Source organism: Camelus bactrianus, chromosome 21 (assembly GCF_048773025.1).
Source record: "Camelus bactrianus isolate YW-2024 breed Bactrian camel chromosome 21, ASM4877302v1, whole genome shotgun sequence".
Lineage (NCBI taxonomy): Eukaryota > Metazoa > Chordata > Mammalia > Artiodactyla > Camelidae > Camelus > Camelus bactrianus.
The window spans coordinates 6,535,164-6,596,111 of NC_133559.1; the positions used below are offsets into that span (position 1 = coordinate 6,535,164).

General features: G+C 49.5%; 3 protein-coding genes across 3 annotated transcripts; 2 read left to right on the plus strand and 1 right to left on the minus strand.

Moving 5' to 3' along the window:
* Positions 1-11,724: 11,724 nt before the first annotated feature.
* On the plus strand, positions 11,725-14,503 carry LORICRIN (loricrin cornified envelope precursor protein). The gene is made up of 2 exons (XM_074349449.1): positions 11,725-11,870; positions 13,088-14,503. Exons 1-2 carry the CDS (start codon positions 11,776-11,778, stop codon positions 14,262-14,264), a joined length of 1,272 nt encoding a protein of 423 aa, XP_074205550.1. The 5' UTR covers positions 11,725-11,775; the 3' UTR covers positions 14,265-14,503.
* Positions 14,504-33,849: 19,346 nt separating this feature from the next.
* On the minus strand, positions 33,850-46,832 carry LOC105068224 (peptidoglycan recognition protein 3). The gene is given in 9 exon segments (XM_074349450.1): positions 33,850-34,577; positions 35,182-35,300; positions 37,827-38,025; positions 39,300-39,452; positions 40,392-40,510; positions 42,509-42,710; positions 43,585-43,692; positions 44,858-44,950; positions 45,640-46,832. Coding segments are annotated over 8 exon segments (1,128 nt in total). The 5' UTR covers positions 44,907-44,950; positions 45,640-46,832; the 3' UTR covers positions 33,850-34,398.
* A 7,689-nt stretch (positions 46,833-54,521) lies between these two features.
* On the plus strand, positions 54,522-57,374 carry S100A9 (S100 calcium binding protein A9). The gene is made up of 3 exons (XM_010954057.3): positions 54,522-54,678; positions 55,056-55,220; positions 56,983-57,374. The coding sequence occupies exons 2-3, from the start codon at positions 55,071-55,073 to the stop codon at positions 57,271-57,273; spliced, it is 441 nt and encodes a 146-aa protein (XP_010952359.2). The 5' UTR covers positions 54,522-54,678; positions 55,056-55,070; the 3' UTR covers positions 57,274-57,374.
* Positions 57,375-60,948: the final 3,574 nt, after the last annotated feature.

Here is a 60,948-nt window from a genome sequence, read left to right on the forward strand (position 1 = left end):
GAACTCAGTGGCATTTCTGAGACTCATCCCAGCAAAGACAACAATTAAGCTGGACTTGAACCAGGTCAGTTCTATCTGAAGCATCTCTATTGTCTCACGTGTGACTCATTGGGGGTTTAGGCACAATGAACAGCAATTCATGTCACCCTGCTCTTGCCTCTTTTTGGTGCCTTCCTCTGGATTTTATTGGGTTTCCAAGATCTGACACTATGCTGAGCAAGGCTGGGGATTAACTGTGGCATCCGTATGTCCTGTCTGCAGCCAAATCTTAGGTGGTGATGATAATGATGCTGATGGTGGTGGTTCTATTGTATTATTGCATTCCTTGTAAATCAACTATACTTTGATGTTTTTAACGTAGACAAAAAAAAAAAAAAAAAAAGAATACTGGTTTAGGACCAGAATCTCAGGTTCCAATCCAGGGAATGTTTTTTACTGAAGTATAGTCAGTTTACAATGTTGTGTCAATCTCTGGTGCACAGCCTCATGTTTCAATCATACATATAAATACATATATTTCTTTTCATATTCTTTTTCATTATAGGTTACTACAAGATATTGAATACAGTGCTATGTAGTAGAAATTTGCTGTTCACATATTTTATATATAGTAGCTAGTATCTGCAAATCTCAAACTCCCAATTTATCCCTTCCCACCCTCTTTCCCGTCTCTGGTAACCATAGGTTTGTTTTCTATGTCTGTGAGTCTGTTTCTGTTTTGTAAATAAGTTCATTTGTGTCTTTTTGTTTTTTTAGATTCCACATATAAGTGTTATCATACGGTATTTTTCTCTCTCTTCTTGGCTTACTTCACTCAGAATGATGATCTCCAGGTCCATTTATGTTGCTGCAAATGGCATTATTTTATTCCCTTTATGGCTGAGTAGTATTTCACTGTATAAATATACCACAACTTCTTTATCCAGTCATCTGACGATGGACATTTAGGTTGTTTCCATGTCTTGGCTATTGTATATAGTGCTGCTATGAACACTGGGGTGCATGTATCTTTTCAAAATTAAAGTTCCCTATGGATATACGCCCAGGAGTGGGATTGCTGGATCATATGGTAAGTCTATTTTTAGTCTTTTGAGGAATCCCCATACTGTTTTTCTAAACGACTGCACCAAACTGCATTCCCACCAACAGTGCAGGAGGCTCCCTTTTCTCCACACCCAGATCTTATTTAATCCTTAGGACATTCTCAAAACATAAGCAAATCAAACCCATTTCACGCACAAAGACATAGGTTCAGAAAGATTCAGTAACGTTCGTTATGTGTGGTCCCACCACTAGTGAGTGATAAAACCGTGATTCTGCCTCACATCTCCTGACACTGATTCAGTCCCCAAAGCCTCACTACAACCCAGGGAACATTTTCAAGAATGACTTGGAGGCAGAACGGAAGAGGCTGGGGCACCAACGATAGGACTAGGGGCTCGGAGGACACACAGCCTACTTCTCAGTGCGCTTCTCACCTGCCTCCAAGGACAGCGGCAGCTCCTGGGTCTTCATCCCCCTCAGGCCTGGGATCTGCATCCGCAGGGAGAGACGTGGACCTGCCCTCCCACTTCTGACCCGTCCCCCTGCCCTTCGCTGAACCTGGGGGTGGGACTCCTGCAGTCTGCGTAGCCCAGGAGGACACTTGGGACCCTCCCAGTGGAAACAGCAGGTCCCATGTTGTGATCTAGGGTTTCTGAGGCCCCAGTAATTCACAGACCTCCTCCACAGATTTGCCCATAGCCACCAGTATTGTCAATACTACTCTCTTGGTCAAAGGCATGGGACCGCATAGTAATTTCTTCTTCCTCATCCTAAACGCTCCTATCCACAGAAGTCCTAAACCGAAAGTGCTCCTTCGAATACACATTAAAAGTAGCGCATAGCTGTAAAAATTTCTGGAAAGCGTATCAAATGTTTTGAAAACATCACCTTTGAATTCTATTCATGGCACGAAACAAGGATTAAATTAAAAGTTCACTTTAATAGTCTAAGTTAGCAAGTGTGTGAGAATATTAAGCCCATTAAGATCTTCTGAAGGTCAAAAGTAACATTTTAATAACATCTTTATTCATTCCCTTTGCAAAGTATCGCTCAGTTATGTATTTACACCTGTGTGATAAATGTTTACCTCCACCCACAGTCTTCAAACACAAATAGGTCATCTCTTTTTTAAAAGGAGGGGGGCGAGTACCTCTTCTCCTTTGCTGTTCATTTTCAAACACTCACGTGAGTAGATTTATTCCCAGATTACATTTCTTAGTCTTTTCTCCCGATTGAAAATGTTCATTCCACCGTCCAGGGTTGAAATTTGGTCTTCTCAGATGCTAACCCAGTGATTGTGAGGTTGGTACTACTTTACCCCTGTTCTGAGGTAAGGTCAAGTGACTTGCCCCACATTCCAAGACTAGAAAGAAAAGAACTCAGGATCCAAACACACAGTCTAGCACAAACTTCAGTACTTTTCTCAGGGGAAAAAAGTAGTGCATAGCTATTAAAACAAGGAGGGTCTGGGGTGAACCAGTGGCAAGCACATCTCCGTGTCTGCAACTCTTCTGTAATCTATGTAAGATCCAGTGGGGATTATGAGGAATAATACGGCCCAGTGAATCACAGTGAGCAATTAAATTCCATGAATAATTTAATCAGATATTATCACGATCATATTGATAATGCAATCACATCAATAATTCAGAAACCTGTTCTGACATCCACTTAAAAACTTCTAAAACTATATCATCTCAATTATTTCCCCCTTTGGGGGCCAAACAGGCCTTAAAATTTCTTGGAGTTGCCGGAATTAGATCAGAGAACCCAAACTTGGGTAGGGAGAGAAAGGCAATCAGACCAGCCTCAAACCAGCATGGTTACGAATCCTGAAACAATTCTTCTATTCCTCTCCCTCTCCTTCCCTTCATTCTATACTTCATTCTTTTTCTTCTTCTTCTCTTTTACTAAACACTGACTCAGGGCCTGGTGTGTCCCCAGGCTCCAGGTCTACTAAAAATTGCTGCCATCCCTGCCCAGCAAGCAATCTGGTTGAGGTGGTAAAGACAGGACAAAGACTTAATCTCCTCCCCGCCTAGGCTAAAGCACCTGCTATCCAGGCCGCTGACATTCCCAGGAGTGGGCAGATGGGCGGTGGCTCATTCGTGCCTTGTCCGTTCTATACGCATTCACCGTGGGCTGTGCCAGGGATTACACTTGAGGTGCAGGACGATGAGCAAGACCTGGCAGCCCCTTCAAGGAGACCTCAGCCCAGTGGGAGACAGGACCACTGTCCTGACAGGCGACGTGCTCTCTCCATCAGACTGGGGTGTTGGGGAAGTTTTCCTGGAGGGGTGATGTCTGATGGAGTATGGAAGGGGAAATAGCAGCTAGACAAACAGAGGAAGGGGGGCATTCAACAGATGTGGGGGAAAGCACTGGGATGAATATGAAGGCATTGGAGGGAGGATGTAGCTCAGTGGTAGAGTGTGTGCTTAGCATGCACGAGGTCCTTCGTTCAATCCCCAGTACCTCCATTAAAATAAATAAATAAAACTAATTACTTCCCCTGCACCGCCAAAAAAAAAAAGAATATGAAAGCATTCAACGCAGCCTGGCTCAGTCGGGGAGGGGGTCACTGAGTTTGTCTGGAGCGAAATGCCTCTCTCTAGGAATAGTCAGAAGTGGGCAGGAACTGAACCACAAAAAGCCCTCTGAACTAAGAAATCTGGGCTTCATCCTGTTGTAGGGACACTGAAGATTTTTAGCAGAAAAAGGATGTAGTAGGACAAATCTACTGCCACGGCTAGACACGCAGGTCATGATGAATGATGTGGGTCAGTTCCACACACAGTAAAGCTGCTGTGGACACGGAGGGCTGACTGACAGGTGAGGGTCAGAGAGCCATCCCCGGGCCAGAGAGGAGTGCCCACAAATCCTGTCCGCCTTCCCGGGAGGGTCGGAACAGGTTCTGCAAGAAAGAGCCAGGCGTGAGGAGAGGAGGCAGAACACATACATACGCAGGGACTTAACGTGCACACATCCCACTACACACATCCATGCACCCATGAAGGCAATACGAGAGCCAAAGCCCAAATCTGGAGAAACCTACCCACCGTTTTCACTGTTGTCCGATCCTAACTGAAAACTGACCTCTTCCAAGAAGGGTCTTCCAGTTGCTTCCCTTCTCAGCAGCCCCTTGCCCCTTGGGCGCTCGGTTACCACTGCACTCAAGAATCCCAAGTGACTTCTTTTCCAAACACCCACGAAACTGCAGACTCCTCTGCCCTTGCCGCTTACCCTCTCACACATGCACTTAAAGTGTTGCTTCAGGCCACACATTCCCAAGGGATTCATGGCCCGGAATCCTGTAAAGACAAAATGGCATTTAGGGGGACAAGATGAAAACACTGGGGGGAAATATTGATTCTGTGGAGTTAGACAGAGTCTCGGGGAACTGAGGCACTAGGTCCTGCACAAGGAGCATCAGGGGAGACGAGAGGTGGAGGGGTGGGTGGGAGCATCCTCACATAACACACCTTTCTCCTTAGCTACTATGTAGGGACACTGTGCCTATAAAGGAAGGTAAAGACCCTGCAGTCATCCATCACAGAGACAATCAAGACCCAACAAAATTCAGTCATGAGTTCTTGAGCGTACAGGGGTGTGAAGACAGCTGGAAGGTGTAAGTGGTGAGACTCAGAGTGGGCAGTGGAGCACAGCCACTAAAACCAATTGGTTAAGAGACCGTAGGGACATGGGGGTATGTGCATGACATCAATATCACATGGGAAATCAGCACCCAAAACTGGGAGTTATGTAAAAGGGAAGGATACGTGAAAAGAAAAAAAGGGCAGGATGAAAATCCTCACCAACACCTTAACATCAGTTGTATCTGAAAACCAGAGTTAGAGGTGACTTTTCCTTTGCTTTGCTTTTCAAATTATTTGTAGTGATGCTAATTTTTTTTCCTTTGCATTTTACAGCAGGATGACTTCCTAGAGGGTAAGAAGGTCAGATCCACCACCAGGGGCTTCACTGCCAAGGAGCACACGGGAGCCAAATTAATCCTTCCTCCGAGCCTGAACTGCTAGATGCTAATTGCAGGAGGATCTAAGCAACGCAGCCTGTCCACATGCCTGTTTTAATCCCGTGCAATTAAACCCACCCTGGGTGGTTACCCTGCAAAGGTTACTCATAACACAGGCCCACTTTCCTCACCCGGCCCTCCTGCTCTACCCCTCCCTCCTCCTCCACAGGCAGCTCAGGTGAGGAAACGCTCTGGGGGGCAGAAAAGTTCCCAGAGTGCCTCTGATTTGAGCCCGAGGCTGGCATCCAGGGAGGTATGAGAGTTCCCTCCATGCCCAGGACTCTTGTCATTCCATCTGGTTTTTTTCCCTCTATTGCCTCTGACCCTCCCCATCTCTCCCTTCTCTCTGTCCAGAGAGGGGCCCCGGGAAGGAGGAAGGAGATTGACTTTATGGGTGAAGAAACTGAGGTCTGAGAGGACAGTGCCTTGCCAAACTCACAGGTCATTGGTGATTGAGCCCAGTTTAGAGCACAGGTCCCCACGGTCCCAAGACCTCAGAGAAGATCCTGATCCCTACCGTTCAGAACAGACTAGAGACCGGCAAACCTCGTAGCTCCCCTCGTGCTGATTCAGGCCCAGCCAAAAAGCTGACCACTGCTCCCGTGGATGGTCAGGGTCTCTGGAAGTCATGATCCAAGGGATATTCTGAAAACTAAGAAGCAGGAGACAACAGGGGCATCAGGTACTTGGATGAAAGCTGGGGGACGGTCGGGGAGAGGAGCTTGCCACGGCCAGTCTATGTGAGCTACTTTCCTGGGATTATCTGCTTGGCTGAGCAACAGATATTTGTCAAATATTCACCCTGAGGCCCAGCCCTGAGTTAGATGGGGATACGGAGGTTTAGGAGGATGCAGTCATGCCTGGGTGGTGCTCCTGGCCCAGAAGGAAAGGCCCTGGGAACCTACACCAGATGTGAACAAGGGCCCCATCGTCCCTCACCTGGGGATTCTCTGAGCACATGCAGGGAACCAAACGAGGAAGTCCCTAGAGACCCATCAACCAAATCATGATCACTTCGGCTTTTTCATTGGTGGGAAGGTTTACCCCCAAGTCACAGATCTAATTTCAACAGGTTCAACTACTGAAATAAAGAGTATAGTTTGAAGAATGAACAAAAATTAAGAATAACCAGGTTTGCTGGCCAAGACAGAGACTGGGTCCAGCTTCTGATCTTCAGCAGTGAATCCTATTAACAGTCTGTGGGTAAGAGAGGAGTCACACCCAAGGCCCACCGCACCCCAGGGGCCCCTGCCTAGCGCGCAGGCACCAAAATGGGATTCAAAACCCACATGGAAAGCGCACTTACCTCGCCCAGCTTTTCAGTGGCGTGCAGAAAAGGAGAAGCGTCGTGGTGCGGTCACCGAAAGCAACACACACCTGAGGACTGAGGTTAAAGCTTTAGGCCAAACAGCCTCAAAGTCCATGGCTTTGAAATGCTTTTGCTTCTTCCTTCATGTCATATTGATTTCCAGATTCCATCTGACTTGGGGTTCAGTTAAAACAACATGGATTATCCACCCGCAAATACCAATGGACGGGCCGGTCAAGGAGCCAACGTTCTTGGACCTCCAGCTACCACCACGCATGGGAGTCCTGGGAGGGCTCGTGCCACACTGCCTACCTCAGAGCAGGACTGGAGCCCACAAGTGCTGCTCACTTCCCCTCCCTGCTTGTAAAGCTCCTCTGTCAGCTCAGGAGGTAGGCCCTGAGCCCTCGGGCTACGGAGCAGCTGCCCGTCTATGAAAGGGCCTCGTGACATTAGCAGTTTACTTCCAGGCCCAGAGGCTAGAGCACCCAGGCCCAGCAGCTTCCTTGAGCCTGTCTGCTCAGCTCTGAAATACTTTTACTATCATTTTGACTCCCTAGTCTCACTGCCAACACCTGGAGGTACTCTTCTCAGGAGAAGCAGAAAGCCACAACCTGAATCTGCAGTAGGAATACTGAGCTGGGAGACCGAGACCTGGGTTCTAGACCTGGCCCTGCCGTGTGGCCTTGGGAAGTGGGTTAGCCTCTCTGGGCTTTGGGTTCTTCATCTACCTCTACAAATGATAGAAGCTGATTGGATGATCTCTACAGTCCTTCCAGCTCCTGCCGCCCACCAACACATAGCATGGTCCCTGAGGAGCTGGGAGCACCCATGAGAGCATCCTCTGTCCCTCACCTCCCACAGGGCATGACCCTGAGCCTGATTGAGGCGGGGGGAGATCGTCCCTTCATTCTGTCCATATTGATCCAAAAAGAAGAGGTATGTAGTGATTGGAAAGAACACCAGATTTAGAATCAAAGGAACTGAGTCTGAATCCTGCCCATGGGAATTTGGGCAATTGCGTTAGCCTCTGTGAACCACGTCTTCCTCTGGGGAATGGGGATAGCACCTCCCTGAGCACAAAGGACTGTTGTGAGGGATGAACAAGACACATATGAGACAGCGATCGGTAAACCCAAGAGTCTGTCCACACAGGAAGTGTGCGAGCAGGCCAGCGCAGTCCCTGGGTGCACTGCTCGCCCCGCACGCAGCTACGGCCTCTTCAGGAACGCGGAACAACTCAGCTGTGGTCCTCCCACTGCAAGGATGGGCTCCAGGAACACCCAAAAGAAGCTCTTCTCAAGAGTCAACACGTCCTGATAAGGCCCCAGTGGGTTATAGACTCTCTTTAAATCTTAGGATGCAGAATAAAGAAGCCCTGGGGACCCTGGTCTCAAGGACAGTTATAACTCGACAAAAAGGACAAGGCTACTGGATGTGTCATTAGCACGCTGGAACAGTACAGTCGTTCCTTAAGGTCCTGAAAAGGAAAAGCAGTAAGGGAGATGGAACCAGCCGGTGAGATAACCCAGGGAAGCTTCCTGGTGAAGGAATTCCAGCAGCTGGGAGCCACCATAGAGCTGTCCTCCTCCCAGACCTCTAAGTGACAGCCAGGGACTGCTGACCTAGGAGGGCTGAAGGCACATGGCAGCCCAGGAGGTGCCCGGGGCTCTGCGACCCTCCTGGGCTGGGACTCTAAGAGAGAACTTTTCCCATTGAATGGAAACAACACTAAGGGCTTCCAAGTTCTATGCCTGCCTTGCCAGTGCTCCCAAACCCCTTCCTGTGTCCATCTTACTCTTTACAAACCATCCGGTGCTGTTTTCCCCTCAGTTAGGCAGGCCGTCAGCACTCAGTCATGAGAACACACGTGGGAAGCTTTAGATATGTAAGGACTGTGATGAGCAGGCTGCTATCAGACTGGGGGCTCCCCAAGCTCAAGTGCCATAATCTCCCCTCACACCGAGGACCTGGGGACACGGACCATGTGCCGCCTCTGACAGAGCTGTTAGTTAATGGGTCTCAAGAATTCCCTTGGGAGGGTGGGTGGCTATAGCTCAGTGGTAGAGCACACGCTTAGCATACCCAAGGTCCTGGGTTCAATCCCCAGTACTGCCATTGAAAAATAATAATAAAAATTAAAATTTTTAATTTTTAAAAAATTTTTGGAAAAATATCTGTTCAGTTCTTCTGCCAATACTTTAAACGGGTTGATTAGTTGTTTGCTTTTTAATTGAAGTACAGTCTATTTAAAATGTTGTATTAGTTTCTGGGGCACAGCGTGGATGGACTTGGAGGGCATTATGCTAAGTGAAATGTCAGACAAAGAAAGACAAATACTGTAAGATACCACTTACACGTGGAATCTAAACATATACAACAAACTAGTGAATATAACAGAAAAGAAACAGACTCACAGATGTAGAGAAGGAACTAGTGGTAACCAGTGAGGACAGGGAAGAGGGAGGGGCAAGATGGAGGTGGAAGATTAAGAGGTACAAAATATCAGGTATAAAATAAGCTACAAGGATGTACTGTACACCATGGGGAATACAGCCAATATTTTATAATAACTATAAATGGAATATAACCTTTAAAAAATTTGTGACTCACTACTCTGTATACCTGTAACATATAACATTGTACATCAACTATACTTCGATTTTAAAAATATGACATTGTAAAATAAATACATAAATATATTAAAATTGTTTAAATTTTTTTTTGATTTAAAAAAAAAAAATTCCCTTCAATTCCATTGAGATTTACTGAGCACCTACCAATCTGTGAGGCTGCAGAACTCAGACAGGCCAGCAAGCACACATGCAGGGTTAAGTGTCTCAAGGCTGCAAATCTTAGAAACCTGACATGCCAAGTCTTACAAAACCCCAAATGCCTAAGTGTCATAATTCTACAAACTTTCCTCATTTCCTCATTGATAAGATAATATGTGATTTCAACTGCCGTCCACACAGATAACCCACCACTTCTGGTCTAGAGAGAGAAAATGGTTCCCATAGTCACACCTCAGGCAAGGTTAACTCACAGCCACAGGATCTAGCACTGCTGTCAGGACCATGCTGCATCAGCCTCTCCTACATGTTAACAAAGTAGATGCACCAGTTCAAAGATTTCCCTTATTAAATCCCACATAGTGTGGCAGAGGCAAATAGGAAGTACCCCTCTCCCAAATCTACCAGGGAGATCCATGCAAAGGTCTGATACAGCTCCTCTCTAATGCTTAGCATTGTGCCCAGTACACTAGTGTTGGCTGGATTAACAAATAAAGCATCGGGACATTAAATCTGATAGAAAGAAAGAAAAGATCATACCTTTCTTATAAGAACAGGAACCTTCTGCACCGACACAGGCCATTTCAAGATTATTAGCTCTTGGAGTCACCTGCACTTGAGGTTCCCAAACTTTGGGACCTCATAAAGAAGTCATATCACCCTCCAAAAAAAAAGTGATAACTATTATATGATAGCCAAATTTTCATTTTGACAACTAAGGACATGAAAGGACCAACTACACCCTCTTGTCATCATCATTTTTAAAAGAAATGATTTTTTTAACTGAAGTACAGTCACTTACAATGTGTCAATTCTGGTGTACAGCACAATGTCCCAGTCATGCATATACACACATATATTGGTTTTCATATTCTTCTTCATTAAATTTTATTACAAGATATTGAATATAGTTCCCTGTGCTATACAGAAAAGAAATGATATTTTAACACACACACATAAACAAACAAACAAAAAAAGGTAGGAGAGCCGTGATTTCAGAATTAAAGACCTTGCTTCTCCTGAATGCACTGCTGACATCCTTTGACTTATATTTTCCTAACGACTAAGGAACACAAAGTAGTGGGTCAACATGGGCCCACAGATCAGGGCAGGAACCATAGACCACATCTTCTCTTCTCCAGTGAACCGACTATATAAACTGTTCTTTGTTATACCCAAGGCCACCATCTAGTTGGAGCCTGGTTCCCTTTAAAATCTACATGGGGGCTCAGTTTCAAGTTGAAATGTGCCTTCTCCCACAGATCCTGGCTTCTCCCTTGACTCTTCTCTCAGGAGGGGAGCACCCGGGCTCCTCCCGAGTTCACCAGGGTTCATGTTGTTCAAGCTAAAACCAGTGCCACAGCTTCCAAAGGTCACAGTCTAATCAGGATCATTTGGATCATTACAACTTCACCATAATTAACCATCCACTTACTATTGGTGCTGTCATTTCAACACAGAGTTGGGTGGAATAAAGTTCAATGTGCTATCTGAACAACAGCAACTGAGTTCCAGTGATGAAAGAAGAGGGCAAAATGCCAATCTTCATACACAGAGTTGATGCGACTGGCCCAACATCAACCGGAAATTTTTGAGTTATTTTCCTAGATAAGAGCTTGCCCCAAGCCATCTGGGGACGCCCTCCTGGCATTGCTGAGACAGGTATTACCATTCATATTTGATAGACGGGGTAACTGAGCATCAGAAGGTTTCTTCATTCAACAGCCAACAAATCCTTACTAAGTGCTTCCTATGTGCTGGCACCGGGTAAGCTGCTGTGACTCTGACCAAGGTGACACAGCTGGCAAGTAGCATAGAGAGCACCCAAACCCAGTCACCTAATCTCAAGTCCATTCCATTCCAGGGCTGCCTCTTAGGCTGAGGTCAGTTTTACTGCACAAGACAGCGGGATCCCAGAACCAAAGGGCCATGCTAGGAAGGACCACATGGTCCCTCTCTTTAGCTTGCTCCTCTGCAAAGAAAGTCAGTAGTGATGATCAAGATTTTCAGACATACACTGTCTCCAGGAATCAATCAAAGTAGTCACAATCATTAGTTGTAGCACTGTCTCTGGTATGCAGCCCAGAACCGGCTTCTACAGGGTCACTCTCTAAGCCGGGAAGGAAGAGAGAAGCAGCCTGGTGAAGGCCACATGAAACCCTGGGGGAGAAACTTTTGGCAAAGGAAGCTCTCTAAAGTTCAGAGAATTTCCAAGCAATAGGATCAGAAGCCAAACAGCGGGATTTTAAAAGTCCTACTCCTTGCACCAAGGACTGAGATAACCAGTGTGACTCTCTTAGGGTTGCCTAAAGAGTCTGAGACCTATTCCTCAAGCACAGCCTTCTGACTACAGCATGTGCTCTGCACCAGAGGTTTTGGAAACGATGTCTGTAATCCACTCTGACTGGCCATCCCCGCTGGCCAGCCTGCCACACAGTTGCATCAGACAAGGGGCCGGTCACATATGAGGCTGCCCATCTCAAGAATGCCAAAATCTTCATGAATGGGCTATCCTGTGGCTTTAATCACAGGGAGGTGGGGTGACAGCCATAGGTCATGCAACTGAGGTCAAACTTGGGAGGCTGGGCCGGGATCAATAGATGAGTCAGCAATTAAGGTATAAAACCTCAGGAGCTCCAGTGCTCCTCACACAGCCAGCATCTCCTCTCCTCATTCAGCCTTCCCAGTGCTTTGGGTAAGTGTGGGTTCTACCAGCTCTCATCTTCCCCACTGGCCTTGCCCAGGCCTGCATGGGCTATGTGGACCAGGGGACAAACAGGCAAGGCTTTGCTCCCCTTTGGGACCTACAGGACCTCTGCCTTTCCAATTGCATTCATGTTTAGAGGGGCTTCAGGCAGGAAAGAGAGCCAAGCTGCTGCTGTGCAGGTGATGTTTCTGATCTTCTGGCCAGAATGTAAACTGCACAAAGACAAGACCATTTCCTGTCTCTCTGGCACATCTGTAGGAGCCTGCCTGGTGCTAGGCACAGACGGGCATTCTGCAGAGACTGTCCCAGGCAGCCTGTGCATGGGCTGGATGGATCCCGCGGACCTGTCAGGAGGAGAAGCTGAGTGTACTCTCAGAAAACAGGATGAATGATTCAGAGACGCAAATGGGAGAGATTTTAGGAGTCACAGGAACCCAATGCCTGTTTTACACAGATGTTCTAAGAGGGAAATGGCTTGTGAGATGCCCAGATGCAATTTCCTGCTAATTATGGTCCCCTCAACCAAGCTTGGACATAAGCAAAGCTGATATCTTCTGGTCAGAGATGCTGGTCTGAAGGCCCACTGGGGTCCTCTCCCGTTTCCAGACAGGACCATGGGGGAGCTGCCTTTTCTGATAATTGGCCCCAAATCATGGCTAAGCTCAGTGGAACAGACCAAGAGTTTGAATTAATTCTATTTTGCAAAGAATGGGGTGCAACAGCCCTGTGACATTCAGACAAACCTCCCTCCGTTGTGCCAGGGATGGGTAAAATCCTCCACCCGAGGTGGAGGCTGTGGTAATTTTCTATTTGCACTCAGAGAATCAGTATCAGGATCAGAGGAGAACTAAGCGGTGAAATGCTTGAACCATCTCATTTCACAGGAAGTGAGGAAACAGGCAAAGTGTGGGTCACTTGGCCCCAGGATCACACAACGGAGGCCAGAGGGAGAGAAAGAGAAATGGGCACTGCTAAGTGGGCTATTTGAAGCTTGGTAAAGAATTTCGGAGGAGGAAAACAACTTTTCCCTAAAACCTCTAACCCTGGGATTCCTGGCTGAGAGCTTCCCCAGATCCGATCAGAGAGAGCATCAAGCCTGGCCCAGGCAGCGCTGCTCAGAGGATGATGGGCGTTGCCATGGATGCAGCTGCCTCTGCCACCGCATCTTGCAGCTGGTCCAGTGATGCTCTCTGTTCTCCTTCCAGGGCTCCCTTCTTCCTTAGACAGATGTCTCACCAGAAAAAGCAGCCCACCCCCATACCCCCAGTGATCTGCGGGAAGACCTCCGGCGGCGGCGGCGGCGGCGGCGGCGGAGGCTCTGGCGGCGGCGGAGGAGGCTACAGTTCCGTCTGCGGCGGCTACTCTGGCGGTGGCGGCTTCGGTAGCTGCGGCGGCGGCTCGGGCGGAGGCGGCTCGGGCGGAGGCGTCAAGTATTCGGGGGGCGGCGGCGGCGGCGGCTCCCACTGCGGAGGCTACTCCGGCGGCGGAGGCGGCAGTTCCGGCTGCGGAGGCTACTCTGGCGGCGGCGGCGGCTCCAGCTGCGGCGGGTCTTCCTCTGGGGGCGGCGGCTCTGGAGGCTGCGGAGGAGGTTCTGGTGGGAAGTACTCCGGCGGGGGCGGCGGCTCCGGGGGCGGCTGCTACTCCAGCGGCGGCGGCGGCGGCTCCTCCGGAGGCGGCTGCTACTCCAGCGGCGGCGGCGGCGGCTCCTCTGGGCAGCAGGTCCAGTGCCAGAGCTATGGAGGCATATCTAGCGGCGGCTCCTCCGGGGGCGGCTCCGGCTGCGGCGGGGGCTACTCCGGGGGCGGCTCCGGCTGCGGCGGCGGCTCCTCTGGGGGCGGCTCCTCCGGGCAGCAGGTCCAGTGCCAGAGCTATGGAGGCATATCTAGCGGCGGCTCCTCCGGGGGCGGCTCCGGCTGCGGCGGGGGCTACTCCGGGGGCGGCTCCTCCGGGCAGCAGGTCCAGTGCCAGAGCTATGGAGGCATATCTAGCGGCGGCTCCTCCGGGGGCGGCTCCGGCTGCGGCGGGGGCTACTCCGGGGGCGGCTCCGGCTGCGGCGGCGGCTCCTCCGGGGGCGGCTCCTCCGGGGGCGGCTCCGGCTACTTCTCCTCCTCGCAGCAGTCCCAGTCCTCGTGCTTGCCCCAGCAGAGCTACGGAGAGGGGTCGTCTGGCGGCGGCTGCGGCGGCGGCTCCTCCGGGGGCGGCGGCGGCTGCTTCTCCAGCGGTGGGGGCGGCGGCTGCGGCGGTGGCTCCTCCGGGGGCGGGGGCGGCGGCGGCTCCAGCTGCGGAGGGGGCTCCTCCGGGGGTGGCTCTGGGAGCGGCAAGGGCGTCCCGATCTGCCACCAGACCCAGCAGAAGCAAGCGCCTACCTGGCCATGCAAATAAGGCCTCCTGGACGCCACGGAGGGGAAGGAGCTGGAGGTGTAATGCTCCGTGGGCGCCGATGGGCTTAGCGCTCTCATGATATTGCCCTGAGGTTTCTCAGTCCTTCACGTCTTAATCCGCCCAGAAGCCACTGACTTCCCAAACTGCTTGTTGTTCTGCAGTTTTCCCTCCTTGGTTTCCGTACAACTACCTCCCAATCCCAGTACCTCCTCAGCCAATAAATTTGCAATTCATGAGAATTTCTGGGTTTCCATGCATCTTTGTAGCTTCCATTCCATTCCTCTTCCGTCCATTCATTCATCCACTGAAACAGTCATTCAACAATTGTGTTTATTCTGTCGGGGGAAAGTGAGTGGATAGCTGGGAACCAGCGAGGCGGGGAATGGCTAGCAACCAAGGACCAAACATGTGAATTCTCTGATTTATGGCTAAAAGTCATGAGGCGATTCCAAAACACAAAGATCCTGGGGAAAGACTTCAACAAACAACCCCTGCTCGGTTGGGGTAGCCACCATGGGTTTCCTCCTTGAGCTCAGTACCTTTTTAAGACAAGGCTACCCTGGGAAGATGCTTTCTCATAGTCCAGAGCCTTGTCTGCAAGGTCTAAAAGCAGGTGACTGCACATAAGAAGCAGCTCATGCTACCCAGACTCACAGGAAAAGGAATGATCATATCAGATGTTTATGAGCCTCTACAGTGTGTAAGACCTCTTACTAGGCGCCTGCAGGGACAGGAGGAAGAAGAGGAGCTGTTTCCCGGTCTCTTGAAGGAGCTTCACCCCATTTAAGGAATACAGCATAACTGTGTGAGATGTTAAACTCCAGCACCAGAGAGATCATGGAGAAACACAGGAAACATTCCAATTAAGGAAGACGTTACAGCTGCTCTGTTAATTGCTTAGCCCTCAAAAGACATGTAAACCATCAGCCTGGTCAGGCACTCTGCCAGCTCTAGGTAAATGCTAACTTATTGATTTACCCAAAACAACAACACACCTGCAACCTCAAAAAGTTAAGATATTCACTCTACCCAGTCACTGCTGGAGACAGAAAGACAGATGATCCCTCCCCACCTTTTCCATTTACAGAGTCACCACCACCCTCATCATTTTATAACAGTAACTTACGGAAATCAAAACAGGTACCAGCCTTAAAGATCATAGAGTCCACCCACTGTATTATTTTTATCTTTTTTAATGAAAGTAGGACTTTTAGTTCTGTACCAGATAGAGTAGATGCATTTCACCATACTGCCCCTGCTTAGTGTAGCTAAAATATCCAGTCATAATGTATAACACAGACACAAGCAGAGTCTGAAAGGTGGGGAGAAGAAGGCAGAGTAGCTAGAGTCCTCAGGACTTGAGGAGTGACACCATGGTAAGTTTCCTGGGTTTTCTTTTTGCCTTCTGTATATCCCAGATTGGGCTCTAGATAGTCTGCAACCAAGAAATGCCAGCAAATGTGGACAGAAAGCAGCCCCAAGAAAATCTTTCTCCATTCATAGAACCAAAAAAGAGGTAACCTAGCAAGGCAGAAATTTTTTTTTTTTGACAATATCCACCCTACTTTAGCCAACCATCTCAGAAAAAAAGATTGGGGATATTGGACTCCCGCCTGTACCCAGTAGTAAGGAAATAATACCCCCCCATACCTCACTGGTACAGTATTAGCAGAGAGAGGCTTGCTGCAATAGGAGATCCAGAGTCTCATAACACAATGCCAACAATGTCTAGCACACAATCAAGAATTACTCATCATTCCAAGAACTTGAATGAGAAAAGATGTTATCGATACTAACACTGAAATGATACCAACTTGGGGGATTATCTGACAGGGGTTTTATCCAACATAGTAAAAATATTTCAGCAAGAAATTACAAATACATTTGAAATAAATGAAAAAACAAAGTCTTGCCAAAGAAACAGAATATGTTTTTTAAAAATCAAGGAAAAAATTTTAGAACTAAAACATATAATAACCAATTATAGAATTTAATTTTAGAGCTGAAAAGTATAAAACTCACTGGGCAGGCTCAACAGCAGAATGGAAATGACAGAGTAAAGAATCATGATTGTTCCCCTGAGTGTAATGTTTTCCTTTTCTTTGACTGCTTTTTACATGTGTTCTCTCCATGTTTGTTTTTCCGTAGTTCTTGACTAAAGTAGGCTGAGTGTAGTCTCCTTTGTATTTGTCCTGACTGGTATTCTCTGAGTTTCTTTGATCTATGGTTTGATGTGTTTCATTAATTTTTTAATATTTCTAACATTATGTCCTGAAAGATTTATTCTTCCCTTTCTCTCTTGACTCTTTTCTTTCCTTTCTGGGTCTCAACACCTTTGTTAGTTAATTTGATATTATCTCACAAGTCTTAAACACTCTGTTCTGTTTTGTTCATTCTATCTTCCTCTTCTATTTCAGTGTGAGTAATTTCTACTTACCTTTTTTTAGGTTCTCTGATTCTTCTGCTAAATTCAATCTTCTGGGTAGCTGATCCACTGAATTTTTCATTTCAAATATTGGACTCTTTATTTTAGAATGTCCATTTGTTTCTTTTGTAAAGAGGATGTTTTACTAGTGAGATTTCACATCTGATTACCTATTTGGACCACTTTTCCTATCAATTCTTTATCATATTACCTGCTGTAAAGTCTGCTAACTGCACCACCTGGTCATCTCTTGATCTGCTTTTTTTGAGTGGCAGGGGGGAGTACATATAAGAATATTGAGACTTTGGGTTCTACTTTCTTTCTCTAGAAGACTGTCATTGTTTTTGTTTTTGTTTTTTTGTTTGTTTCTTTCTGGCAGGCAGTTACATTACTACCTTAATTTTGTGGAACTCTTTTCCCTGCATTATAGTTCTTTTTATGGGGAAAATATACCCTTTCTCTGTCTTCCTTTAAAAATTGTTAACTATCTCATATATGTTCAAAGGGTATACATTGTATAGTTAGTCTAAAAATAATAATAAAATGAATACCTCAACAATTAATATATACCAAACACACATCTTAAGAAATAGAGAATTCCCAGTACTTTAGAAGCCTGTTGGATTCCTCATCTCAATCACAACTTCCCAGTCCCACCTCATCCTGAATTTGTGAAGATCATTTCCTTAAATGTTTACAATATGTGTAATATATACCCAAATCACATGTTTCATTTTGACCACACTGTAATGTTTATGTAAGTGGATTCATACTTTATGCTGTCTTCTATGATATGCTTATTTCACTCAACATCATTAAGTTTTTGCGATTCATCAATTATGAAGCATTAAATTAATTTTCATCGATGTTCACTGCTGTATGGTGTTCTACATGTGACTATAGCACAGTATATTTATTCATCATATTGTTGAGGATATTGAATTGTTTTCAAGCTTTACAATGCTACTATGAGCATTTTAACACATATTTCTTTGTGTACATGTGTAAGAGTTTCTGTGGAATTAGCAAAATTGCCAGGTTTTAGACTACACACATCTTCAGCTTTAGTCTTACCAATTCCATTTGTCTTCAAAGTGGTTGTTACAATTTCTATCTCCACCAGCATTGTATTAGAGTTCCTGTCCCTCCACATCCTAACCAGTACATAATATTTTCAGACATTTTAATTTTTACTAATTTGTGGAGTATCTTACAGTTTTGACGTGAACTTTGAGTTTATTCCACTGCTCTTTTTCAGACTTCTCAAATTATATAGTCAGCTCAGTTATCAGCACGATCACTAATAAAACTAAGCTTTTTCATATATTTATTGGGCAGTCACTTTCTCTATTACAAAATGTTTGTTCATATATTTTGCCCATTTTTCTATTAGGTTGACTGTCTTTTTCTAGTTGAATCATAAGGGTTCTAGAGATTAAGGGACAGGGATTTGCATTCCTGGAGTGAAAGTCAAGTTACTGCATATTGTTTCTATGAATTTCTGGGTTTAGGTTACTAATAATTTTGTTTAGGACTTTGCATCTGTGTACATAGGAGAGATTGGTTTGCAATGTTTCGGTGTTACTGCCCATCTGTGGTTTTGGTGTCAAGAATAACCTAGCTTTACAAAAAGCATTGGCATGTGAGCGCTTCTTTTAGTGCTCTATCTATAAAACTCTATTTCTGGAACCCTAGTAGAACCTGCTAACTCTACCCCCACACACCTCTTTTGAAGTAATGACGTCCGACTCCATCTGCTTTGCCCCCACTCCCTGCTGAAAGGAGAATCTAACTTAATTGTCTATGGTTAAAAGAGGCTCACATACACACACACACACACACACAGAGCTAAAGGTTAGCCTTTCCAGGCATTTTCTCTTCTGGGTCTACCTATTATGAATGCTTTTACCTTTCTTGCCACTCTTCCTTGGTTTCTTGACCTGTATCCAGAACTCTGATTTCAGACACACAGCAATGTAATAACAATGACAAATGAGCACTTTCACAGCAGCATCCTATTTGACTCTTCACTCCTGTGACGTAGGTAGAGTGGAAATTATTGCCATTTTATGAATGAAGAACTGAGGTTCAGAGTGGTTAAACTCACTTACCTAAGGTCACACCTCAGGGCTGAAGTCAGACCTAGAGCACTGGGTGAGGTGATTTGAGAGATCCAAATCCCAATGAAAATTCAAGCGAAAGCTGCGTGTCTTCATGCAAGTTGCTCAGTGTCATCTCTGAACCTAAATTTCTTAATTGCACCTCCAAATCTTTGTGTGCACATGAAACTTACCTGAGATGATAATGTTAATTGTGGATTTTCAAGCTTCACCTCTCAGAGAGTCTGAGATAATAGGTCTGAAGTGGAACCTAGGAATCTGCATTTTAATGATTACCCAAGGCATTTCTGATGCATATTGACCTAAAACTAATAAGACAGCCAGTTACCTCTCCAGCAAAAGTGGATTTATTCAGGATCAGCAAAGAATTGCAATTTGGGGTCTGCAGTCACAGTGAGCCACATGCGCATCCCCACACAAGAAGAAGAGAACACTTTTATAGAGGGGAAAAGGAAGTCGGGAGGGATATAGTTAAAAAGGGTCCATTGAAGGAATTCAGAGTTCAAAGTGTAGAGTCTTTTCATTGGCTGAGTTGTGACAGTCTCTCATTGGCTGAGCTCTTGCCAAGCTAGAGGAAGTCTTTCTTTCCGCACCCCCACCCCCACCCCTGTTAGGCTCAGCTGCTGTTGTAGGACATGAGAGCTCCCATTCTGGTCTCATGACTCTATTTTAATTGAGGTTTCTGTTCATTAATTCTCACTGGCAGAAGAGCTGAGGTGCATTCTATGAAAAACACAGAGTTAGATTTTATCTAAGTATCTCCAGCTCTGACAATTCTAAGATTTGACCATCACAGGGCAGGGATGTTGTCTGCTTTAGCGTTTTTGCATCTTGGTGTTAAGGTGGTGAGACACAGCAAAAAGCATTCTGAATGTGGTGTGAGAGAATTGACATGGCACCTAATTCCCCTTAATTTTGTGATTTCAATCACAAAATGCATATGATCACTCTTAGGTAGAGGAAAATGTGAAACTGAAATGAGATAATGTAGCTACAAGTACCCAGCCCACTGTGGATGCTCAAAAAAATTGTAGTTTATCAAAAGAGTTTGAAAGAATGTTTTGACTTTCATTGTGAACTATCCCTTCCTTTAATCCCAACTCTTCAGCTTCTCATGGAAAGCCATCCAGTCTGCCACCTGCTTGCCCCATCTCCCATTATTCCCACTCACATTCTTCGTGCCAATCATGTCCAGTGCTGCCCATCCCATGAAACTTGATGTTTTCTTTGATGGCTTCATATGAGCCCTTCTCATCCTGCACCTAGTTACTTCCTGTTCCTTATAGGATGCCGTTCCCGATCCCCCGCCCCTCACCGCTGTTACCTTAGGACCCCACAGACCTCTGCGGTAGCACTGACCAAGCTGCATTGTTTGCCCACTGGGATGTTTGTTTTATTCACCAGCTACATTTTAAAATTGTCGTGTCATTTAGAATAAGGGGGCCTAGATCCCTGACTGACAGGACAGAGTCCACACTGACCCATATCGGACTTGCTATGAGTGAGAAGTCAATGTTTGCTGTTTTAAGCCACTGCACCTTGGAGGACCGTGACAGCTAGCAAAGCCTACCTTGACTAATTAATTCAAGAGCATAGAGGAAAATGTCCAAACACAGATGGGGGAACGGTTAAAATTTGTACGAAGAACAAGGGGAATTAACGTCTAACACAAATTCTAAGGGGTGAGTTTTCCAACACCACCAAGCAATTCTCTGACACCAGCTGGGTGCTTTGACAATTCAACTCAATTCTGACACTATCTATCTGGAAGTAGTGTCAGATCCCACAGGTTAAGGGCTCAGTCCTGTAAGACTGTACCACCACCACCACTTGAGATGCCAATTACAAGTTCAGGTTGTCACCTGTGCTGTAGATCAAAGGTTCCAACAAACTCCTCCTTGGGTTCAATTAATTTGCTAGCACAGCTCACGGAACTCAGAGAAACATTTTACTTGCTAGGATTACCAGTTTATTATTTTAAAAAAGATATAACTCAGAACAGCCAGATGGGAGACATGCCCTGGGCAAGGTACCGGGAAAGGGTGTGGAGCTTCCATGCTCTCTCCAGGAGTGCCACTCTCCTGAATCCCCACGTGTTCACCAACCCAGAGGCTCTCCAAACTCGGTCCTTTGGGGTTTTATGGCGACTTCATTACATTAGCATGATTGATTAAAATCATTGGCCACTGATGACTGAACACAATCTACAGCCCCTCTCCCCTCTCTAGATATGGGGTGGCACTGAAAGTCACAACCTTCCAATAATCACATGGCTGGCTCCACTGGCAACCAGCCTCCATCCTTAGGTGCTTTCCAAAAATCCCATCACTAACATAACAAAAAAGGTTTTGTAGCTATCATCAGAGGAAATTCCAAGGTTTTTAGAAGCTGTGCCAGAATCAGGGATGAAGACTAAATATATTTCTTATAAATCACAATGTCACAGGATACAGCTTCACACTAACTGGCGTCTGAACAGCTATGGGCTGAATTTGTGCCCCCCGCCATCAAATTCATATACTGAAGCCCTAACTCCCAGTGTGATGGTATTTGGAGATGGGGTCTTTGGGGATGATTAGGTTTGGATGAGGTCAAGAGGATGGAGCCCTCACGATGGGCTTAGCGCCCTTGTGAGAAGAGATGTGCTCGCTCTCTCTCTCTCCTTCCCTACCAAGTGAGGACATAGCAAGAAGGCAGCTGTCTGAAAGCCAGGAAGAGAGCTCTCACCAGAACCTGACCTTGCTGGCATCCTGATCTCAGAACTGTGAGAAAATAAGTATCTGTTGGTGAAGCCAGTCCATGGTATTTTGTTATGGCAGCCCAAGTTGACTGAGACATGGAATTTGTGACTACTTAGTAGATAACTAGCATATATTTGATAAATGAATATATAAAAGCCTCTCCTAAATTCTGCAGCCTTACCCAGGAGACGAAGTACCAAACACTTCCCTTCAAAGCCGTTCCCTCTGCTGCTGAAGAAAGCATTTGGAAGTGGTGAGTTCCTTGTCACTAGGAATTTCAAACAGGGTCAGTTCTTTGGTGGACTGGGCAGTTAAATAGGAGGTAGAATTAAGTACGTGAAAGTGTTTTATAAATATATAATGTTACATATATAAATGTTTACATATTTGTAAAATTGTCAGATCTACAAAAAAAGTCAGTGTGATGTTCCAGAAAGAGCCCAAGATGTGCAGTAAAATAACTGGATTTGGGGACCCAGGGTTTATAAGGCTGTGTGACTTTGGACGGATCACTCTACCTATCAGAGCCTCTGTAAAATGGGGACAATAAAGTCCACCTTACACAGCCACTGTGGAGTTCACAGTTCCAAATCCCTATCTAGATGGAAAGAGGTCATTGTTGCCATTTTATGTTCTCAATCTACCTAAGTGTCCCTGACTCAAGGTTCCAGTATTTCTGTATCCCACACGTGGTGAACAGGACAGACTCGCCTGCCCCCTGCTGGTGAACATCGGCACCACACATTATCTCTGTGGTGCCCGCAAGGTTGGTTTCCTTCCCATTGCCGCAAGCATGTGTCTCATTCCGCCTCGGGGCTGTAAAGGTAGCCCTGTGGGTAATCAGTATTTTCTGACAAGGGCTCACTGGGCTGAGTCATAGTTCCCACGAAAGAGAGGTACAGTGTCCCATTAGACTAGAGGACAGCGCACTGGCTTTGAAGTCAGACAGGCTTGAGTTTGTAGACCCCACTCTGTGCCCTTACCAGCTGGACCACCTTGGGCTCTTCACTGACACTTACTGAGAACCATTTGATTGTCCCCTTTCTGAAGTCACTAGATCTTTTAAGAAAATACCAAAATATTAAGAGAAAGAAAAATGTGTTAGCTGAGATCAATGAACAATTTCATATTACTAAAAATTATTATTGCAGAAAACAGAATAAATTTCCCACAGCAACCATCTTATAGGTACAGATGAAGAAACTGAGGCTCGGAGAGATTAGTTAATCTAGCCAAAGGCTCCAAGGTTATTTTTATTTCTATTGTTGCTGCTGCTAATTTTAACTGTGATCATCATCTTAAACTCAAGGAAAAACCCATTACTGTAGAGGAGGAATGGGTAGGTGCCGGATGGGGAGCAAAGGGAGAACCAGGAGGTCATTTCCCGTGGAAGAAGGCAATTCTGCTTCCGGCAACCCCCAGGAGAGATGCTGGGGCCCTTGCTGGGGTCTAACTCAGCCGGAGTCCCCACCTTCTAAGTATTAGCCAAGCAATTTTAACCTGAGGGATCCCTGAGCCCTTATCCATGAAAACATTCAGCTCCGACTTTCCTACTCACTCACATAAGCTATTAAGCTACTATGACATTCAGGAGCCCAACTAGACACTGAAGATACAAAAATGAAAGGCACACGGTCCCAGCCCTCTCAGAGCTCAAGTTCCAGTGCGGAGACAACCAGGTAGACCAACAATACCATTAATGCAGTAACCGCGCCACAAATGCTTATTGGTCCCTTAGGAGTTGGGAGTACATCTCAAAATATGACCGAGTATCAGCCTCTCCAAGTTCACAACCTCACAGGTGATACAGAGAAACAAGCCAAAATCCCAACACAATACAAAAAGCAGGAGCTCCCAGGATCCCAAATTAGGGCGTCTCTGTCTTGAAGGATTGAGGCAGGATAAACAGAAGACATGATGTTTGGGCTGGGTTTTTGAACCATTCAGTTATCAGGCAGAGGAGCAAGGGAAGGAACACCCACGGAGATGGGACAGCACATTCAAAGGCACTGACCTGAGAATGGGTCTGGCGCGGTCAGGGAACGGGTGTGCTGGCTGAGTTAGGAGAGAACCAAGGAAACAAGGTTGGGAGTGGATGCACACAAGCAGGGCTGAGCGTGGAGAGTGAGAGGCTCATTGTGCCAGAACAAGAAGTTTCGGTTTTATTCTCTGGGCAAAAGGAACCAGCAAGGGCCTGACAGGTCAGACGTGCTTTTTGTTCATCTGTTTTCTTTTGTTTTTTTTAAGCAAGGTTACATCAGCAGCAGGATGAGAAATAAATAGTCAATAATGTGACTAATGAAGCACTTGGGTGAGAAATGATGACATTAACTCAGGCCTTGGCATGGGCGAGGGAGAAAGGGATGAGAGTCAGGAGACATTTCTGAGCTCAAAACCGTAAGACTTGCAGCTAACTGCTTATTAGTAATAGCTCATATTTATTAAGGCTTATTACGCTCTTGGTCAATACAAAGCACTGCGTCTACACTATATCATTCAGTCCTCACAAGAGCTTTATAAGTTGTGCACTTGTGTATCCCATTTTGCAGATCTGGAAACAGAGGCTTAGATTTGGCCCCACCTCTGTCCATCTCCAAAGTAACAATACTGCCTCCCTCATTGGATGTGGATGAAGAAGAAGAGGAAAGAATGACGTGGAGTTTTCCAGCTTGGAAAAGACTCTTGGGGAGAGGGGTGCCTTCACTGCTGGACATGTGAGCCCTGGGACGGTCATCGCACTGCCCATGTGGATCTGGAGCCCAGAGATGGAGCTTGTCTGGAGCCATAGAATTAAGCACTCTTGATAGATGAGAGGTTAGACTTATGACAACGGATAGGATAATCTGTGGAAGAGCAGAGGAAAAAGGGGAGAGGGACAAGGACAGGGCTCTGGGGAACGTCAATATTCCAAACAGCTGGAGGAAAAGAGGAGGGTGATAAGAGGCAGCCAGTGAGGCAAGAGGAAAAGCAGAAGAAGCATGTCCCCTCACTGTGTTCCTGTCGGTTTGGGTTTTCTCTGCCAAGGAAAGCTGGGAATAGTCTGCAAACCTGGATTTCAGAATACAGCCCCAACTATCAATCAAATGAACATAAAAACTCGGGTGACCTGTCTGTCCCTTGATGGTTCTCTGCTACCCACAAGATAAAATTTCAATGAAAACATTGAAATTATACCAGTCTAGGGCTGATCTCTCAAAAACGCCACCTTTTACATTCTGCCTTGCATAAGAGCTTTGATTTCTGTACTTAGGACAGACCCTTGCAAGTGACAAAAAAGTCGCCCCAGTGCCACACACTGAGTCACTGGTGTAGGACGCTGTCAACATGTGTTTCAAAGTCCACAGGTTATACTTGCATATTCACCCCTTTAGAATGAGAGACACAGGTATACAGAAGAATACAGATCAGGAAGGAATAAAACTGCCTGTGTTCACAAATGGCAGGGTTGTCCATGTAGAAAATCCCAAAGAATTGAAAGAAGAAAAAAAAAAAACTTCCTGAAACTAATAAGCATAGCAAAGTCACAGGACACAAGGCTAATATACAAATACACAAAAGCTCATTGCTTTCCTATACACCAGAAATGAGTAATTGGAATTTGAAACTTGAAATAATAGAATTTACAATAGCACCAAAACCAAGAAAATATTTAGGTATAAATCAAACTACACATGTTTAGAATGTATATGTAGAAAACACAAAACTTCGATGAAATAAATCAAAAAAGATCTAAATAAATGGAGAGAGATTCTGTGTTCATAGATTGAAAGCCTCAATATTGTTAAGATGTCAATTCTTTCCAATTTTATCTATGGATTTAATATAATACCAACCAATATTCTGGCAAGCTATTTTGGAAATATTGCCAAACTAATTCTAAGGTATATACATAAAGGCAAAAGACCCAGAAGAGCCAACACAATAGTGAAGGAGATGAACAAAATTGGAAGACTTAACACTACCTAACTTCAAGACTGGTTATAAAGCTACAGTAATCAAGACTGTGTGGTATTGGCAAGAGAATAGACACATGGAGCAATAGAACAGAACAAAGAACCCAGAAATAGACCCACACAGATATAGTCAACTTATCTTTAACAAAGGAATGAAGGCAATTCAATGAATAAAAGATAGCCTTTTAAGAAATTGTGCTGGAACCATTGGACAGTCTATATGGAAAAAAATTAACCTAGATACAGACTTAACACCTTTTACAAAAATAACTCAAAATGGATCTTAGACCTAGAAGTAAAATGCAAAACTAGAAAGCTTCTAGAAGAAAACAGGAGAAAAATCTATGTGGCCTTGGATTTGGCAATGAGTTTTTAGATACAACATCAAAAGCACAATTCATGAAAGATAAATTGATAAATTGGACTGCATTAAAATTAAAAATGTCTACTCTGTGAATGACAACGATAAGAGAATGAAAAGACAAGCCACAGACTGGGAGAAAATATCTGCAAAACATCTCTCCAGTAAAGGACCTATATCCACAATATGCAAAGAGCTCTTAAAACTCAACAAGAAAACAAACAATCTAATTTTAAGTGGACAAATATATGAACAGACATCTCACCAAAAAAGATATACAAATGGCAAATAAACATAAAAAAGGGAATTGAAAGCCAAAACATTAATAAGATACCACTACACATCTACTGGAATGCCTAGAATCCAAAAAACTGAGCTGGGGGGGATGTGGAGCAACAGGAACTTTCACTCATTGCTGACTGCTTCGGGAACACAAAATGGAATAGCTCTTTTGGAAGATAGTTTGGCAGTTGCCTACAAGGCTCAACACAGTCTTACCACATTATCTAGCAACCATTTGTCTAGGGATCTATCCAACTGATCTGAAAACTTATTCTATGTAAAACTTGCATGCAAATATTTATAGCAGCTTTATTCATAATCACCAAAAACTGGAAGCAACCAAGATGTCCTTCAATAGGGGAAGAGATAAACAAACTGTGGTACATCCATACAATGGACTATATTCAGCAATTTTTTAAAAATGAGCTATCAAGCCAGGAAAAGACATGGGTGACCCTTAAATACATATCAGTAAGGGAGAGAAGCCAGTCCGAAAGGGCTACAGACTGTTTGCTTCCAATTATATGACTTCCTGTTAGAGGCAAAACTATGGAGACAGTAAAAAGATCAGTGGTTGCCAGGAGATCAGGGTCAATCAGGTCAAAGAGAACTACAAAGGGTTTTTTCAGGGAAGTGAGACTACTCTGAATGATATTGCAGTTGTGAAACATGAGTGTGCATTTGTCAAAGCCCACTGAGCACCAAGAATGATCGCAAATCCTTGCAAGTCTTTTTTCCAATCATTTAGGAGGCAGGAGCAATTCCAAGATAGAGCACAGGATATATTTTTTTTAATCTAACTGTATTACCAGTGTATGAAATTGAATGGAATGTGTGTTGGAGGTGCAGGGGGAGGCCAGTGAGGCTGGAGTGTGGAGAGAGAGGGGAGAAACAGCAGGAGATGTGGTCAGAGGCAATATGACGAGCCAGACTGCGTAGGACTTTTTAAGCCATAGTAAGGACGTTGGCTCTTACTTTGAGGGACGCAGAAAGCCATCAGAGGATTTTGAGTAGAGGGGAGAGATGATCTGACTTGGATTTTACCAGGTTCTCTCTGGCTCCTGTGTCGAGAACAGACTTAAGGGCTGGGGGAGAACAAAATGTGTACATACATAAACAGAAAAGAATCAAGGACACCAGTCAGGAAGCCACTGCAACTCTTCAATGATGGAAGACGGTTGTTGAAACCAGAGTGGTAGCCAGGGAAGTACTGAGTATGGCTGAATACTGAATATATTTTGAAGGTAGAGCCAGCCGGAAGACAGAAATGAGAGAACGAAAGGAGTGAGCGATGGTCCCAAGGTTTTTACCTGAACAGCTGGAAGAATGGCATCCAATTACTGAGCCGGGGACAACTGCAGTGGAGCAGTTTCAGAAGAAAGACCAGGAGCCCAGCTTTGGACATTACAGGTTTACATGCCTACTAAATATACAAGTGGAGACAAGCACAGAGTTAGAATTTGAACCAGGTGTTAAAGAAAGATGTTTTGGCTATAAATATAAATTAGGGAAGTAAAGGTGATGAGTTAAAAAGAGGGATCCCAAAAGAGCATGAACAGGAGGAAATGAAGGGAAGAAGCAGAGAGTTGGACTTAAACAGAGGAGGGAACTCATCACCTTCTGAGGCTGATGTGAAGAATGAAAAAAGTATAAAGAACTACATTTGGGAATGCGGTGGCAGGGACATTTGCAAGGTCACAGGAAGCTGAGAGAGGGTCTGTGGCATGGGCCTCAACTTAATCTGCTGAGAGTAAGAGGGCTGGGACCGAAGCCCGGGGAAGGAGTGAAATGTGGGAACATTTGCGAGGGCAGTGGGAGCAGGAGCTGACCAGGAGCAAGAAGGAGACTCATCCCAAGGCAGGGCTGGGAGCCCATCTGGGAGACGGGGCGGGCTCCTCTCCGACCTCCCAGTCTCAGGACAGGCTGCCTTGCCACTCTGCTTCCTGGTGTGCCAAGAGCAGTTTTATGGCCAGAAATACCGGGACTCCAACCCTTGACTCACCCCTGCAGCCATTGCCCCGGCACGTTTGCATCTCCAGCCATTCCCGCTTCCTCCCTGCACCTGCACCAGCTGGGCACCCTGCCTCCTCACCCAGCAGGTCCAGGCAGTCAGCCCTGGCAAAGAGGCGCCCTCTCCACACCCACCAGGGATTGCCCAGCCCCCAGCCCGGGCCAGGCAGCCAGCTCACCTGCGCCACCTAGTGGCCCAACCAGGGTGGGACTCCAGCTCCCTTATCCTGCTCTTCCCTCGCCCACCTTCCACCTCAAGACCTGCGGAGTCAGAGGCCTTACTCAGACCCTTAAACTGAGCCCAGGTCTTAGATCTGAAAAATGCCCAGGTCACTGGATTCAATCCCATTGTTTCAGACAAGATACTGAGGACATTTCATTCATTCACAAATATGTATCAGGCTACCATTTTGTGCTGGTGTAGCTGACAGCATCTCAGGAGCTAAGGGTACACGGGGGAGGTCAAGTGAGGAAGACAGGTATAGAATAAATAACAACAGAATTAAAATACAGCTCCAAATCATGCAGTGCCAGGAAGGGGCAGTTTCTGAGTAAGTGTAGAGCTGGTGGGCAGCGGGCACGGGGACTGGTCCTTTCTGAAGACATGACATTTAGACTGGGAACCGACAGATAAATAAAAATTGACCAGGCAAAGAAATGGAGGGGACCCTGAGGTCCACAGCCCACAGCCACCTCATGTCGTTTCCCTGGCAGCTCTCCTCCCTTGCCTCGTCCCGCCCGTCTCCGCATGAAGACCTCCCTAAGGGAAGCAATATTGGGCGGCTTGTAGCTAATGGGTCACTTTCTCCTGGAAAGTGGTCGATTTCGGGGAAACTGCAAGGCAATGGTATTGCAGGGAAGTGGGCACTCAGTCTAGGATGGTGGCCATGTCTCCCCAGTTACTCATCTGTGAAATGGGGATCACAGCATCTCTTCTCAGGTTTAGTGACGTTTGTAGGAGCGCCTGGCGCTCATTGTTCAATACATGTGGGTGTTTGGGGGATGGTAATGAAGGATTTGAATTAAAGTGTTGAAGATGAAGATGTGAGCGATGGCTCACAGATGAGGATAAAAATCAAAATTCAAAAAGATTTCAACAGATTTTAACTATGAGGAAACACTATTAACATGACACTGAATCAAGACACACTGGAGTCCTGCACTGAGGTTGAAAAACAGGCCTGGTGAGGGCGCGGTGGGGTGAGAGGTGAGTTAATAGCCGTTGTGATGGGAAGACTCAGCGGGCCAGTGGGGCTGACAATGTAACCAAAAGGCAATGCAATCTTGGACTGCATTGCTATTATTACTATTAATACTATTATTATTATTATTACAACATGAATTCAGATCTATACCACTTACAGAGGTTTTACACGTATCACCTGATTAATTGAAAGATATTGTTGGATCAAGGGAAATAACTGCTCCAGTGAACTCTGAGTCAAGGGACCCCTGGGTATCTCATCCACTTCCGGTCACCAGTTGTGAAAGTTGTGTGAGCAACCAGGAGGACATCCTGATGTGTGGACAAAGGGACAGAAGTTCAGCTCAGCACTGCCATGCATGAGCTACATGACCTTCAGAAAGTCACAATCTCCCCAAACCAAGCCTCAGTTTCCTCAGCTGTCAAAAAGAAATGACAGCTCCTGTCCAGAGCTGTCTGGAGAATTAAATGAAATCACGAACATCCTATGCCCAGCAGAGTCTGCACAGAGAAGGGACCGCTGCCTGGCACTAGGCACTCAGCCCTCTCTGTTAGCCCCTTGCAGGTGTCTGCTCCGGGGGTCTGCTGTAATCCGGTTTGATCCCAGGGCAGCTTCCATCTGCACACTCTTCGTACCACCACCTCCACGCGATGCACCGGTGGGGGCTTGGCGGGGACAGAGGAGACAAATCGGCTGCTCTTGCCACCTGCTCTAAGGCAAGTCAACAGCCACAGCCCCTGTCACCCAGACCTTGGGATTCCACATGTCTGGACGTTTACTGAGCACCTGCTAGGCACCGGGAGCAGGGACAGACATGAATGGGTGCGCACGGTCCCCACTCTCAGGGTGCTTGTCATCTAGTGGGAAAGACAGAGAACAAAATGTGTACATACACAAACAGAAACACATAAATAAATAATGACAAATGAACAGACTGCCAAAGGAGACCAGAAGAGGAGAGTACTAATTGGGGGGCCTCAAGAGATAGACTCTTAGAAGGGACAGGAGAGCTGAGGGCTGGAGGATGAGTGAGATGCGCCCCTGCTCACCTTCCCTTGCAGGCAGCTGTGTCAGTCTTGGGTGCGAGGCCACCCTGAGAGGGAGCCCCCAGCTCCCCACCGTGGGGAGGCACTTCCTGCTGCCCGCTGCAGAAAGTCCCCAGAGGTACCGGCCACACCTCCCAGGAGCTCCCACCCCCGCCCACCACTCCTCCCAGCTAACAACACCTTCCTCGTCCACAGTCAGCACTTCTAATTAAGGTCCTGGTCCTCAGTCAGCCGGCCCCAGCTGAACCTGCTGGACCAGAAACACACCTGCCTGCTTGGGTGCGCTCTAAGCTTCTGGAAAATCTGTGCCTTCCCCAGAGCCACCCCACCCTTGACCTTCTGCCCCCTCCTCCCCCTCCCGGCAGCCCTGGGGCAGGGTGGGGCTTGGCTGGGGGCCTACTGGCCTGGTGGGAGTCTACCCCAGCTCTTCCACGCAGTCACAGCCTAGACGTTGGTGAGAGCAGAAGAGAAAGGGCCGAGGCAGGGAGAGACACAGAAGCAGGAGGGCCGACAGAGAGAAAGGGAGAAGCAATGAGAGGTAGAGAGGGAGGCAGCGAGAGAAAGAACAAAAAGGAGATAGAGAGCCACGAAGAGGACAGGGGGAGTCGGAGACACTAGAGAAAGACACAACAGTGTGGGAAGAGAGACACAAAAGAGGCCAAAGAAACAGAGGAAGGGCCAGAGAGCACAGGGAGAGGCGGGGAAGGAACCTGGGTGAGAGAGCGTCTCCCGATGGGCCAGCTGGGAGGGAGCAGCCTCGGGGACCCCCCCAGTGAGAAGGTCACAGAAGCCCCCAAGGGATGGGGGACACTGCTGCCGGAGAATCTCTTCCCCCAAATCTCACACGGATGAGGAGGCCACCAGAGTCAGGGGGCGATGGGTGGCCAGGAATCAAGTTGGAATTAACCTGAGGACTCTGACAGGCTGCAGCAGCGGGGGCGGTTTCAGGCAGCATAAAGACACTGGGAGTTTCCGCTCTAACGAAGGTCCCAAGCAGCCAGGGGAGGAGCGGCCGCCCTCCCAGGTGGGAACGCTGCCTCTGCTCACCCTGCCCCACCTGGGCGTGGCTCGTCCCCTTCCATCCCACAGACTTGCCCCTGGCCCCTCAGTGCACCAGGCCCTGGGAATACAGGGACCAGGGAGGTGTGGGCGCAGTCTCGGGAGGGAGAAGGGAGGGGGGACGTGAGGAGCCACCAAGAGGCCCAGGCAAAGTCCCCCGGCACCTGGGGGAGGGAAATGTCATCTCTGGTCTGGAGAGGCAGGAAGCCTCTGGAAGAGCGAGCCTTGGTAAGTCTGGAAACATGGTGCAAGTCGGGGAGTCAAGAGGACGTGGGGACAGAGGGCGGAGGCCCCAAGATGGGCAGCCCAGGAGGCGAGCATGTAAGTTGCTCACTGGGCTCGTCCATCGGGGAGGTTGGAGTGATGGCCGAAAGCCCTCGATGGCACGCTAGGCTGTTTTACTTTACTCTGATGGAAAGGAGGGGTCATAAAGTGACTTCGACCAGAGGGGTGCTAGGAACAGTGCCGTGCTCAGAACCTGAGGGTTCCTTTTATTCAACTCACTGGGGGAGCTTGAGCAGCTCATCTGCCCTCTTTGGGTTCAGTTTTCTGGAAAATAGGCTTGAACCAGATTAGTATTCTATTCTAGAATTGAAGAGAAGTCTGTGTGACGTCTTTTTTTTTTTTTTTTTTTTCCGGCTTACAGTTGTAGAAAACAGTGGACAAGATGAGGTTGGAGGCCCTCCAGCCCTGACAGCCCAGGGCCACGGGGGAGCTGTGTCCCTCCTTCACCAAGGGCCCCTTCACACGTGCCCGCCCTGGGGGGCACCCGGCTCCTCCCTGCTCTCAGCAGCCTGCGCCAAACTCCCAGGGCAGCTGAGGCCAGTACCCGGGATGGTGCATCCTCCTGCCGGGGTCAAACAGGAGCGATGAATCGCAACAATCGCAGCAGCACGGCAAATCCCGAGACCCCCCACTCACTCGCACAGGGTCACCTTACATGCCACCCGTGAGGAAGACTCTGAGACGTTAATTCCCTTAATCCTCGCGACTACCCTCTGAGGGGAGGGCATTAGTACGAACCCCACTTTGACGGGTTAAAGGGGGCCTGGGAAGAATTCCTCTGTATGACGGACTCAGAAGAGGCAACTGCATGGAATGGGCTGCCTCAGGATTTACCTTGAAAACGCGTTTGCCAGCTGAGGGCTCTGATTTCACTTAGATTGTGTCTTTAAGACCAAAAAAGTAAATAATTTTGAGAAGACCATAATCCAGGCCCTGCAATAACACTGATCTGAGGAGGCCTTGATGAGTGCAGATGGAGATGGGGGTCCACAGCCCCACAAAGCCTGCCTGGAGCAGGGTTGGCAGGGGACGTGGGGTGCGGGGAGGAGGCCAATGAGACCCTGAGGCCCAAGAATGTGCTTCAAATCATAGGCAGGCACGAGACCATCGCTCATCACCTCACATTCACCACTGTGGCTACTCCCTGCACGAAGGGCTGGTAAACTCACCCTCGATGTTGTAACAGAAGAGGGAACACACGCGGCGAGCTGGGGAAGGGTCCTCAGGGAAATCTGTGGCCAGCCCTCACCGAGGAAGGACTGGGTTGGCCAGAGCGCCTGGTCTGGTCAAGTGACTCCCAGCCCAGGGGGTCTCCTCCTGGGGCCGCCTCCCTCCTCCCCACCCCTACCCTGGGCTGTGTACACTGGCAAGAGGCCCTGAGTCCCCACCCACCCGGGCCTACTTGACTCTCTAGAAAGCCACCCCATCCCCTGCTTACATGCCCAGGTGGCCTGAGGACAGAGTGAAGCCAGTGAGATCAGAGGGACGGTCTTTGAAAAGCACAAAGAGCTATAAAAATGTGAGGCTGTTAGAACCTGTCTTGCTCCAAGAGATGTGAAACACTTTGAAAGTCAAGACACAGTGTGAATACCGAAGGTATATGGGGGGAAAAGTCCACACTTCTGGCTCCTTCCCTTTTTCCCTCCCCGTCTTCCTCCTCCCCTCGTTTCCAGATCAGGAGGAACAAGAGCCCGCTCACATGCTGCTGGTGAACAGCTGCACGTCCCCTCCCCCAGCGAAAGGACAGGGCTTCCCTCTGGGCAGGAGGAGCCCAAGAAGGCGGGGCAGCAGAGCCCCCGGGCTCGGGGTCCACACTCGGCCCGATGTCCAGTAGGCCAGGCCAGGCCAGGCCAGGCCAGGCCAGGGAGCAGCACCGAGAGGCTTGTGTGCACACAGCCCCTGCCCTCAGGGAGCTCTGGGAGGGTGGGGACATGGGGCCCTAGAGACAGAGCAACATTACAGAGGAGCCACCAATGCCAGCTCGGAGCCTGGCACTGGGAGGGAAGGGGACAGGGAGAATGCTGAGGGGATGAGGGGCCGCCCAGCAAGGCTTCCCCTAAGGTGGGGGTGGCTAGCAAATTGGAAAGGAGAGCAGGGGCTTGGTCCAGTCGTCCATTTATTCACCCATTTCTCCAACAAACATCTGTAGCACCTACTGGACTCCAGACATGGCTGAAGAACTGAGGACACAGACATGAACGAATCCGGACAGCCTCACAAGCCAGTGGGGAGAACAGACACCTCTGTAAACAATGACCACCCTGAAATCAGGGCTGCATCCAAATACGGACAAGTCAGCGTGTGAGCAGAGGGGGGCCAGGACACTGACCTGGGTCACCCGTGAGGCTGGGGGCTGCTGAGCGAGAGTCTCACAGGGCCACCCTGTTGTCTCACCTGGCTGAGGAGGGGGTGCCCAGGGGAGAGGAAGATGAGGAGGGGGAAGGCTGGGCCAGCCGCAGAGGGCTGGGAATGCCCCGCTACAGGGCCTGGGGGACTCTGGAGGATGCTGGCAGGAGAGGATCATCCTAACCCGAGACAGAGGGACAGGGTGGGGCTGGCAGGGAGGGGACACAGGTGTGGGGCCAGGATGGAGGGTGAGGATGGAGGAGGCCCAGCAGCCAGGGTCTGAGAAGGAGCAGGGGCTCCCTCAGTGTCTGAAATGAGGCCAAGTCTTAATGATGTTGTACAGAGCCCGGCCAGGAGACAGAACGTTGACCACATCACTGTGCCCCACCAGCAGGTAGTTGGGAACCAGGTGCCCCTTGACCACGGAACACCGGATCAGGTTCTGGGCTGCCTCCAGGGCTGCGGCATTCGGTGGCTTTTCTGCAAAACAGATTTAGCCCATCAGTCATTAGGGTCTCAAGGTCACTTGCTTTGGGATAGAAAAAGACTGCTATCCAGACTCCTTCTGTCCCCCGCCCCCACCACCACCACCAAAACCAACAAATTCACATAAATTTCGGCAGCCAGGCACAGAGGGAAAACAAGGTCATCGTGTTCCCCGATTCCTCCTTGCAGTGCTTCTTCCAGAAAGTTCAAAACCGCTCTGGAAGAAAACTGCAGCTCAACCCACCTCTTCTCAGCAGTAACAGAAGGTGCTCCCCAACCCTGTTGCCATGGTTACCGAGGAAGAAGCTACATTTGCCAACAGAGCCATAAAAGCAACAAAGTTTACAAAAGATTTTTTCTCTCTTGCTCTACGCTTGCCCTGGGTATGGTTATAAGGAGAGATGGGGCTGGAATGGGTACGGGTGGATTTGGGGAAACTGTTCTGCCTGAGAGGGACTCCTGGGGGGTGACCTGCCACCTGTATCGAGTCCCACCGACACTGGCAGGCACCACAGTGCATCTTGTCCCCGCTGCTTCCCAGAAGCTTCACAGAATACTTCACCGCCCAGAGTCCCTCTGCCCCACATTCACCCCTTACCTACGAAGTTGCCTATGAAGGCAATTCCTAGGCCAATATCGTTGTAGCCGTAAGTGTGAGAGCCTTGGATATGCCAGCCAACTCCTTCATACACACTGCCGTCCTGACCCACCAGGAAGCTAGGATCAGGCAAAGGAAAATGGAGAAAGTTACTCTGGGAAGGAGAATTGGCTTCATTCACTCCTTTAATCATCAATTCATCCTTTCATCCATTTATTATTATTGTTGTTGTTATTATTAATACCATTATCTTATGTGCCAATGTGAACAGAGACAGAAAAACAATAGCAAAAAAACAACCACAGTCCCTGAACCCAAGAAACGAAGACAGACAGTGACAAGCAATGATAACAGTCAACCCCCTGCAATGTGACGACACTAGCACAATGAAAACCTCAGTTCTCTCTGGCCTGTTGGCCACTCTCTTCTTGACATGCTGTCTTCCCGGGGCTCCCACAAGCCCACAGGGTCCTGCTGTCCCTCCACTCTGCCCCCTCCCTTGGGTCCCTCTGTCTTCCCACCTCCTTTTCTTTAAAGCGGTGCTCCTCGCCTGGGACTCTGGCCTCGCCCCCTCTCTCTTCTCACTCAACATATCCTTTCTGGACAATCAACCAGTCCTAGAACTTCAGTTACTATCTATAAAAGCCAACATGCCCAAACAAACCCACCTTCTTCTGCAGTTTCCTGGGCCAGAAAGTTGGGCATCGTCCTGAATGCCTCCCTCCCCCCCTCCCAGCCCCATCCAGCCATCAGTTACAGCTTGTCAGTTGTATCTCCTACTTCAAATTCCTCCGCTCCTCTCTTTGCCGACAGCTACCACGCTGCTCCAGGTCTCTGCCACCTGCTGTCTGGATCACTGCAAAAGCTCCCTGCTCAGAGTTTTACCTCCTTTCAATTCATCCTTAAAATAGCACCTGGAGGGGAGAATCCAAGATGGTGGAGGAGCAGGACACCAGCTCACCCTCTCCCACGAAGACACCAAAAGTCACAACTGTAGACGGATCAATTTGCACAGAACACCTACTGAACTCTGGCAGAATATCTCTTACTTCCAAATACAAAACAGCACCTGGAGTGGTCTTGCTAAAACACAATTCCTTTCATAGGGCATGACCTTCCAGCTGCCTTTCATATAGAGTCAATCTGTCAGGACCAGTTCCAAAGCCCCTCGTGATGTGGCTCCTGTCGGCCTCTCCAGCCTTACTTCTCACCATTCCCCTCTTTGGAATCTATTTTTAGGTATGAGTTAAGCTTCTTTTATATGTGCTCTGTGCAGACTCCAGGCCCCGTGTGTACGTTACCCAGAACACTCCTCATCCTTCTTTGCCGGGCTTACCTCCACACCTTAACCCAGCTAGGATGCCTCTCCCTCCAGAAGCCCTGCCCTGTCACCATTCAGTCCCCTCAATTCTTATTAGAGTCCGTCCCAGGCATGTCCTGTTCCTCACCCGTCACAGGGCCCAGCACTCTGAATTATCATTACTAGCTCACCATCCCCGCTCTCTACTCCACAAGGGAAAGAACCACATCCATATTGCCAAGCACCAAGCACATAGCAGACACCCAATAAATACTGGTTAAAAGGTTAGAAAATAGTGAGTAAGTGGGTGCTGTGTCCACACTGACTACAGTCAGCACCGGAGTAAGGGATGCTGTGCTCAGAGGCTGGAGGGGGAGCGGGGCACCGTAGCAGGCTTCCAAAGTCAAGGAACAGGAATCCAGCAAGTCCCCCAAGGCTGAATGGAAGAGGAAAACTAACATTCCCTCAGCTTCTGGCATTTTGCATTTGGAGTTCCCACATTACAGTCAATTCTCTATTATCTGTGCTTAATAACCATAGCGAGACTGTGGGAACTTGCAAAATTTTTAGCAATAGTTTCCTCTTGTTTGCAAAGGCTGCTTTTAAAATGGGAGTTAAGAGGAGAAAGGCAGCCAGCCCAGAACAAGACATATGCAAAAGCAAATCCATCTGAGACTGCGTAGAATCTGTTGTGATTGACGTCACAGATGAAGTACTGAAAGTTAATCATACTCTAACCCTAAAATCCCTGCTATGAAAATTCCAAGACGTCTTCCAAGTAGCTTCTGCTATTCTACTAGCTTAATATGTTTCTTTATTATAGACCTGACATTAAAGGAACCAAACGAGAACACTTTTATTTCACTCTATATCTTCAAATAGATAAGGCATTGTTGTCTCTGCTGTAGTAGAGGAGGCAAAAGAGGTCCAGAGAGGTTCAAAGTTCCTGTGTCTACAAAATGGAGTGAACAATACCAGAGGATTGCAGGATTCCAACATTAGAGAGAGCAGGTTTGGTGGTTAGAAGGGACTGCATTTACAAGGTACAACCATTCGATGGCCTTCCATAAGGGTCTCACAGTCTTGCTTTATCGCTATTGTTTTAATGGCTTCTTTCCAGAGTCTTCCCAAACACTCATGGAGGACATGCCCAGGGGAGATATCCAACCCTCAGCTATGCCCTGAAGGATGCGCAGTTCGGAGTCTTGTGCAAATAAAACTATGATGTCTCATGTAAAGCACCTGGCACAAAGGAAGGGCTCAGTGAATACTGGCTCCCTCCCTGAGCCTCCCTTCCTACAGCTCCGAAGAAAAGGAGGGTCAAGTTTCCACTGATCCCGCTTACTGGTATCCAATGTCGCAGAAGTTCATCACGTCTATGTGGTAGGACTGTATGTCCCGGACATGGATCTGGCAGTCCATGGATACGTTGCAGGTCGCCCCCGCGGTGTGGATGATGATCACATATTTGGCTGGGAGGCTCATTGTAGGGCAGTGTGTCTGTCTGGCTTTCCAAGCGGACCGGGTGACGATGTTGGGGCAATCTGTGATGAGGTGAAAAACCAAGGAGATGGGAAGTCGCCTGGGCTCATTGGTAGACCAGCTCACAACGGCAAGCTGGTTACTCCTCCATCTCCCCAACCCCTGGCACCCACTGGCACATATAACATGTGGGACTCTGTGGGATTCTGAGGTCGGACAGGGATTGCCTGGGTCAGGTGGCTGGAGCTAAGAGGCAGAGGCAAAAATCTACAGTCTGATAACAACTATGGAAACCAGCGTATGAGCATGAGGGAAAGGACTGTTGATCGTACAGAGGGATGGCCATTTTGTTCAAGAGACAAAGTACACCTACATGCTTGAATATGCATTGCAAATACATGCAGGTGTGTGGACTTACGGAACAGGGCCAATATGCAGACATCAGCTGGCTCGTGAGCTGATCTCATCAATGTGGAGATCATTTGAAATCTCTAAAGAACTCTACAAATGTTAAAAAATCTATCATGATTGAACATAGCACCTGTCTAAAAGCACGAAATACTTGAATCAGAGATTTACAAATTTAAAAAGCTTAATGAAAAATACCCTTGAGTCCAAGAAAAGGTCCACTCTGCCAGAGAGAGTTAAATGGCTGGAAGTACTTGTGACTGTCCTGGTTTTGGGTTGATGCTTGTTCATTCCAAAACAGTGCCTGATTGTTATTACCCAGCTTCTTGGAATATTTACATTCATGTCAGTGTAATCTGAACTCAGGTTTTTCTCAGTGCTATGGTCATGCTGAAGGTTGGCTGGTTTTTGCATTTAGAAAGAGGAGTGTGGTGTGTGTGTGAGAGAGAGCAAGACAGAGATCATGTGCATGTCTGTGTGTGTATTCATGTAGTGTACACAAATATGTACATGTGTTTACCCCCCCCCCCATTTCCATGCTTCATTTTCCTCCACGGCCTTCATGCCATCTGACATCATACATATTTTACTCATTGATTTCTTCATTTTCTATCTTCCTCCCCTGAAGTGTGCAGTTTTGTTCACAGCTGTATCCTCAGTACCTAGAAGACTGCCTGGTATTCAGTAAATATTTGCTGATTGAGTGAAAATGTGTGTATATATATTTTTATGTCAAGAATGGTTTCATAGCCAATTTGCTCTCATGGAAAGGAGAGGAGGCCAGGAAGGTGCCCTCTCAGAATGTTCCGGATCTCAGCATGAGATGCTCTTGTTCCAAGAAGCCAGTGAATGCCCCTAGAAAAAAGCATCCCCTAACATGGCTGGGTGGTAACTGGGAGGAGGGTGAGGCAGGACTGAGGGGCTTTACCTTTTCTGGGCATCACTGGCTGTTGAGGGACCAGGCAGCTCTCTTCTTTCAAGAGAAGTGGCTGAATATACCTGGGTGACAGTTGACCCTTCTTTATGGCATAGAAGACCAGGTCCTCTGCAGCTGATAAGGCAGCAGGGCTGGGACTGCTACCTGAGAAAGGATGACACGGAATACAGAACCGTCAGCAGGAAACGCCAACCTGGTCTAGATCTGGAGGGAGGATAAGATGACCACCGAAGCCTAAAGAACTGATGGATGAGAAGAGAGGAAACTGGGCCAGTAGCCAGGACAGAGGGCCCAGGGCAAGAAAGGAGTTGCACACAGCTCTTAGAAGCGAAGTTGGTAACTTCTTCCAAGTGCCAAACTAAACTTTACTTATCCACTCCATCTCCAAGTGGAAGGCCCCAAGGGCAGTAAAAGCTACACGCAGAGACCAAGTCAGGTCTGCCCTAGCATGGTGAGAAAGGTGACAGCATTTACCTAGCAGCTCCCACAATCAGACATGTGGCAAACGCTCTTTACGTCCATTAACTCGTGGAATTTTCACGGAAAACCTCTGCGTTTATAAATACTATTACTAGCCCCCAGTTGGCAGATGAGGATCCTGGCAGGTGACACTTACTTATCTATTAGCTCTCAACTCCATTCCTGCTCTGAGCTCGCTGTCTTGCAGGGGGCTGGAAACCTGCAAACTACATTTCCCAGACTTCCTTGCCTGCTGGCCTCCCCTTTGGGTTCTACCAACGGGAGACACTGGAGGAAGACAGAAGCCGTGTTCCTCTGTCTCTGCCAGTCCCAGCTTCAATGTCAACCTCAGACTCCAGAAGAGACGGCAACCACCGTGAGCTCAAGCAGTGTCAGTGGTGGCCTCGGCAATCTCACAGGAGCGCAGACCAGAGGAGAGAGGGGACGGAAAGCATGCTGTGCCCCAGAATCCAAGGGAGAAATAGAGCTTCCAGGGAGGGGCAGATATCGGAGAGGACAATGTGACGGAGGCTGAAAAGACGTGAGGGCCGAGACTAGGGAACGAAGGAAGAGAGTGCAGACAACCCCCTGGCTGGGGAGCCAGGGTGTGGGGGTGTCCAGTACCTATCTCATTGCCAAAGAAGGTGAGGCCCAGGGAGATGTTGTTGTAGCCCTGGGTGTGCATGCCTTGGACATTCCAGCCGACACCTTCATACACCCTGCCGTCGTTCCCAACCAGGAAGCTGCCGGGCAAGGAAACACGGGTTTAATGGCAAACCCCTGTAACAGGAAACCTCGCACCCATCCTCAGTGGGGAGAAGTGTTCTAGAGGCTCATAAATGCTCTGCTTCAATGACACAACAGTGGGAGGGAGGTGGACAATGCATTTTAGACTTCCAAGAGATGCGGGAATATACTGTAACTTTGCTGTGACTTAGCCTACCTGCGTTTCCCAGAAACTCACTTGAAAAACATTCACTTGGTTCAAAGTGGATTTCAAATGTGTGACTCTTAAGAACCTGAGAACATTAGTTCAACAGTTTTCAAGGGCATGAGAATTCATCACGTTATTAAATTAGAGGACCAAGTACTTGAACCTGGAACACAATCAGCCAGAATTCAGGAACTCCTTTATGTTGATTTTTTCCTTCAGTTTCTCTGTAGGAATTCCTAAGCTCTTCTTTATCATGGAAATTTGTTTAGGATGTTCCTTTTCTCAATTTATTCTTTAAAACAAACGTATCTATTCTCTTGTTCTCCGTCTTCCTTTCTTTCCCCCTCTTTATAACTTTCTCATCCTCCACTTTCCAGTCAGTGTTCAAAATTGTTTCCACAACTCTTGCCGTATTCAGCTTTTAATAGACCATGAATTTCCACAGCAAACTGAGCACAGGAAGAACATTTCCCTTAAGGTGTCAAAGACCCTCAGTGGAGCCAGGCCGACCTCCCACCCTGCGCTGACCTCGGCCTGAGGACCCGGCGGGGGCCTCAGCATGTCCCCGGCTTTCAACAGGCTGCTCTGTCCCCCTGCAGCCCTTGGTCAGTCCTACGTGACTAGTCCCTATGGCTGCAGCAGCTGCATGGTGCAAACCGGAGAGTGTCAAACTGCCGCTGCAGAAACATGACTTCAAGATGCCATGGCTGAAGTCGGCTACACAGCAGTGACAATGGCGGGGGGGGGGGGCACTAGTGGTGGGGACAGCAGCTGAGTTGTAGTGAACACAGCATCCACAGAGGATGGGCGGGAAGACGCCCCCACCCTAGTCCCCAGGGACTCTTATTTGCAGCTAAAAATAAATAAATAAGAAGACACAGGTTATCTCTTCCAAAGTGGATAATTCAGAAAGTGTTCCTTGGGTGAGGGTGTAGCTCAAGTGGTAGAGCGCATGCTTAGCATGCAGGAAGTCCTGGGTTCAATCCCCAGTCCCTCCTCTAAAAATTAAACAAACAAGTCTAATTACCTCCCTTCCCCTTCCCTCCAATAAAAACTTTAAAAAAAGAAAGCATTTATGTTTGTCTTTAGAATTCAGAGGGAAGCACCATTCCCACTCTCTCTTTCTCTTCTACAAATGCATGTGTATCCTCATCTACAGAGGGAAAAGGGGAGATGCCGGGCCTCCACTCCACTGATAACCCTCAGAGTGGGCACTCAAAACACAGCAGAAGCACCTCCCTGCCTCACACTTGCTTTAACCCGGGCCCTCCCCCCGCATCCCCAGTGGGACTCCTCCTGTGGGAGCCCAGTCTCACTGTGCGAAGGCCCTTCAAGGTACCCGGTGGAGACCCTGCTCAGGGTAAAAGCCCTGTCGGTGTTGGGGGTGGGACAGGGCAGGACCAGCAGGCAGTCTGGGAACAGCTCTGGGCCCAGGCCTATCGCTGTGTGACTTTGAGCACTAACTTCCTCGTTCTCATCTGGGAAACGGGTGGCAGTATTTCTCCTGCCCATCTGTCAGAATGGCTGGGGAAGCCTCTTGAGTAACGCTTGAAAAGACCTTTGTAAACTGCACTGTTCTTCCAGCTCCGGGAGCCCCCAGCAGCCCCGACCACATCTGAATAAATGGCTCCGAGCCACCCTCCTCTTGACCCCTGGGGGGTTTTGGATTGTGTTTGTATTAACATTTTTTTCTTCATTAGAAAAGCAAAATGGACAGGAAATTAAGGAAAACAGAGGATGGGAAGTGAGAGGCCCCCTCCGAGGGGTAATATGGATGTGGGCTGCAGAGTCCCCACCAGCCTCTTACTTGTAAGCCACATCACACCAGCCTTTGGTGTAGACGGAGTGGGACTAAAGGCCCTGCAGCTTCTGGCCACACGAGTTCGGCCCCTGGCACTCCATCCCTGCCATCTGGTCCGTGATGACGTAGGCCACAGGCAGGGTCAGCCGTGCTTTGCAGGTCAGGGATCTCGCCCCCCACTCCTCGCGGGAGACAATGGTGGGCGCACCTGCAGCGGTGGGGGGAGGATGGCGGGGTGGCACTCCCTCCACAGGCTGTCCACGCCGCCCTGAGTCCTCTGCGGTGGGAGAGGCCCTGGGAGGAGGCCTTCACCACCACAGCCTCCACTCCGCATCTCCCCATCCCACTTGGGCTAAAACAAATCCCCTTGCAGACCCTGAATTCAGCCTAGGAAACCAAGTTGCCTTGTTCTCCAAACACTTCCTCCTTGGACTTTCCTGGAGCGCATTTCCCATCCTCACCTCCTCTCTGGCCTGCTTCATGCGCCCACCTTCAGAAAGCAGCCCCAGCAACACCCCACGCCCCACCCCAGGGCTCTGAGCTGACTTCTCCAGGAGCATCTCAGCATGGATGCCCTGGGACGCATGGTCCTCACTGGCATTTGCCCCTGTGTCTGACTGTCTTCCATCAGCCGTGCCTTGAGAACACGGCTCTGAGAAAGCTCTTCCGCCCTCCTCAAACCCGGGGCTTCCTGGCCAGAGCCCACAGGAAGTCCCATGAACATCGGGTCTCCCTCTTTCAGATGAAGTCTCACCGTGAGCAGGGCTGAGAGCCCCACCCAGGACCAGCACCCCAAGGGTTCCCTCACTGTCCTCACCTGGGCGCTCCCGGGAGCTCTCTGAGGAATGCAGTGTCTGCACCCCGCTACTGAGAGCCAAGGATAGGGCCCTCGTCTTTTCTCCTTGGGTTTTTGCTCCTTCCTGGAACCCACCTCTGCCTAAGGACTCAGGACAGCCCGTGGGAGTAGCTGGCAGACGCCCCTCTTGGGGTTCCGCCCCACCCACCCAGCCCAGCCATAATGACGTCCTGGGAAACATGTCTGGCCCGCTAAGAAGCCCCAGGCGACCCCTAAACCACCTCACCGTTGTGACTCTTGCGAATGAGCTGTGAGATGCCAACAACCGGGTCCCAAAGGCCCTCTGACAGCCCTCTGGCTTGGGCTTCATTCCAGGGCAACCGTGGGGACCCCCCTACGGAGGAACACTGCACTCGGTGTGGGGCCCCGGGCAGCGCCCGGACCAGCTCAGAAGCGTGGCTCAACATCCCCACCCTACAGTTCAAGGCCTCTCGGCTCCCCCAAGTCACCTGACTTCCTTTGGGGAACAGCGCAGAGGAGAACCACGGATGTGTCTGGCCTCAGCTTGTCTCTGCCTCTCACATCAGCCCCAGGGAGGCCTTCCCCCTTCCCACCCTCGCCAGGCCTCCCTCCCTACCCCATTTCAGGCTCAACGCACTCTCTCCTGCCTCCTCACCTGAGCGGCTCTGCCTTTCCCAGTTCACCTCAGCCTTATTAATAGATCAGACTGTCAGGTACCAAGGTGCTCACCGTCATGTTAACATGCACACATATATTAAGCGCCTATTGGTCCAGACAAGGTTCTTGAAATACAGAAAATTGCAGATTGTGGTGCCTGCCCTCCCTTTTAGATAGTATTAACTGAAGATTAATCATCACCAGCGTGGCTTATCCCCCTCTGCCTATTCAGTACCAGAGGTCACGGGAGCCAGAGCCACTAGAACCCTCAACGTCACCAACATCGCCTCCCACAGGCTAGCTCTGTAATTTACAAGACATCTTCAAGGGCCCTCTCAGATCTGTGGCTTGAAACAACTTTATGAGATAAGCCAAGCAAAACGACCACTCCTTCTATACAAATGAGAAACTGAGGCTCAGAAAGGTTAAGTTACTCGCCTAAGACAATGTGGTTTGAAGCTACAGACTTGGATTCCAACGCAGGCTGTCTGCCCCCAGAGCTGTGTTCATAACCGTGACATTCTGCAGCCGCCCCCAAGGTGGTCAGATGACCTTGGGCAAGTCACTGCCACAATGTGGCCTGTTTCTCTAAAACAGGGAGGTTGTTAAGGGTCTCTCCCATGGTTCTGAGACTCTTCTCTCCTGCGGAATGATCAGGAGCGAATCCATGCCCACGACACTGAGGTCAAGGTGAGCTGGGCCGGCTGGGGAGGCTGCTGAGGACTGGAGCCCATCTTAGCAGGGGAGGGGGCACCTGAGCCACGCTCTGAAGGGGAACACAGCTGGTGGGGTGGCATGAGGACCGAGAGAGGATGATTAACAAATGAAACCGTCTGAAGCAGATTCCAAAAGCACTTCTGACCTCACGAAAGAAAACTCACCCCAGGCCCCAAGATCCAGAGCAGAGAAGATGAGAAGCCACCGCAGCATCCTCACTGGACCCAGGACGCCGACGGGGAGTGTGGGCCACAGCCCTGTGAGAGACACCGACAGTTAAGCCGACCATGCTCGCTCTTCAGACGGGGCCCTCACCCCACTGCATGGGCCCCATCTGCCTCTTCACCAGACTGGGGACCAGCACCTGGCGAGGCTTCTCAGGGTCCCCAGCACGTACTCAGCAAAGGTGAGGGTGCTAACACCCTTGTCTAGCCACCACCCTCACCAGCCTCCTATCACCCTGGGAACTCCTGGTCCCTCCTGGGAGCCCAGGGCCTCATCCTCAACCTTCCAGCGCAGATAATAACAATTTCTAAAATCCTTTAGTAGCTGTTATGAACAAACCTGTGCAGATATTTTTACACCCAGTGCTGCAATTTTATATTTAATCCTTACAAAATTCCTGTAAGACATTCTTATCCCTACTTTTTATTTCAGGTGCGAACACTGAGGCTCAAAAGAAGTGAACTACTTGGGGGCAGCACTATTGACAGTCAGAGCATCCAGTTCGGTCCTCCATCCTGAAAGGTCCCTGACAGATGCTCACCGAACTTCTTCTTGAGTGAGTACAGTAATAATAACAGCGGCTACCACTTACTGATCACATCCTCCATTCCAAGTATTCGCTGAGGGCTTCACAGTTACTTAATTAAGTATCCTTACAATGACCCACGAGACCTGGACTCAACATCAGGAAATGGGACTTCAGAGAGTTGAAGCCACTCACCCAGAGTTACCCAACCAGAAGGGGCGGATCAGGATTCATACCCAGGAACTTCCACCTGGAACTTCTCCACAATCTGCGGAGATTCTCAGTGAGGCCCCAAGAGGTGAAACTCCAGGATCATTAGGGTCCTTTCCAGCTGTAGGAATCTTCTGCTCTCCCAGGCAGAAATGAATTGCTTACTTGTGCTCAATCCAAATGAAATATCAGCTCTTGGAGATATAGACGAAAACATCAACTTTTCTCCCAATTATTTTACAGAGAAATTATAGAGGGAGGTTTGAGATAAAATGGGGGTAGATCATTGCCCTCCAGAGTTTTTATAATCAGTAGTTCCCAGTTGGAAAATGTTTAGACTCTCAGTTTTAGACAAACATATAGGAGTTTCCTGTATCCCAGCCAGCAATCTCTTGGCGAATAACACCCAGGAATCCATTCATTCAGGAAAACTGTGTACTGACAACAAATGAGCCCATCCCAGAGGAGGGCAGGCACCTAAGGAGCACACGGAAGAGTGTTCAGCCTCCCTCGCTGGCCAAATGAGAGGCCAGGATTAACTTGCCCAAGATGGAAGCTCTGTAGGCTGGCCTCCCAGGAAAGGAGCTGGCCTCTGGCAGAGGTACTTAGAAACCAGAAATCAATTCTGAACAACAGGAGGTGGAGACCCTGGTTGCTTGATCATGGTGTGTCCCAAACATGAGTGTTAATGTGATGAACACTGTCCCGAGCTTATCACATCATACAGCTGGAATTGCCAGGCTTGAGCCCAGCCCCTGACCATGCCAGAGCAGGAGCCAGTGGTGTCTCCTACCCCGACCCCAACTGCAAACACTGAGCAGGCAGGACAGGCTGCAGACACAACGGCTCACACCGCTTGCTGTGCAATCTCTAGACTTAAAATGAAGACGAACTATTACAACAGGAGACAAGTGAGACATAATGGATGGGGCTTCCAGGTTAGACAGAAAAGGGAGAAATTTGGTAGAGGTAAGCCTGGGACCCACAGCCTTGGCAAGAAAGATCCAGGAGTGATAGAACCAAACCCACTTAGAAGAATTTAGGATAGAGAACGTTTTCTTGCTTGGAAGAAGAATTCAAGAGGGGAGATCAGGGGAACTTTCTGCACCATGTTAACCTTTTACACTGACAGTCCCTCCGCTGGGAGAGGGCTTCTCAAGAAGAAACGCACTCACACGCACACTCAGAAATACCTGTGGGTCCCTGCTGTCCTAGCCCCACGGGTCAGGCTGCAGGAGGCTCACCCCTCATCGGCTGCCGGCGCCTCCCTTTCAGTCTCGGCCTCTGGCCCCGCCCTCCTCCTCCAGCTGCCGCCTCCTGCGGCCTCACTCTCCGTCCGCTAGAGGGCACTCCCTCCCCGGGAAAGGAGCATCCGGCCCGGCTTTCCAGAGAGAAAGGAAAAGGCCAGGAGCCCTAACAAAAGGAGGAGAGGAGGAGGAGGGCAGGGCTATGAGGCTCTGAGGTTCTGAGGCTCTGAGCCGCTCTGGGCACAGTGCACAGCGCCGAGATGAACTCAGGTGAGACCAGACGGGTGCTGACCGCAGGGGCGCCGCCCTGTGAATCAGCCCAGCTGCCTCCTCCCTGGGAAAGGACGCGGTTGCCCAAGGCTCGCTGAGCTGCTTCCTCATCCCCAGCTTCCTGGAAGCCCGGCCAACCTGGGGACCTGGGGGTCGTGTCCTGACCTCTGGGAACTTCCTGCCGGTGGGGACAGATCTGCTCCAGGGGTCTGAAGGCTGTGGCTGGAGGTCACTCACCAACACCTTGCCTCCCCCCCAGTCCCCCCCCCCCCAATCCCCACCACCAGGCTCACCAGCAGGGGCAGGATGGGGGCAGAGAGATAGAAAAGTGCATTCCAGGAGGCAGCACACACTGCGTCCTCATTACTAGAACTTCTTCCAGCCCAGTGGCCAACTCGGCCATTCACCCACCACCCGCACCTCAGCCTCAGTCACCCACCCAGGAAGCCTCCCACAGACCGAGACGTCCCAGCCCCTCAGCCACTCTCAGCGCAGAGGGCACAGTCACCCCTACCCCTACCAGGCCCCGCAGTCTGTGGCTCTGGCCGCCAGACCTCTTGCATCTCCACGGAGGAAACCCCACGAGCCGCTTTCCACCAGTGCAGTGGGTCATGTGTCTCCCCGGGCACCTGCAGGGGCTCCCAGCCCCCGGTGGGTGGGGCAGCCTCCTGAGACTGCTGAGGGAATGCCCCAAATCCAGGCCAGCTGCCCTTGGCGGAGCTGCAGAGTCGCCCTGGGGGGACAGAATAGCTTCCTGGAAAGGGCCCCTCGAATGAGCCTGCTCTCCTCCTGAGCCGAGCCACCCAGGCCCGGGGCTGGGAGGATGGAGAGCAGGGGCCTGGGCCAGGGGTGCGGGGGAGCAGGCCTGCAGACAGATGAGGGGGTGGGGAGCAGTAGCCTGGGGGCGGGGACTGCAGGGCCCTGAGTTTCCCCGAACCTGCTGCGGGGTTTCCCAGGCCCTGCTGTCTCCGCTCGGACCAGCGCGGAATCTGTCAGTGAGGCCTGCGGGCCGCTCCCCGGGCGGGCGTCAAGTGAGGGGGCTGAGGAGCTCGGTTCCCCTCACGGAGGGGCTGGGGGGCGAACCGGAGGAGGGACTGGGTGGTGGCCGCCTAAGAGAGGAGGGGGAGCAGGTAGAGCCTGGTCAGCCCAAGACCAACAAATTCTTAGGGACTAACAGGCAGAGGGGCTCCCTGAGGCAAACCCCTGTTCTGGAGAGCGAAGCAGGCGGGCCCTGCTCTCTGGGTCTGTGCACTTAGGACCAAAATCCGAACAGGACCCACTAAGTTCTGAGCAGCCCGGCCCTGGTCGCCCTCCCCTGCCCGCCCTCGCCTCTCTCCACTAGAGCAGCTCCCTTCCTGAGGGTCCCCGCCTCACTCCTCCCCCGGGGCCAAGAGGCCCCGCTTCAGCCTGGCTGCTTCTGAGAGGCCTCCCGTGGAAAAGAAGAAAGGAAAAAGAAATGCAGGCGGGCACACAGGCTGCTTTAAGGATGGCATTGCCCAAGGCCATTGTTCTCAAACCTGGGAGGCCCTGAGACCCTGCAGGCGCTCCTTGAGGGCAAAACTATTTCCAGAATAATATACCCTGAACCGCCCACCACGGGAAGCCTCCCTCCCACCAACCAAGAATCCTCAGGTCCCCCTCCCCAGGGCGCTGATATTTACACTGGTGGCACAAAACCACAGTAGGTAAGGACTGTCAGGATCTTAGCCAGAGCCAAGGCGGTGGCAGCAAACTGCACCGGCAGTCAGTGTGTTCCTCGCCAGGTATTCTTTCAAACTGAAAAAAACATAAAAAAATAAATAGTTTCACTTGAAAATGCTTCTTGATGAAGAAGTGAAAATTATTTATTGTATTAAATCTCAACCATGATTGTCTCCAGGAAAAGCACTTGTGTGATTAAGAGGTGAGTTGAACTAGCCACTTTTCTCATAAAACACCATTTTTACCTGAAAGAACAAATAACAGCTAAACTATGGATATTCATTCTAGGCTATATAAGGCAGATATTCTCTAGGAAATGAACAGAGTGAAAGTTTTACTGCAAGGAGAACAACCAACAGGATGTGTTCGTGTAATAAAGTTGGGACTTTCAAGAAAAACTAGGATTTGAAAATTCTGTGTCTGCCATCATGAGTTTGACAGTCTCCCAACACTTAAAGATTTTTCTGATGAGTTCGGTGGTGATATTAATAAATGTGACTTTATGTATGTGTATCATATTAGACAATGAAATGTGTCAGCATTTGGAAGATGCAGATAAGTCAGTGAATTGATGTTTTCCAAATGACCCATATAGTCAGTTACAAAACCATACAAGATCCATTCAAGTTCCATGATAGGCCAATGGATTCTAATGTAACAAAGAATTCATTGATGGTGCAGCCATTATGGAAAACAGTATGGAAATTCCTCAAAAAAACTAAAAATAGACTTACCTTATGATCCAGCAAGCCCACTCCTGGGCATCGATCAGGAGGGAACCTTAATTTAAAAAGATGCATGCACCCCAATATTCACAGCAGCACTATTTACAATAGCCAAGACATGGAAGCAACCTAAATGTCCATCGGCAAATGACTAGCTAAAGAAGTTGTGGTATATATAGACAATGGAATACAACTCAGCCATAAAAAAGAATGAAATAATGCCATTTGCAGCAACATGGATGGACCTAGAGATCATCATTCTAAGTGAAATAAGTCAGAGAAAGAATAATACCATATGATATCACTTATATGTGGAATCTAAAAAAAAGACACAAATGAACTTATTCACAAAGGGGGGAAGGGAGTGGAAGGGGTAAATTAAGCACTGAGATTTGCAGATACTATCTACTATATATAAAATAGGTAAACAACAAGGTCCTACTGTATAGCACAGGGAACTATATTTGATATCGTGTAGAAACCTATAATGAAAAGGAATATATGCATGTATCTGTATGACTGAAACATTATGCTGTACACCAGAAACTGACACATTGTAAACTGACTATACTTCAATTTAAAAAAAGTTCATTGATATGGTTTCAGGTTCTAGATTGCACCTCACCTTTATGAAGCCTCCATTTGTTGAGTTTTGGTAAATTATCCAAGAATACACACAACAATTTTTAAAGACTACTAACGTATTTCTCCCCTTCCCAACCACTTATCTGTGGAATACAGAGGTAGGTGGGGGAGTCCAGCTGCCTTCTTGTCAGGCATACATTAAAGAGCTGTGAAAGATGTAAAAAATTACATTCTTCTCACTAGCCTTTTTGGGGGGAAATATAATTTTTTTTTACTTTAAAAAATATATTAATATACAATGGATTGGCTATTACTATTTTAAGTGAATTAATAAGAATTTTAAATTTTAAAATTTCTAATATTGTAAATATTAATAAATGTAATCCACAGAAACAAAAACTCTTTTCGGTACTCAGTACTGTTTTCCAAGCGTGAAAATGTCTTGAGAACCAAAACGTTAAGAATCGGTGCCCAGGGACTGCCACAGGCTGTCCTGATGCAGATTGGCCACAAGGGGGCAGCACTCACTCTGATAATCCCAGAGCCGCCGTTCACCCACGCAATCTCCCCCACCTCCGCGTCTTCTTCCTACTTCCTTTTTCCCCTTCTCTGCACTCTCCCGTGCTGCACAACTTCTTAATTACAGGAAATGATCATCTTCTGAGTATGGTTTCCATCAAAACCAAGTCAGTCACATATTATTCTGCTACTGTTTACCAGGAGTTTCTCAGATGCCGTTTATCATCCAGGGAGGAGTAAGCAAGAGGTCCTGGCTCTCAAGGAGTTAATAACCTAATGAGGGAAATAAACTGGGAAAAAGAATCTAGTGGGGAGGTGGACCCAAAGACCAGCCCTTAGAATGCAACTCGGTGATGTATGTGAAAGCCCTTTATTTTCTATGAAGGACGGTATATTTCGGAGGGATTCCCGTGAGGCAGAGGAAGCCCACAGGGAGCTAGCCAGGAATTTCTGGAAGGCTCAGGGACAAACTGAGAACAAAAACCAGGTCCCGCAAGAGACAAGAGAGGACGGGAAACCAGGAGCCAGGGAACAGAAAAGGAACACCGGGTTTGTCGATGTGGGAGGTGAATTTCCCAGAACTCACAAGGATTAAGAGTGAAGACAGCCGGGGGAGTCAGGGAGTGTTCAGACGGGGCAGCGCGGCCGAGAGGGCAGACACAGACTGCTGCTGGTCCTGGGCACGGGGACGGAGCACACGGGTGCGACTGGAGCTTTGGAGCTTCTGCCTGCTTACTTGTCCGCTTGCTTGTTTTTAATGCAGCCAAGGAAACTGTTCCCTTGTCTCCCAGTGGCACTCTCCAGAGCCGCTGTCCGGACCGGGAAAATTGCCCTAATTACAGGAGGCTCCGAGTTTCCCCAAGGAGAAGACCTCACTCCCCAACGCCTTTCATTCCAGCCTCTGGCTTTGACTGACAGTGAAAGGGGCTGGGTGGGTCGGGGCCCCTGACCCTGTTCTCCTCACCCTCCCCATTTACTTTTCACCCTAATCAACACTATATGGTCACAGTCGGCGCCTCTGCACAAAGTCACAGGGCAACAAACAGACCAGTGTGTATTTCACGCTCACTCATTTCTTCGTTTATTCGCACACTTCTGCATTTATTAATTCAACATGTGTTCATCCAACACCCGCCAAGCTGGGCACTTGCTAGTTTTAGGACTGCAGAGGTGAGTCCTGGGCTGGAGGAGCCTCAGCAGAGCAGAGGCGACAGGCCTGAAAGCCAAGAGCTTTGGCCTGCAGCCATGCTTTGTTCAGCACACATGGTTCTTCATTGTTAATGTTTTTATTTGCTTTTAAAGTGAGTTGACAATCTTTTTTTCATTGAAGTATAGTCAGTTTACAATGTGTCAATTTCTGGTGTACAGCATAGTGTTTCAGTCGTACATATACATACATGTATTTGGGCAAATTTTATAAGCAGGAGTTCTCATGTCAAAATTCAGATTTCCCGGACCTCTGGGAGGTCCACTGACACCTGGTCCACTTTCCCAGGCCGCTGACTTCACCTGAGGCTGAGTGCCAGCCGTCCCTTCAAGTGAGGAATTCTCACATTTGTCCCAGTCCTCACCACTTTCTAGTGTCCCCAACCCCGAGGCCCCATGTCAGTTGCCACAAGTCATGCTTCTGGTGGTACCATTGGTGTTCCCAGGCCCAGTTTCACGGATTTCCTCCAGGTCCCTTGTTTTGCAAGCTTGTGTCTGAGATCCTTGGTCTCAAGGAGAGTGAAGCATGCTTTGGTAGACGCAGCAGAGGGCGCTGTGGGAGCACATGGGAAAGGCAGCCCAGACACCTGCCCCAACTTCCTAACAGCCTGAGGAGGGAGGGCACGCAGGCTATAGTCTCTGCTTCCTCCATTAGCTCAAACAATGGAGGGCAGACGTCATAAGGGACTGGCCCTGAAGTTTCCATCCCTGTATCCCTGGCTATACCTGCACTGATCATTCATTCACAGATGGTGTACTCATTCGTTCAAGCATGCATTCAGCAAGCATTTAATAAATACTTGCTGTGTGCTTGGCACTGTGCCAGTCAGGCCGTGTCTTTAGCTCTCGAGTTTAAAATGTGATCAGGAATTTAGGGTATGAGGTTATGTCTCCCTCGCGTATTGTGGCTCATTCACCAAGTTCCCCAGCGTCTAACATTGGTGTCTGGCACATAGTAGGTGGTCACCAGACTGATAACTTGCACAAATGAATGAAAAGATAACTAATAGTAATATCTCTGACTTACTAAGCTCTTCCAACCTTCACTGTCTCACTTCTCACGGTAGGTCCTGTTATCCTATTTCACTAAGAAAGTGAGGCACAGAGAGGTTAAGTAAATTACCTAAGGTCACACAGCCAGTCTGAACTCTTTTTTTTCCATTATAAGTTATTACAAGATATTGAGTATAGTTCCCTGGGCTATACAGTAGGTCCTTGTTTTTATGTTTTATACGTCACAATGTGTATCTGTCGGTCTGAACTCTTAACCACTATTCCATGTGCAGTGCAAAGCAGGAGGTACTCATGGCCAACATGTAGCACTCACAGGAGCTGCCTTGGGCTTTCGGAGGGCAGAGAGGTCAGAAGGGGCCAGGGCAGGGAAGAAAGGTTTCAGGAAGAGTGGACAAAAGGACTGGCAGAGGTGGGAGAGCCTGATGGAGGTGGGGGGGGCGGTTGGAGGTTAAGGGAAGGGGGCCACAGTAGGTCCTTTAGACACGCTTCCCAGGTCGAGGCGGTGGGGCAGCAAGGGCACCATCCTTCAGCAAGTGTGAGGTCTCCCTTGAGAGTCAGAAGCGGTGTGGGAGCGATTGTCTGGGAGGAAGAGAGTGTTTCCAATTGGGAGAAACAGAGCAGGCTTCTGGACAGGGTAGCATTTGAACTGAGCCATGAGGGTGGGTAGGGCTGCACCCCATGGTGGGGGAAGGGCACTTCTGGGGTGGCAGCACCAAAGACAAAAGACTGGGGGTGCAGGTGGGCCTTGGGTGTGCCCCTAGGAGAGGGACTGGAGGGGTCATTGTCACAGGGCTCTGTGTGCCAGGCAACTCCACTTCCTCCCCTGGTGAATGGGGAGCCACGGAAGGTTTGTAACAGGGGAGGGTCAGGCCTTGCCTACCCAAAAGCTACACAAAAATAGTTGTCTTTTAGGTTGTCCTTGAAGCTGTGGCTCCCATGTTTGGAGCAGTTAAAAGCGTGATTCAGAGAACCTCTAGAAAGAGTCTGGCCCTAAGGACAGCTCACAGACTGCAGTAGGGAGGTGTAATCACAATCAGTCTTAACCAGGAACCAGGATGTCTGAGCCCAGTCCCTGCTGTGTCACCAACCAGCTATGTGACTTTGCTGACCTTGCTCGGGTGCTTGGGTGTCAGTTTCTTCATCGCAATACAAAGGGGTTGACCACCTCCAAGAGCCCCTCTAACCCCGATGCATCCCACCCCAGGAATTTAAGACCCCATGTCAACCCCTTGCACTCCTGAGAGCACTATCACAGAGTCAGGCAGGTGCGGGAAAGCTCAGCCCTCCTTGCTGGGCTGCCCACCTGGAGGAGGCAGAGGGGGTCGCACCCCGCACACAAACACACACACACACACACCCGGTCCTCAGCCTGTCATCAGCCACTGGCTCCCGCAGGTGGGCCAGCGCAGCCTCCGCGGGGGCAGGGGGAAGGGGGTGTTGGAGGAGAGGCAGCTGACTGGCTTGCTCAGGCAGGGCAGGGGTGTGGGGTGGAGGGGAAGTGGACTAACCAACCAGCTTCCTCCCAAACCAGCTCCAAGCCAGGCTGGGGATTTCACAAAAAGGCAAAAGGAGCTATGTGAACACTTCCCGTCCTGGCCCAGCCCCCTTCCTGGTAGTGACAGCCCAGCCTGGGGTTACCACATGGCTCACCTGTGAAGCAATCTTCCCGGGAGAGGGCTGAGCGCCTCAGCCAGGGGCCTATAAATGCTGGGCCCGCATCTCACTGTCAAATCCCTCTGTGTGGCTCCTCAGCTTGGGTAAGTGAGCGGCCAACTTTCTCAGGCCGGAGCCTGCCTGCCGACTCTTTACCCCTCTCATCTACTTTCTTTTCAAACTTCCTGCTGGAAGCCCTCCTTGATTGACTGCCCACTTTAAAGCTTATTTCACATTTTCTTAGGTCATGTTCTGCTGGAGCCGCCTGTCTTCAGATGCTCTGCTTCGCTGGCATCCCCTAGATATTCTCTAAAACATTTCTCGTGTGTGAAACAGGGTCGTCTCCCAGTTAGGTTGCAGCCCAGGCTTTCTTTTTATTCTGTTTCCTCCTTCATACCTGCCTGCAGCCAGTAAGGGGTATCAAGGAAGCTTGACAGCCTTTTCTTCTAAGCACCTGAACCCTTGCTTATCCACTGCTCAGACAGAGCGCAGGACCATGGCGGACCAAATGTCGCAGCTGGAATGCAGCATAGAAACCATCATCAACATCTTCCACCAGTACTCTGTGCGGCTGGGGCACTACGACACCCTGAACAAGAAAGAGTTCAAAGACCTGGTGAAAAAAGAGCTGCCAAACTTTCTCAAGGTAAGGCTGGACTCCCGGCGCACCCGACCCAGCCTGATGACAGCCTGGGCTAAGGATGAAGGACGGGGCTGTGATCTGCAGTGTTCAAGGGGGAAGTTCCAGCTCCTTCAACTCAGCCTCCAGAGGCAGTGGGCTCTATGTTTGGGACGGGATTTGGACCCCTTCATTAGAGGTGTTCCACATTAGGCAGCACCGACAGACTGGGCATGTGCTGTGTGCCAGGTCTTGTCCTGGGCAGGGCATGTAGTGGCCAACAGGGACCCAGTGTCCTATGGGAGAGACACACAGCAAAGGTGTTGACCAGTCAAGAACACAGATAAATCCAGTCCCTGTGGGTGATGTGGGCTGTTTGTGGGAGAGATGACTAGTTAGGTGGACAAGCACAGCCCCCTGTGAGGAGGTGATCTTTGAGCTGAGACCTGAATGTTGAGGATGGAAGCAAGCGAGGACGACCCATGGCAGGAAGCCGTGGATAATGTAAGCCACAGATGGACTTGGAGTAGAAGACCCAAGAGGGCTTTTCTCATCCTAAGGTAGGAAACCAACAAACAGTGTGTGGACCAGGACCCAGCCCAGCACTGACAGTAGCATGTTCATTTCCCCGATCTGAAAATGATCAGGCTGCTCCAGGAAAAGGAGGATTCATTCCACCAGATCTTTTTGTTTTCCTTATGAATTTGGTGACCTTGGGGAAACAGAAGCCAGGACTAAGAAGGAAGGGACGTCTGGGTCCCGGTCTCAGTTCTGCCCCTAGGAGGTACTAGGAATGCTGACAGCTCCCTGCAGGGGCAGATCTGTACAAGCAGGACACTGGCTCAGGGTAGACAAGAGAGAATACAGTCAGGAGGTTGTGTGGACAAATTTCCTCTGCGTGACCCCTACCCCACCCCACCCCATCCCCCACCCCTCACATCCTCTGCCAGAGGAGAGACATAGGACAGGAGGAAAAGGGGGCGCCTTGCCCATGGGCTGCTTGGGAGCGAGGGCTCTGCCTGGACAATGGCAAAGGTGCAGCAAAGCAGATTGTGTTGAAGCATTGCAGGAGGGGGAAGGGCCCGGGCAATGAGCTGGGCACCTGCAGGTTCCTGGGAGGAGACTCAGCTGAGGGGCCTCAGCTGGTGGGTGGCAGAGCAGGAACCCACCGGGGCCTGGATCCTTCACCTCCTCTCAGGCCCCCTTGCACACATCACACAGCACAGCTCTCTGTCCCTACACCATCTCATTCCCCTCAGGTGCTTCCCCGCCAGGCAGGCTGAGATGAGTGTCACTAATTAGTAACCTGGGGAGGCGGGAAGGGGAGATATGACATTGGCAGGGGTGGAGGGAACGGGACAAGACTGGGCTCTGGGTTAGAGCAGAACTGGCATGTCCACTCCTCTACCCAGACGAATCACCCTTCATAAGACAGTTTCCTCAAGCCTTCCTCAAGGAAGAGTCCCAGCCCCCCTGCCGACATTGCTGTAAGGACCAGACGAGGCGAACTCTCTGCTCTTTCTCATTGTGTGACCTCGGACACGTCGCTCGACCTCAGTCCCTCTTCTGTGAAACGGAGAGTCCTAGTGCCCGGTTGTTTGTGGGAGGAGTTAGAACGTGTCCAGCAGATGCTCAGTGTCTGCTACATCGTAGGCGCTTAGCAGACAGTCATGTCTCATGTTTGACCTGAGGTCCAGGAGCCAGGTTTGCTGTTGGGCCGCTTGCCATGCTCCCCGTCCGCAGCCCTGGCCACACTCAGCCCTGACTGCCTTGTTCTCCCCCCTCACAGAAGCAGAAGAAGGATGACAAAGTCATAGAAGACATCATGCAGGACATGGACACAAATGAAGATGAGACGCTGAACTTCCAGGAGTTCTGCATGCTGGTGGCCAGGCTGACGGTAGCCTCCCACGAGGAGATGCACAAGGACACCCCCCGAGGAGATGACCACAGACATGGGCCAGGCTTCGGGAACGGTGGCCAGGGCCCATGCCCCAGCCGTGGTGGCCAAGGCCAAGGCAACCACGGCCACGGCCATGGCCACAGCCACGGTGGCCACGGCCACGGCCACAGCCACTAATAAGGAGGCCAGGCCACCAGCCCCTGCCCACCTAGGGCCACGGAGTGCCTTTGCTGTTGGGTAGGAGGATCAGGGGCAAAATAAAGTCTTCCTCCAAGCCAGTGCTCTGCCTGCTTCTTCCCTGATCCCTTTCCCAGCATGACCTTCCTGGGAACCTGGGCATTAGACAGCCCTGCACCTTAACTGGGCCTTTGCCTCTTCATTCAATAATTTTTAAAAAAAATGAGAAGCATCAAAAATATGGGCCTGTTCTGGGCTCCTTGGGTTCATCTCTGACTCTAGACCCCACTGCTGGGGTCCCAGTCCCCCTGCCCCAGCTCAGGATCTCCCTGTCCAGACTGTCAAATTGGCCCTTGTCACCACAGAAAGCAAAAGGGGGTACCTCTTCCCCTCAGCCTTCCAGCCCCATCCCGACCCAGCCCCAGGCCCCTCTTCACCCAGAGCAGTCCTCACGACCGTCTCCCCCACCAGACAGAAGTGCACCCAGACAGAGCCGGGTCTGAGGAGGAACCCTGGGGTCTGGGCAGTGGGAGCAAGGGCAGATGGGGTGTGTCTCCCCATAGATTGAATTCTGACTCCACGGGGCATCTGGGTGTCTATTAGCAGACCTAGCGTCCTCACCACAGAGACCGGAGCAGGTGTGCACATGGATGGGAGTCAGGGGTCTGGCCCTGCACCCGCTCAGCCCCAGGAGGAGCGGAGCATGAGAAGGGTGCCTGCCTGCCCATTAGAAGGAACCAGATCTGACCCTGGTTCTGCAGCTAAAAAGCCATGAGGAGGTTGGACACTGGGTCCAGAGAGCCTCTCAGGCCTGAAGATTCTGATTCTCTGCCTCGAGGGCAAGCTGACCTCCCTGAGGTGGCCAGGGTTCCTCCAGGCCCTGGTCAGCAGCTGAGGGCTCAGGCCAGTGGAAGCACCTGCCACTCTCTGCAAACCCATGGCCAGGCCTGGCTCCCAGCTTCCCTGCATCTCCTTGACTCAGGTGGCCTCCAGACCCAACTGCTCACTTCAGGGACATCCTAGCGGTCCCCCTGCCCTCACTGCCTGCCCTCCGGCCTGAGAGCAACCCCTTGAAGTCCCTCTCCCAGGGCGTCACCGGGCTGGGCTGGGCCTTCCAAAAACCAGAGCCCAGATCAGGGTTGTCTGCCCGGCCCTGTGCCTTCAGCAGGGAGAAGACTCTGACGAGATGACTTGGGGGCCCTCAGGAAAGATAAGCAGTCATCTCTCCTACGTGTAACAAGTGAAGAAAGTGAGGCATCAAGTGGAGAAGGGGCCAGTTCAAGGTTAAACAGTGGTGGCTTGTGGAGATGTTGCAGAGAGATTGACTTACATCTTCTCCACGGGCTGGCTCTCCCAGCTCCTTCCCCAGGGCTGAGCATGAAGGAAGAGCAGCTAGGGTCAGAGTGCAGCTCTCCCCACACTGCCTGGCTCTCGCCTGGCCCCCAGCCCCCCTGCCTGGGCTGGGCAGGCCTCGGCTCCACTGTGGGGACGGGGATGTCAGGGCTCCCGCTTGAGGGCATAAGGGTGTTTCCAGGAACCACCTGGCCAAGCAAGCAGTCGGTCCAGCCCTGCCTGAACTCCTCCAGGCTGTGAGCTCAGCTCAGGGAGCAGAATTTGGAAGCTCCTAGTCCCTTCCCTGCCTGACTGGGGGGTCCCAGAGAGGGGTGGGGTGACTCACCTCCTAACAGCCCTGCTACCCCACCAGCATGTGCCCACTGTGCAGCTTGGCCTGGGAGGTGGGAAGCCTGGGTTCCATCAGTGGCCTCACCAGGACTAGATGTCTCAGATAGGGTAGGCTCTCCCCCCACCTCCGCCCACCATCACTCATCACAATGTGCCAGAAACACGTTTATGACTCTGCCTCCCCACTAGACCATGATCTCCATGGGAGCAAAGTCCATAGCATCGTCTTATTCTCTGCTTGCTTTAGTCTCAGCACCTGGAGTAGTGGCTGATACACAGTCAATTCTCAACAAATGCTGACGGTGCAGATGTTCTAAAATTCCTCACCTGTTCCGCACTCCCTTCTCTGGGCAAGATGTGAAGAAAGACGGGAGGAGGGGGTGGGAAGCAGATGGTCCCCACATCTGGTCGCCAAAGGTCCAATAAAATGCCTCAACCACAGGAAAAAGAAAAAACAAAACAGATAGAAGATTCTGGCATCTCAAACTGGAGGGAACGGCAGCAAGGGGATGGGAATCTGAAGCCCCCTCCCCAGCGTGATTCAGTCTCACTCACTCTGCTTTCATCTGCTAAGCATTGAAGAGAGGGGGATTTGTGTTGATAGAAGTTGGAAAATTACTGGTTTCACCCAAACTGCCCCACCCTCACGCTTGAGCGATTTTCCCCAACGTTCCTGCCAAGCAAGCAGTCAGTCCAGCCCTGCCTGAACTCCTCCATGAAAGGGAGCATCCTCCTCTGGTGCTGACACTTACAAAGTCCTTCATTACACCAAGCCAAAATCTATCTCCTCATGCCACTAAGCATTTATCCTCATTTCCTCCCACATCACTGGGGACACACAATAAATCTAACTCCTTCCATGCACATAGCTACCCATCCACTTCTTCAAAACATTTTCCTAAATCACGTCCAGACTTTCTCCAGGCTCCGCACCATGCACCAGGAATGCTTTCCCCACCCTGGGGTCTCCAGGGAGTCCTTAAGGGCCCAGAGCCTTTGTCACCACCTCCATGAAGACTCCCCTGACTACCCACCTTCCTTAAGTACATAGAGGCTTCCTGCACCAGGCCCATAGAACTCTCTGTTACTTCTACCTTTGCACTTACAATAGGGAATTGTAACCCTTGTTGACTGGGGGAGGGGGAGCACAACCTAAAATTTAAGAATTGTGTTTTATTCGGCCAACTTTCTGAGGAATTTGAGCCCAGGAGACAGCCTCTCAGATGGCTCTAAGGGACTGTTCCAAAGAGGTAAGGGAGGAGCCAGGATACATAAGAGTTTTTCTAACAAAGATCAGGTAGTCAGAACATCAAAAGATTCCTGTTAATTAAAAAAAAACAGATATCTCAAATTAAGGAATTTAGCACTTTTCTATATATGGGAAATGCAAGAGTCTGGGCTCATTGAAGTCATTCCTTTGATGTGCACCTTAGCTCTCTAGGCCAGTGTCCTGTGCTTTTCCATCCTGAGTTTCCTCAGGGCTCACTATCCCCAGCCGCAAGCAATGTGACAGCTTGACAGCTGTATTTTTCATTCACACTCCTTAGGTGCAAGTCTGGCAGTGGCCCTGGAGGCAGGGACTATGACTGTTTGCCCCATGTCCCCAGGTGCCATCAGGGAACAAGCTCTCGGTGGGCATTCTGCGTGAGCAGGTAAAGGTAGGGTGATCCTACGTCCCTGCGGGGCTGGAGGGTGAAGCTGGAGCTTGCGTGGCGGGGAGAGGGCGAGGTGGGGACAGCTCTGGCGTGAGGGGCATGCCCACGGTCTGGCCACCTGGAGGCCGGGAGATGGTGGAGCGGCTGAGAAGCAGGATGCCAAGAGGTTTCCCTTTTCCCCCATCTCTCTGCTAGCTCAGTCCAAGAGGAGGAGGTCGTTCTAAAACCCGGGGAAGGTCTGACAGCAAGCCACTGTCACAGAGCTTTGTGGGGTTTTCTTTAAAAATAGTTTAAAAGAGTTGACCAAGGCCTCTTCTATCTGTGAGTGAAAATGATT

Coding starts and splice junctions, on each gene's coding strand:
- LORICRIN (XM_074349449.1), top strand. CDS start 11,776: ATGAGTCAGCAATTAAGGTATAAAACCTCAGGAGCTCCAGTGCTCCTC. Junction 11,871..13,087: donor CAGCCTTCCCAGTGCTTTGG/GTAAGTGTGGGT, acceptor TTCTCCTTCCAG/GGCTCCCTTCTTCCTTAGAC.
- S100A9 (XM_010954057.3), top strand. CDS start 55,071: ATGGCGGACCAAATGTCGCAGCTGGAATGCAGCATAGAAACCATCATC. Junction 55,221..56,982: donor AGCTGCCAAACTTTCTCAAG/GTAAGGCTGGAC, acceptor CCCCCCTCACAG/AAGCAGAAGAAGGATGACAA.